Below are 72,089 nucleotides of genomic sequence, written 5' to 3' on the forward strand. Positions count from 1 at the left end.
AAAGGATTTCATATTGGCGCATGAACATCAGAACTACTTTAACCAATAACGATAACTCTATTCCTGTTTGATTCGAATGTTTCTTAATATCACCGAACCACTCGTACATTGTATTGCTGTTTTGTTTTTACTTATTCATTTGAAAGAATTAAACCCTTTTGATACAACTAAAAGGAGAAAACATATTTGTTAAAGAAATATTGTAGTGTAATTATTACCAAGCTGTTCATACATACAGATTCAGAGCAACATATCAAGAAATCTTATATTTCCAATTTAATAATCTCAAACGGCAATTTTTTTACTGAATATGCGAAAATAATTTGTTTCAGCTACATTAAATCCCAAAACAGATATTCAAAAATGACTTAAAATATTTCTCAAATTATACATTCGTGTAACCTTGCTGCCATACCCTTGGTGGAATTATAAATGATTCGCTTAAAAAATATGAATGACCAAAAAAAATGTCAGACTAAAATATTCCCAGAGATGTGACATATAAGCCCAATGTTAAAGATTAAAGTTGCTTAGTTACATACAGATATAATATTATTGCTTTGAAACTCGTAACGATTTATAATTGCATATCCTAAAAATGTGTATCCGCACGTACAATCTGTAAAACAAGCCCGCAAGAACGTCAGAAGTTCACTCAATAGGACCCATGAGAGACGTTATGTCAACAAACGCACGTGCGTGTATTTGAATCTCTCACCGTCCATGGCACTATTCTTACTAAAATCTACACGAGGCACAGCTCTGTTAGCTACGTTCTTTGTGCTTTCAATATGACGATACATATTTTTCATGCTTTTCAAAAGCAAACACACAATGGCATAACCGACTTAAATACTGGGGATTATTGTAATTAAAGCACGGCAGTCATTACGCTCGTTATGGAGGTTACAGAAAGGGGTGTGTGGTGATGAATGGTTTATAGTTAGTGGCTGAAATGACGACATGATTCCTATGCGTTTAAAAGTTGATACAAATTGAATGTCTTCTATTTTTGCATTAAAAATGCTATAATTTTCACATGACGTAGCTATTAAAAGGAAATACAATCACACATGCACTCTCAACTACACATAAGTAAAGTGTATAACTCAAACATTAATAACAGAGTTTCATTATCTTTCAGCATGCTTGATGCCAAGTATATTTACAATTACAACCATCTATTTAGAACTATATTTAAACAGATTCATAGATCTGATGTCAGCGTCAGTAGAATTGCAAATTAAATTTTCACCTCATACATATATATGCCTATGAAATACAGAACATAATGCATCAGTCGTATTGTATGTATCAATGTGAACGAACCATCATATGCATGATGCGGGTGTGTGGACTGTCGAAATCAACTTGAAGGGGCAATGTTTTGTTTCCAGACTGGAGAAGATTGCGATAAATGGGAGATAACTGTGTAAGTTGATTTTCAAATTATCTCCCCCTCGTCCATTAGTTTGTAGTCTTCCCGAAGCTGGAGAATAAGTTTAAGATGAATCTGTTTACTGTATGTGAACAGTATTTTGGTTGTTTTTACTTTTCAAGTCTCCCTGACGTGCACGAAATTGCCATTCAACGTGTCATAGTTGTATTGGTGATTTGTAACTCATTCATAATTTAATGATTCGTTAAAAATACATCATGTTTGCTTCACCCATATTTACGGCTTTGTGTGCTTACATTTATCAGAACATATTCCTGGGGCAAGGGAGTTAATTGAGAACACCCAGAAGTGGATTTAATACTCAATTAACTCCCCTGCCTCGAAGATACGTTGCTATTGTACAACCTTTCCACCTAAAAAAACTAACATCGATTATCAGCCAATAATAATATACCAGTGACAGGACCTTCCAATACAGATCAGATAACAACATGCATGGTACCGCAAAAATGAATCTACAAAATCTAATAAAACATTTATACAATTAATCAGATTATGGATTACTATGGATTAAAGATAATAAACATTCCTATTTATCAATGTTTTTAAGGCATACCCTAATCATCAGGCCCTGGTGTAATACAAGTTTGTCAGTGTTAGTTAATGTCAGTCTGGTTGTGAAAATACTGAAAGGTCAAATGAGCGAGTGAGTTAATATTTATTGTCACATCGGCAATATCTCAGCCATATCGTGACGAGAACAATTAATAATTATATCATAGATCAAAATTAGAAATTAAAACCTTGTTGACGAAGAACAGTAAAACTCCTAGTGTATCACAGATATCCATTTAAAACTAGCAATTAAATCTAAAACATTTAAACTAGAAATAACAAGACCATATAAAACAGGCTATAGATTGCCAACAACTGAAGGTAGATCACCATAATAGGGACCATGCGGACTTTTACTTCCTGCAAGGTCCCTTAAAGTTCAAATGAATATAAATGACCGTCATACAAAACATGTAAATAAATCATATATATTTGTATAAACTATGCCCAATTACTGTCGCTAATTCACAAGACATTTCAGTAACATACATATAGTATTTCCAGAAATTATTGAGATAGTTGTTTCGGCATTTATCAAATACATGTATGTAAACTATGGAAGTTTTACTTGAATGAATATGTTGAAATACGTGTACAGTATACGTGTCATTTCATTACTGTGTGACACCTCCGTGGCCTGCAATACACGGCTGAATGCGCCTAGGTACATTATCGATCAAAGTTTGAAGGAAATTGTGTGACAGCGTATCCCAATATTCGAGCACTTCTTTCTTCATATCCTCAATCTTACGAAGTCCTTTTTGGTTTATTCTGTCCTTCATTAGTCCCCACACATTCTCAGTATAGAGTTAAGAGCTGGGCTGTACATAGCTGGGCCAGTCTAAAACTTGAACAGATTCGTCAGACCACTGTTTTGTGTAGCCCGCAGTGTGTTTGGGGTCGTTATCATGCTGGCAAATGCAATTATTTTTATTCAGTGTGCTGGTAATTGATATCCCACCCCACATGTGAAATTTTTTAGGTTTTGTAGATAGGTTTCACGGTATCTTTTGTCCAAAATTTCACATAGTTCGGAAAAGACTTGACAGAGCTTTCATCAGAAAACATTATCCCAATCTTGATGTTCGTGAGCCCTACACCAGTTTAAACGTCTTTCTTTTTGTGCACCTTTCATAAATGGTGAGGGAATTCCGCGCTTTTTCATCTAGTTAAGTCTTAGTAAGTCTTGTCTAAGGGTTTCATTACATACATGAGGACCTCCTCTATTAATCATCTCATTTCTGATATTATCCACGCTTTTCAGTTTTCCCCTACTCACAATCTGACCAAGTCTCCTGACTGAATATTCTTCAAAGTTCAGTATACTGTAGACAGAGGAATGCCATTTCTACCAGCTAAATCTTTTGCATGAGTCACATCCCTTTCAAAATCATCAAGAATCAGCTTTCTTTTCTTTTCTTCTGTCAAATCTGCCATGTCAACCATGACGCCGTCTGCTACTCCAGGTGTAGTAAGTTTCACCCTTAAGCCTACAAGAGTTGCCTCCCATACTGAGTACATTACTTCATTATGTAACACCTATTTTAAAATTCTATCATCAGTATTATGAAACAAAGATTTTCTCAATAATTCCTGGGAAAAGTCTAAGTATCGCCTGCATAGAAGTAAGTATTTGTTTTAGTAGATTAACAACAAGTATCATCTAGTAGATTCTGACATATGTTTAGACTGGTACTAATACGCTTTCATATCAGAGTAAGGCCAGCAGTGAAGACACGGCGAGCTTGAGTGTAGCATCCCCTTACATATTCCAGACTCCATACAAAATCAACGCCTTTATCTAAAGAGCGTTTGCTTTAATACGCCAACACGAACTCAATGTTACATGCCACTACACAATCGACTTCGTTTAGACCCCAAACACCCCGTCTGTGTGTCTATGTCTGTCTGTCTGTCTGTCTGTCTCTCTCTCAACCACAGCCTCACCCCACCCACACCACACACACATGCCATTTAAGATCCCTCCTCCCTTCCCCCAAGACAAAAAACCCAAAAAATCTCCATGCAAAATCAACGCCTATATGTAAAGAGTGTTTGTTTTATTGAACGAACACGAACGCTACACAAAAAACAACAACAACTAACAATAAAAACTAAACCCCTGAACAACAACCAAGCACCAAAGCGGCTCTCCCCGTTCCTCCACCCCAACCCCCCTTACATGTTTTACTAAGAGCCCTTTGCTATTTTGGAATTTAAAACAATGAATTGGCTTCCTGTTTCAATGGCAACATAACATGTTTGACCGTTCATAAAGTGGTGCGTGTCTCGAAAGAGTACCAGGTATTCTTTCCTGAAACTATACACAAACAAAGTCCAGGTTGTCAGATGCTGCCATATTTTGTACTTATATCATAGCATCTTAACCTATTATTTATAGACCCGTTAAATTCATTTTTTAGTTTTAGTCTTTAGCCACTCGTAAGAGGTGACTGCCAGGATTGGATGGTCAGTTGTGCTGACTTGGATAATGCATGTCATCGTATCACAGTTGCATAGATCGATTATCATGATCTCAATCACTGGATTGTCGATCAGACTCGATCATTTACAGACCGCCATCATATAGATGGAAAAGTGCGCGGCGTTAACAACAAGACAACAAACTATTATTCATAGAGTATGCTCTTTGTGATTTTACATTTTATTGTTCAAATATGTTGTCTGATTTTGTACATGCTATGTGCTGTGTAATACTGCTCTATAGTATGTTGACGGGTGACTCACTTTTAATGATTTTTATCTGTATGTGGTTATTTTATATGAAGTGAGACTTTATTAATTAGTCTGTCTGTCTGTCTGTTTGTATGTAAGCTCTGTATATTCTCAGACTGACTGACTGAGTTTGGTTTTACGCGGCTTTTAGCAATATTCCAGCAACATCACGGCGGGGACACCCGAAACGGATATATATTCTCAGTGGTATATAGTACAATATATTCATAGAAACAACGGTCTTGAGAATTATGAAGGCATTCAGTATGTATGAGCACATCAAATAATTTCTTAGCGGTCTAAGCTTACAATTCATGAACTTTGCAATTTGCATTTTGTGTCTGCATGTATTAATGCTACATTTTGTTGAAAGACACCCGATGTAACTTGATACGAACACAATGTGGTTATCAGCCATACTTGCGTCAATGTGCTTGAGCTTCGGCCACTTGATGTATAACATGAAGCACATGGCAATCATCACACCACGAGGAGAATCGTAAACCAAGTTTGGGCGTGACCATAACATGATTTAGCCACAAAGCTCCCGATGTCGGGAGAGTGGATTTGGGCATGCCGATAGGTTGCAATCGTGTATATTTGTACATTGAAATGTCATCATCTAGTAGATTCTGACATATGTTTAGACTGGTACTAATACGCTTTCATATCAGAGTAAGGCCAGCAGTGAAGACACGGCGAGCTTGAGTGTAGCATCCCCTGACATATTCCAGACTCCATACAAAATCAACGCCTTTATCTAAAGAGCGTTTGCTTTAATACGCCAACACGAACTCAATGTTACATGCCACTACACAATCGACTTCGTTTAGACCCCAAACACCCCGTCTGTGTGTCTATGTCTGTCTGTCTGTCTGTCTGTCTCTCTCTCAACCACAGCCTCACCCCACCCACACCACACACACATGCCATTTAAGATCCCTCCTCCCTTCCCCCAAGACAAAAAAACCCAAAAATCTCCATGCAAAATCAACGCCTATATGTAAAGAGTGTTTGTTTTATTGAACGAACACGAACGCTACACAAAAAACAACAACAACTAACAATAAAAACTAAACCCCTGAACAACAACCAAGCACCAAAGCGGCTCTCCCCGTTCCTCCACCCCCACCCCCCTTACATGTTTTACTAAGAGCCCTTTGCTATTTTGGAATTTAAAACAATGAATTGGCTTCCTGTTTCAATGGCAACATAACATGTTTGACCGTTCATAAAGTGGTGCGTGTCTCGAAAGAGTACCAGGTATTCTTTCCTGAAACTATACACAAACAAAGTCCAGGTTGTCAGATGCTGCCATATTTTGTACTTATATCATAGCATCTTAACCTATTATTTATAGACCCGTTAAATTCATTTTAGTTTTAGTCTTTAGCCACTCGTAAGAGGTGACTGCCAGGATTGGATGGTCAGTTGTGCTGACTTGGATAATGCATGTCATCGTATCACAGTTGCATAGATCGATTATCATGATCTCAATCACTGGATTGTCGATCAGACTCGATCATTTACAGACCGCCATCATATAGATGGAAAAGTGCGCGGCGTTAACAACAAGACAACAAACTATTATTCATAGAGTATGCTCTTTGTGATTTTACATTTTATTGTTCAAATATGTTGTCTGATTTTGTACATGCTATGTGCTGTGTAATACTGCTCTATAGTATGTTGACGGGTGACTCACTTTTAATGATTTTATTCTGTATGTGGTTATTTTATATGAAGTGAGACTTTATTAATTAGTCTGTCTGTCTGTCTGTTTGTATGTAAGCTCTGTATATTCTCAGACTGACTGACTGAGTTTGGTTTTACGCCGCTTTTAGCAATATTCCAGCAACATCACGGCGGGGGACACCCGAAACGGATATATATTCTCAGTGGGTATATAGTACAATATATTCATAGCAACAACGGTCTTGAGAATTATGAAGGCATTCAGTATGTATGAGCACATCAAATAATTTCTTAGCGGTCTAAGCTTACAATTCATGAACTTTGCAATTTGCATTTTGTGTCTGCATGTATTAATGCTACATTTTGTTGAAAGACACCCGATGTAACTTGATACGAACACAATGTGGTTATCAGCCATACTTGCGTCAATGTGCTTGAGCTTCGGCCACTTGATGTATAACATGAAGCACATGGCAATCATCACACCACGAGGAGAATCGTAAACCAAGTTTGGGCGTGACCATAACATGATTTAGCCACAAAGCTCCCGATGTCGGGAGAGTGGATTTGGGCATGCCGATAGGTTGCAATCGTGTATATTTGTACATTGAAATGTCATTTTCGTTTTAACCATTTATAGCACACATATGTTCCATGTAATCCATTAATTTCCTTCTGGAAACGCACGGGTATTGCATAGAACGATCAGTCTTGGTCAGCGGAATGCTAGTATCCATATAACGTTTTGCATGCTTCATGTTTTACATGTGAGGTGAGGTGAGGTGAAAGTGGATTTTACGTCGTGCTTGAGAATATTTCGCTCATATGACGACGAGCCTGCGTGTGTATGTGTATGTGCGGCCGCTTGTACTAGCCCAGACTGAAGCTGGTTTTATAGTGCTAGCCCACTGAGATACCATGTCGCAGTGAAGCATGGATACCCCACTCAGACACATTATACTGACTCCGAGCCGACCAGTCCTTGTTGTATCCATTAATGCCGAGCACCAGGCAGGGACCAACAAGTACCATATTTTAACGTCTTTTGGTATGACGCGGTCAGGGATCGAACCCGCGACCTTCCGCTCTCCGGGCGGACGCTCTAACCACTACACCACGGAGGCGGTTTGTTTTACATGTCATCATTTTGATTCAATATATTTGGAATATCAAATGTATGAAATAACATTAAACGATTAGGATTACTCCATAACACTAGAACAACTATAGCATTTATGTTCTAACCTAATGATTCCTTGAAACGTTTTCAGGTATATTAGAGACCGATTCTAGGAGCTACCACAGAGAAGAGTGGAACGCCATCTGAAAGGTTCTTCGTATTTATCACCATATATGTTCATTTGTATTAAACAGGAAAACTGCAGAGTCCTCCCTTTAGAGTGCTGGAATAGCAGTAATACGCAAAAAGAGAAGAATATGCAAAAATATAGTATATGTTTATTATTTCTCCAAGATATTTAATTTTACATGCTTTATAATTGATTTGATTTCAGATTTTCACCGTTTATCTCCTATGCAGAATAATTCACATTGTCAGAAACAAGGCCATAAATGCGAACGTTTTGTGATTGCCAAGATATATTATTAGTCTATTGAATAGATCATGATGCAATGGATTATGTCGCTAAATGAAAATGAATACAAACAATTCCAATTTTATATGTAACAGTTTATGTTTTGTATGCTTGTACATATTGCTTATAGTAATCCATTTGAACAACTTTTATGTTTGAAGAAGATTCTGTTTTTTTGCAATTGTGATTTTCGCAAAAAACCCTGCAAAACAACAAAACCAAAAACTTTCCATTTTCTCAAAACAACTTTGCCAAAGGTTGATTGCAAGATATGGTTATATAATGAGCATGTGTTTATGAATCACTATGAAACATTGATGAAATCAAGTTCTTGACTTTAACAATGTATTTAAAGATTTATGTAAATTAAAAGGAATAAATTTATTAGAATAATGTTTTGTCGTCAGGATGCGTCGAAACGTCTTTTTCATCAACCTTTACTTGAAGTAGTCGCTGTTGTTTTTCAATTATGATTTTGAAAAATTAGTCAGCAATTTCAGGGTTTATCCATTTAGTGTCCATTTATTTTTACCCTGACGTTATTGAACATAACCATGCGGGTGGTAGGTTTCTTGAAAACAAGATATCCTGACAAATACAACTGACTGTATGTATAAGCACAGTGTGCCAGCACTTCCAAACAAATCTGCTGAAACCAGGCAGACATACAGCGTTTATTTGCATGAAGGCCATCCCTAGTTTTACAGAAAAAGGTTTACAAGTTAGATGATTAAGAAAGTTATTTCATAACGGATAACAAACACTTAATGTTACTGTTAAGATATAATTCAGGAACCTGGCATTATTTAACAGGACATGTTGACATATTCTTTGTAAAATATAGTAATCATCATTTGCAGTTCTGGGAATTAAATATTTCCATTCACGATCGTAGATCACACAGCGTGTAAATAACATGTATTTCGTCTTCAGTTTCATTACAATGCTTACTCAAAACAGTTTGATCATTACAGCTTCATAAGCCTCTGCGGACCAACTGGACACTGAGGGCGTTATGACCAATTCTTAATTTAGTAGTCGTTTATACTCACAAATATTACTATTTAAAAGATACTGTTCAGATATTAAATTGAATTTATGAGACAAAGTGAATTCATGTGATGTGATGTGATCTCGCGAAGTGCACAGTCAAAGACCCTTTGACTGAACATATAAACGAATAGATTAGTATCACCTACATCTTGTGCAAACCAGACTTTATGTGCAAACCATAAAGAAATATTATACATAAGTTGCCCATATTTGGCGTTTTCTGTCGGCCGTCAACAGTAACGTTATAACATTGAAATGGAAATGGTTTCATGTACATTTGAAGCCATTACTTCATACATGAAATATGATATGCCATGACACTCTACTACATTCTCCAAAGGCCGCCACAGGCTGTCCTATACCCTGTATATAACAAATATTTCCAAAAGTTTCGGTGAACAATGTCAAACTTACTTTTTAATTCATTACTTCTTATTAAAGCAGGAACTTGCCATATTGAGCAATGGCTGATGGAATAGCCATTGTTGGCATTGGGTGCCGGTTTCCTGGCGCCACCTGCCTGGAGGAATTTTGGGATATCCTTGCAAAGGGAGAGAACCATGTGGTTGACATCCCCCCTGAGAGATGGAACATGGATGCCTTCTATGACTCTGATATCAATGCTGTAGGGAAGAGCTATTCCATAAGAGCAGGGCTATTAAAGAAGTGAGTACAGAAGTATTATACGCCAGTCATCCCCAAAACGCTTGCATAAAATACTTAGAGAAACGTTTATTAATTCAATACAAAGTAATGTCCAGGTGAAGTTTTGTATAAGTTTGTACTAACATAAACATTGTGCCCTGTACGAATATACAAAAAATATAGAACTGATATATAATCCTTCAGCTTCGATCACTTCGACAACAAACTTTTTAAAATCAACGAAACCGAGGCTGCCCAGATGGACCCCCAGCAGCGCCAGGTGTTGGAGTGCACGTACATGGCTCTGGAGGACGCCGGCATCACCAGACAACAAATAGCAGGACAGAAAGTGGGAGTCTACATAGGTTTGTTCGTACCAAAGAGTTTGGAATTTAGATTTTGGTCGTGTGTTGTTTAGTACTCATAGCAGTATTCAATATATACTCTTCACAAAAAGTTAAGCAACTCAAATTTTTAGTCTCATTACATTTTCAATTATTTACAGTCGAACACCACTCAACAACAATGTCAAGTATTAAGATTATAATGACGTTGTCATTCATTAAGTTTTATAAGTAATTCGAAACAGCCATCTTTGTGGTAGTGGTATGCTTAAATGTTCTTTGTATTGCATGAGTATACATCTAAAGAAGACACACACGGGCCAGAAATAAGATGCATTAAACGTATTTAAGTGTACATAGGTCGCTTAAGCTTGAACATAGATAAAGGAAATTCGGCACAGGGGGCGTTCAGGTCAGTACCTAGCAGCTGTCACTGTTCGACACCGCTTTGGAAGGGATTAAACAATTCGTCGGATTTTGCTTTGGGAATTCTTCTGAGTATCCAAGGACGATGGTGACGTTTACGGACGCGTCGATCAAGTTCGTCCTATACATGCTCGGTCTGGTTCAGATCCGGCGATGTGGAAGGGCCAGGGAAGATTAGTGACGTTTGCATTGGCCAGATACGCACCTGTTACACGAGCTGTGTGGGGTCGAGCGTTGTCGTGTTGGAACAGCTCCCTCTGGCGGTTAAAAAGTGGGAGGAGGTGAAGTCGCAATATTTGGTCGATGTTGCGATTTGCTGAATGCCATGAACCACCACAGCTATGATCTACCCGTGTAGTGCATGGCACCCCACACCATAATGCTATCTCCACCAAATCATCACCTGTCGAATGCAGTCCGCCGCAAAACGTTCGCGTCGGTTCGATAGACACGTTGTCTCATTGCAGGAAGAAACGCGATTCATCGCTGAACTCAAGCCGTCACCACTTCCCCAAATTCCATGACTGTACCATGTTGCACCATAGGACACGTTGTAGGTGTAGTCGTGTCAGGATAGGTCCAACTTTTGGTCGATATGTCTTGCAGTGGCCGTAGCAAATCGGTGACGTAGGTGAAACACCCGGATGAATCGGCCCTCAAAAGAGTGGTCACTCATGGTCTAACACTTCTGGGACGATCTTTGGTCAAATTGAACCGTGTACATCGGTGCCATAATCGTGCTGTGGTGCTATGGTGGACGTTGAAGTGTCTTCCCAACGACAGCCTGTGACTCCCCTGCTTCCAAACGTCCAATGGCGATATGTTGGTCAGTGGCATTCGATCTTGGCATTTTGTATCTGCGTTTACGTCGTAAATTTCGTAATGAATTGACAACTTTGGTTTGGCAGATGTCTCAACTCATGTTTCCAACACATTGCACGTACATTACGTGGAAAACTTTGTCTGCATGCACTTTTCAAGTAATGTTGTCATATTTAAAGACAAACGTTTACAAACCATTTTGGGATGCGTTTGCGCGCAATGCACAACAACCACGGCATGATTAACTAGATTCAAACATAGGAATTGTGTTAATGACGATTGCTGTAAACAATATATGGAAATGAACTTCTGAAAAGGCCCGTGCGTTTCTGTTTTTTAAGGGTGTATAATCATATGTAAAACCTGTATGTTCTAAACAATAAAAAAATAAATTATTATAGGTTCCATGACGGTGGATTACGGGGACTTGATCTCTACCAAATCACAAGACGTCACCAACCACACTGTGACAGGCCAGGCCAGGTCTATAATATCCAACAGGGTGTCCTATTTGTACAACCTAACAGGAACTTCCATGACCATAGACACAGCGTGTTCCTCATCCATCGTGGCATTACACCAGGCAGGACTTGCACTCAGGGCAGGTGGGTAAAGATTCACATGACGAACATTCAGAGTAGATGGGAATACCAGATAATTAAAGCTAATCAGAGGAGGTGGGTAAAGCATAACATCACGGGTACTCAATGCAGCTTGGTACAGACTATACCAAGCTGCACTGTCAGAGCAGGTTACGAACTTTTATTTTCACTATAGTGTCCCTTCAGTTCAATACACTTTACCCATTTGTGCTGCAAGCTGACAATACCCTGGAAATAGAAGTCTTTTGACTGGTCCCAAAACCAAGCTTCTGTTGTAGCCTTGACTTCATCCGGAAAGCTGTAGTCAGCTCCTGCCATGAAACAGAATATTATGTGACATTGCACGAACCAACAAAGGCAGTCGAACTATTTCAGTGATTCAAACTTAGGTGACTATATATCTCCAAATGAGATAGGTTATGTGATATCCAGTCTCCTAAGGATCACATATGTGAGGGAAAGAATCAGTCAACATGTAAAGAGCTGTTTTCATTTATCCTCCTTTACATTTCAGGGTCTCGATATTAGAAACGCTGACCAGTGTTCATCACTAGTCTCACACCCTATGTTGCCTGAGAGGTGCATATGTATATATGTGTTTCTTTTTGAACCTTTGTTTATGTTTATAACTTTCAGGGGACTGTTCTGTTGCAATTTGCGGAGGTGTGAACCTGTTAATTCACCCAGCATATTTTATCAAGTTAAGCAAAGCTCAGATGTTGTCTCCCACTGGACAGTGCCACGCCTTCTCAGCAAATGCAGATGGTTACACCAGAGGAGAGGGATGTGGGGTTATCATCGTCAAACTCCTAAGTCAGGTATGACACTTGTATAGGCATTCCCGATTAATAACCTACATGAGGCCGTAACGGATCTGTTTGACATAACCATGAAACCACCATGTCAATCTTCAATCCTCAAAGTAAAGCAAAAACATTTATCCCGTTAATTATATATTTCAGGCTTTGCATGATGGTGACAATATTTGGGGAACTATTGTCACGGGGTTGAATCAAGATGGCCGCCAGGTTACACCCATCACAGCACCATCAGGGAAACAACAGCAGGAACTGCTGAATGACATCTACACACGGTATGGGATCGACCCGACTGAAGTAGACTATATTGAAGCTCATGGTACGTAGTTTTTCGTCTTTTCCCGAGGTATGGGGCCCTAGTGAATACCAAGGTTATATTTGGCCTTCAGTTATTTACGAGTTCGAATGGCAGGATCACTGATTTGTTTCATCCATTTCCCAGATACGTAGATGATGCCAATCACTTGATTGTCTAATAAGGTTATCTTTAAAGTCACATCAGCATTATTGCAGATATATAGTGACTTATCTAATAAGGACTCGATTATTTACAGACCACTGTGACATTACTAGAATATTGCTGACGGTGGCAATGGAGCCTTATCGGTTTCTCAGCAATATGTAAGTTTCAGTTTTCCGTAAATTTAACAAAACGTTAAGGAAACTGAGTGGAATCTTAAGCTTCCATATTTTTTCATTTTGGTTTCCGTTTTCCTGAAATTAATTTATTTTATGTGACACTATGTTTTATTTGAATTCTGGTCTACACAAACACTGAGATCACTTAACCGAAACCTATGTAATACATAGGCAGTTTAACGTAGGTTAATATAGGTTTCTGGATTCATGGATATATATATATATATATATATATATATATATATATATATATATATGGAGTCAAATTAATTTCTTCTATGATCGTTTCATTGGAGTTCTCAACAATGGAAATCATCAGTAATCGTTTCCAGTTGCTTTATGGAATAGAAACTAACAATGATAGTATATTTCCATTTCTGAAAACTAACCTTGTTGGTTGCTGGCAGTTTCCAGTCGGTCACTGAAACTAACCTTGATTCAGCAACAGAAAACTGTCTGAAACCAACAATCAATGTTTCTGTGAGCGGAAACCTACATGATTCTGGCATTACGCAGTTTCATGTAGGTTTCCGGAAATCTGGAATCCTTGTTATTTTTGCTGTGTAAACTATTAGAAAAAAATATACTATTGTATCTCACAAAAATCTTTCATGCTTCGCAGCAGTGACCCAAAATATACCTTGTGTTCCAAAACAAAGAAGGGTTATTTCTTAAATAGTACTTTCCTCCTTCATTGTGGAATTCCTAATGAACCCATCAGAAAGGCTCCAATGGTTTGATCATTTTTATTTCTTATTCAGTATTGAGATATCAGCACGTATAAACAAACATAACTGACATATTTGTTCTTGCATTAGCTTAAAGTGGCCTATGTATATGTTTTTATGACATATCTCTGATGTCGAAAGTTGTCAACTCAAAACATTGTCACTTCAGGTACTGGAACCAAAAGAGGTGATCCAGTAGAAGCTTCCGCTCTGGGAACCTTCTTTGAGAAGTATCCACGCCAGCGCCACATCGGGTCAGTGAAGACCAACATCGGCCATCTAGAAGCAGCTGCAGGTGTTGCCGGACTCATCAAGGTCCTGTTGATGATGAAACACGACACCATTGTCCCATCCCTTCACTTTGACAAGCCCAATGAAGCAATAGACTTTGACAGATTTCAGTTTGTAGTACCAACGGAAAATACTGACTGGAAACGTCATAAAAAGATTGCATGTATCAACTCATTTGGATTTGGGGGTAGCAACAGCCATGCTGTGTTAACATCGTTCACAATGGAGACACCGGTTATGAATGACATTGCGCTACCAGTTTGTTTTTCAGGCTCCAGTGAGAAAACGTTAAACAAGTCAATAGCAAAATTCACTGAAAGTGGTAACAGTTCTTCTTTCAGTGCTGTTGCTTACACTTCATGTATGGCAAGAGAACATTTTCCGTTCAGAAAAGCTTTCTTTCCAAACAACCATTCTATTCTGATATCTCAAATACAAGAAGAGTTACAAAAGAGAAACCAGCCATCTTATTCGGAAAAAGCAAACATTGTATTTGTTTTCTGTGGCATGGGAACAGCCTGGGAAGGAATGTGCAATGATCTCATCTCCAACAATGATCAGTTTAAGGAAAACATTTTGGAAATTGACAAATCCCTCTCCAGGTTTGTACAATGGTCCCTGATGAAGCGGCTCCTTGAATGTGATGATGTGAACGATCCTCTGTTCGGTCCAATAGCCATTTTTGCTTGTCAGGTGTCTCTCGCTCACCTGTGGGAAACCTGGGGGGTGAAGCCTGCAGCTGTTGTAGGTCAGTCAGTTGGGGAGGTGGCTGCAGCACATGTTGCAGGAATCCTGTCCTTGGATGAAGCTGTGAGGGTCATCTACCACAGGACTCGGATCCTGGCTGAAGCCACAGGCGGAAAGATGATGCTTGTCCGGAATGTTGAGACAGAACAAGTAAAGACAGCCTGTAGGAAAATTCAGAGTAAGATAGATGTAGCTCTTTATTACAGCCCGATTTCCTGCACCGTCAGTGGGGATGAGAGGTCCGTTCAGTTAGTCAAAGAGGATTTGAAGCATTCTTCAGATAGTAATGCACAGTATCATGAGCTCCCTGTTACAAGTGCGTTCCACAGTCACTTTATGGACTCAGCAAGAGTTCAGCTTGATGAAATCTTATCCGATATCAAGACATCTGAGATGACAAGCAGATTTGTCTCGACAGTCGATCCTGATATGGATGAAAGTACAGTCATGTCAAAGATCTATTGGGGCCTAAATGTAAGAAGTCCTGTTAGATTTTGTGATGCAATCAAAAGCGCCGCACAAACATCCAAAATGAACATTTTTGTTGAAATAGGCCCACGGACTGTACTTAAATCACATCTACGGGACATCTTCAGAGATTCTACCCCCTCTGTCACATCCATTCCTTCTCTTCACCCCAAAGCGAGTTACGGTGACATTCTGCAGTCACTCATCTTGATGTATGACTATGGAGTTAACGTCAAATGGGACGCTTTCTTTCCTGATAAGATGCAAATAACAAGCTATCCATCTTATGTCTTCAATACTAAGCCCCTGTTAGTGGTGTCTGAAAGTAAACAACAAATGCTCAAGGGTCAGAAGGAAACTGAAGGAGATCACTTGTTTATCAAAGGCAACACATTGTCAGCAAGCTTAGTCATTGACCCTCAGAGATTCAAGAGTGTTTTTGAACACAGAGTAAAAGGAGCAATCATTTTACCAGGTGCCGTCCATGCTGAGGCAGCACTTGCTTTAGCCAGAATGATTGACATGTACCACCTATGTACAATCAGTGTTTCTGTGGCCTTCAGGAGCCCAGTCAATCTGAAATCTGGAACAGTGACAAACCTGGATATAAAACAATCTCACAGTGAAGTTGACTCCAGCATTTTGAGTACATTTGTTTTGAAGAATGGAAGGACAGTCCACGCAGAAGCGATAATAAGGCAAACACCTGCGGATGAAACTCCAGAGAGAGTTGACCTTGGGCCAATCAAAGAAAGATGTAAACACTACTTAACTGGAGAGGAAGTGTATCAACATTTGGCAGCCAATGGTTTCAACTACGGTGAAATGATGTCCGTTATTTCAGGTAGCCAAACAGCTGGAAATGAAAGCCTCACTGTACTTGAAGTTGGATCTAAGCTCAGAGAGAAGCAGATCACACAATTCTTCACCCTGCAATACTAGATGGCATGCTACAGACGCCTGCAACTGTCACGCAAGTGATCAAAGATATGCTTCCATACTCTGTAGAACATTTGATAGTCAAGAGGAAGACAGACAGAAAGATGTTTGTGCATTTGAAAGTGTTACATGAAAGTGAATGGTATGTGTGCCATAGCCTGTCACTGCTGACAACCGAAGGGTATGTCATTGCACACGTTGGAAAATTTACATTGAAAGCCATGGGTATAGAGTCCTTTGATGTCAGGAGTGTTGCATACACAATTGAAGCAGAAGAAATACATCCTGAGCATGACACTGACAGCATAACAAACCTTGTTATGTTTAGTGATGAGATGTCTATGTCAAAGACCCCACACTATCCATGGACAGTTCACCATATGTCCATTTTACATGGCGATAGCTATGTTGCAGACCTTCGAGAGTCATCTGGAATAGTAGTACTGTTTCAATCCAAGCCTCACTTTGTTGACAATGGAATGGAAATGGAGAAAGAATTGGAGGAGAAGATCATGCCTTTAAGATCTCTTATACTTAAAATGTCACAGCATGCCATCAAGACACCCTTGCTCATTGTCACAATGGCAACACCATTAGACTACCAAAGCCCAGATAGAAAATCTCATGCACTTGCTTGCATTCACGAAAGTATTCGGGCATACATCAGATGTGTTAGAAGGGAATTCACAAGGCTAAATGTAAAATCACTGGATCTCAATGTTGGTAACATGGACCAATACGATGCAACTATCATAATGTCTGAAATCTCGCAAGTCTTGAATGTCAAAGGTCATGCTGAATTCGAAAGCCTTCATAGACGAATGTATGGACAGACGTTTCAAAAGGAACCCGACTCAACACCGCCATTTAGAGTGGACAGAAAGATGGCCAGTCTGGACACTGTCCTCTATTCAACTTCCTCTGAAGAAATATCACAGCTTTTCTTTACAATGTCAAGAAACATGCAAGAAAGGGGCAAAGATGACATTTTGCTTTCTGCACAGTGTGTAGCAGTTCACACTAAATTCCTGTCTGAACAAGTTCTGTATCCTCTTGTCAATGGAGGCTACATGGGAACCAGCAAGGGAAATCCTGTAGTTACATTTGAATCAACTGGCTTTGCAAACGGAAATAGCAGAAGAAAGATGTACATTGCCTGCTATCCACAACAGGTGAGATATGAACACTATGTCCCGATGAAATTTGCACTGAATGTCAAACACTTAGGAGGTCATTTTGAGACAGGATTTATGCTGAAGCTGTACTGTCTATGGCGAGTGTGTGGTGAGTGCAGCATGAAAGATGTGGTTATACTCTACTCACACCAGACAAGGAAAAATGCAGAAGTGATGGAAATCATATTGCTGTCAAAACAAACCAGGACAGTTTCTTTACTGACTCCAGAAGAAATACCAAGCCACAAAGGACATCATGTTCTCATATCAACTACTCAAATTACAACAGAACTAGCACAACAGATTGTCCTTGCATGGGACTGTCTTGAACAGCTGATATCCTTAGAGAAGCTGATATCACTCAAAGTGATAAATTTGCTAAAGTCTGTAAAGCCAAGACTGAAAATAGCAATTGTCAGGACCCAAGAGTTCCTTGCCTTCTGTCAAATGGATGAACATATTCCAAAGCTATACACATGGATAAAGAAAAATAAACAGAATATCACAAAGATATGCGTTTCGTTTAGGGACTGCAACTACATTGCCTTGAATCACCACCACAGTGCTCCTATTAACATCGCAGAAATCCTAGAAACATGGGAGTTCAACATGCAAGAGAACAACAACGTCACGACAACACAGTTAAAGGTACCTGAGATTCTCTTGTTTGACAGAAGGGGAATGTACATTGTTGTGGGTGGAATGACAGGACTAGGATGTGAATGTGTCTTGTATCTGGCATCCAAAGGTGCTGGGTGCATTACTATTATCAGCAGACGTAATCCAGATCCAAACAAACAAGATGAAATGAAGCATGTGTCCGAGATGTATGGATGCATTGTTACATCTCAGTCAGCTGATGTTCAAGATATCAAGGAAATAGGATCAGCTTTGAAGAAGCTAGGAACCCGTTTCCCTGCCTATATTTTGAAAGGAGTTTTCTTTGGAGCTGCTGTTCTAAAGGATGGAATTCTTTTAGAAATGACGAGAGACAAATTCAAGGCAGCTTCTTCTCCCAAAGTTACTGGATCCTGGAATCTGCATATCCTGACAGAGCATCTCCCACTGGACTATTTTGTGCTGTTTTCATCAGTAGTATCTGTCTTTGGAAATGCTGGACAGACAAACTATGGTGCTGGGAATGGATTCATGGATGCCCTAGCCCATGTCAGGAGGCAAAATGGCAACTGTGGTCAGACTGTTAACTGGGGTCCTCTGAATATGGGCATGCTGCAAGAAAGACATATAAAACAAATGGAATCGTTTGGATACGTTCTGATACACAAGAGAAGTATACCTGACTGTCTCACACACATCCTCATGTTGAATAAGCCACAGATCATTATGTGCGGTCTCCAGTTGGTAAAATTTGGACAAAGCCTTCAAAGAGAGACCAATGTGGAACTGGAGTCTCGATTTAGATCGGTCTTGTCTCCATTTAAGGCAGCAATGTCTTCAGCTTCACCAAGTAATGTGGAAACATTTAACTTTGAGGAAATGAAGAAAATGTCAAAGGAAAATGTTCTACCCAAACTTGTGAAGTACGTGAAGGCTGTGGTTATTGATGTAGCTATGCTTGACGAATCCTCTCTAGATGTGGAGCAAGGAACCAGAGATCAGGGAGTTGACTCAATGAATTTCATGCAAATTACTGGGGAAATCATGGATGACACAAACGTACAGCTATCATCAACAAAATTGAATGTTGAAAACGCATCGGTGTCTCAAATCTCAAAGTACATTTATGATGACTGGATGATCAAAGGGAATGGTGATCAGAAACATGAGCAGTCTCTTCCAGTCAAAGATTCATTAGAATCTGACGCAGTTCTTACCTCAGGTGAACAGTTTGTTTTTGACAACTACATGAGAGATCCAAACCATATATCACTTTTTTTGATTGTGGAAGTGGAATTGCCTGATGTTTTAGAGCCAACGTCTGTCAAGAAAATTCTCCAGGAAAACGTCAGACGACACCCAATCTGCATTACAACTTTTCATGATGTGAATGGAGAAGCAAGAAAATCAATGCTGAGTGCCGGGGCTGATATTGACTACAGGATAGGTGATCTGACAAACCATCCTGACGTAACACGTCTCACAGAAGAACGGTTTTATCTTGATCGCCAAGGACCAATACGATTTGTCTTTGTGAAAGGAAATCCCCCACATCTCATCATTGTCTTTCACAGAATTGGCTTTGACCACCGGGGAATTACAGTCTTCGTAAATGACTTCATGAATATAGGTCAAGCTTTCTCACAGGGACAGTCTCTGAGTGATGTACAAAGTGCTCCAGATATGCCCATTGGTCCAGAAATAAGGACAATCCTTCAACCAAGATATGAACAGATAAAGGAATTTTGGATAAAAACACTTGAAACAGTTCCATACATTTCCTTTGCAGATAGGGCCGTGTCCTCCACACCACAAATGGACAGTATAAGTGTACAGAAAATTATATCAGCTGACCTGTTCCAGAAGTTGAAATCTTTCACTGACAAAGAAGGGTTGTCACGGTTCAAGTGCCTCGTAGGACTCGTTCAACTTCTTTGGTCAACCAGAGCAAATGGCCAGAAATTTGCCATGTCAACATACGTTGATCAAAGAATCTTTAGCCCAAAGTTAACAACATCTGTTGGAAGAGGAGTTAATTTTACACCTCTGTCCTGTGAAGTAAGAGATGATGGCAAATTGACAGTTGTTACATTTCTCAGAGAGAACAGTGCCATGCTTGAAAAGTGCATAGAGAATGGAATATTTCCTTTTGGGGATTTGATGCATTTCCTTCCAGAGGATGACTACAACAAGGTAATGACGTCTTTTGTCACATTTGGGAGTGATGAGATGAGGAACATGGGTGAAGGAAACGATATGCGTGGCGACTTTGGTGCCACTGTTCGGGTGAAAGCACTGTTTGGCCCTAACACAGAACTTTATTTTGACATCCTCAACAGGAACATGTCCAAGACAATAGCTATTGTCTTGTATGCCCGGAAAGATTGTTTTACAGAGAAACACATCCATATGATCCTCAACGCATTTTGGGGCTTACTTGAGGACACTGTGGCAAATCCACAGATTACAGTCCGGACACTACACTCTAAACCATACATCACACAACTTCAAGACAAGAAAACTCGTTTCTGACTTAGTACTTCAATCAATATGTGACGTTGTAGCATATACCATAGGCGATGACTACATTGTTAGTTCATTGTTTTCTCTCACATCAATAATGCTGGCATTTACTTTGTAAAAGAATAGCGATGCTGCTTCAAATGCATGGGTATATTTTACTACGATGTTGAAAGAGAGTGAATAGAAAGTGTCAAACAGTCACAGATGGGTAAGACCCGCCAAAGAAAACTGATATATACACGCTGAAAGTGTATTTACTTCATGTTCGTTAATGTCATGGAATTAATATCAAGTGAGGTAAGAAACTCACATATGTACTTTTTCCTATGTATTTTTGCTAATAGGTGTTCAGCTGGATCTGTACTATGACATGAATAGTATTGTACACATCTGTATTATAGCTATGTTATGTATCACGATTGTAGCCTTGAACAAACAAACATACATGCATGCTCACGCACGCAGGCACATACATGCATGCATGCATGCATGCATATACATACATGCATACATACATACATACATACATACATACATACATACATACATACATACATACATACATACATACATACATACATACATACATACATACTAGTCTATGTCTACGTCTAGTATCTTGAATATTATACAGGACACTCTTATTTGCACATTGTCTTCTCGTGTACATGATATATTTTGAACACAAAATGTTTGTATGTCTTACATCAGATGGAGATTTTTGTAAACACAAGAATGTTCTTATTTTATGACTATTTTCATATACTTCTACTTACATGTGGAAGGTGGTGTCTCAAATCTAAACATATACATAACCTTCTCGTCAATGTTTATGATATCCTGACAGAGCAGAGATATGGAGTGTAATGTGTCATTTTGAAATTGGTGGTATCACAAGTGGTATCACAAGCAGACGAAAGTCACTTTGGAAGTATATTGACTTTGTGTGCATTCACTAACGTAGAAACTCAGGTATGCTATGTCAACCAAGTCTAAGATAATAACTGAATTGAACTGTGGATACTGCTCACACTTGCAGTGGAGCTATACTTTATATCTTGGTTTAGTTAGTCAAACATATACATTATGGTTTCAAACATGTAACGGGTGAATGGCAAACTTGCACTTTCAGTGTCCTGAATGTTACATTGAACACTGTTATTTGTTCATTGACTTGTTGTGTTGATCTATGTATAATATATTTCTTTATTGAATTACTGTTTTCTTGTTGACACAAACCATCAACCCCTGTATACGTACCCCCATATTTGTATACAGTGTATTCTAGTACATTTGATGACGTAGATTACTTTTACAACCAGAATGTTCATATTTTATGATATTATTGATATTTTGTAACATATGTTATATTTGGGATTACACTTTCTTAGTAAAGTACAGATTCTAGTACTTAATCGCCAGCACACAAAGTTAGCCGATAATTTTCATGTTTGTAAGATGGGATTTATGGTGTTAGCACTCTATGTACAGTTCATGAAACTAAATGCTTCAGTCACTTTACCAACGTTGGTATATCGGCTGTAAATGATTTTATCACGTATTATTAATTATATAAATAACGTGGCAACTGTTCAAATACATTCAACATTTGAGATAGGTTCTAGACGTCCTAAACGGCAGTCCATACATGTGCCTTATTCTTTATGGTGTTTAATAAAACAACCCATGTAACTTATGCATTACTCACTATTCATGAGAGGATATTTTTCCATGCAGCCATATGGACGTCGACCTTTATCTAAGCAGTCCAAAACATATCTCGAGATTACACAATTGTCAATTATCAGTTACGTCCATATCATTATTCTTCTATCAGTCTATTTTTTGGAGGTTAGAATTTGGATGAAAGGGATTGTTATATTTTAGATTCTCTCGGTGGATTCCGTGGATAATACATTTACCCTTCAGTCGCTATGTCCTAAAAGGGAAGAAAGTCTTAACAGAATAGACAGAAATTGTTATTTATTTTACCCAATAAAGGAATAGGTGGGAAGATATATATTTAACGATTTAAGTGACATATATTCAAAGCTACAGGTTTGTGTGAAATCTGATTATAGAAGGTCAGATGTATTTAGCACATGTTGAGCCCATTTCTATTTATTCTCGTTATAAATGAGTTAGTTGGGGTTTAAGCAGAGGGCTGCTAGAGGTAAATATGTTCTTCAAACAATTGTTACTGTCAGTTACAGATGATCTTCTTTTGATAGATCTTCTCTGTGATTGGTTTCTAAATGAAAAAGGGATGTTTCTGTCTATAGTTTGAAATGGGGATTAGAGAATGATAATAATGGCTGAGACTGAAAAGAAAACTGTGACTTATTATGAATATATAGGCATTATCTTTTCTTCGTGGTTAATGGGGCTCAAAGTGTATGAAACTATGACTGTACAAGCTAAAGAGACTAGCTGTAAACTCTATAGTGTATTAAGAACTTTGCTAGCTGCTATTGACCTCTGTCAAAATATTGTTTCCTAAAAACTGCAACTGCATACCATCAAAACTCGAAAATTCTATACTACTTGTTCATGTTTAGATGTCTGCAGAAATTGTGTCCATCTCAGCACACTTTACATAAATTCAATAAAGTGGGGAGGATGACTTCAAAAATAAATAGCCTGCGCGGATTTGATATGGCACTTGACTTTTTTTACTATTTTAGACTCCACCCAAATACCCGACTCAAAATGTAAAGAAACAACCTACAAAACAAGTTATTGTACTGTTTTAAAGCAGTCCTAAATATCTAAAAAACCTCCTTCATGCTAAAATACAATTATTACGGACGATTGTCACTTTCATTAATAGATTCTTTCTATCTCATTTTATTTTATGTTTATGTAGCGCTATGATCATGCATTCGAATTTAACACATAGTTATGAATGATAAATATACTAAATCAATCTGTTCTCATTCAAGAGTGGATATGACATTTTACCAACATTCATCTTCTAATTAGTGAGACGATAATGGACGTAATTAACATTAATTGAATCCCTACGCTCATCCCCAGTTTGTTTGCCCTTATATATCTGGTGTCTAATACCTTTACCCGACTGCATATTCTTTGGATTCAAGATGACCTTATGAAATATCAGGTAAACATGTATGTCCACGTTCATCCATTTAACCCTCGTTTGTTAAAATATGGATATTGTCATAAACGTACGAGCCTACATCACACAAATGCATTAATTTTCTAATTTGTTAAAAATGGCACTAGGAGGTACATTCTGGTAAATGTCTCAAAATAGTTTAGGCATAACGTGTATGATGTTTGGTAAAATAAATATGATGATTGTATTGTGCCTCTTTCTTATATATTTATGTGTTGATAGATAATGCACATTAATGATATTTGTATATATGGACTCTTTCCATACGTTTAAAATCAGTGAAGTAGCGAATCTCTGTGATGACGCAATGCATATCGCGAGCCTCTTCTGTCACTTTTCTATTGTTTTCTATTTCTATTTCTATTTAGTTCTATTGTTACAAAATATACTAGTATGTCATTACTATTGTTACGCCTTATGGAAACTGTTCAAAGGATCATGAAGGGCAGTTATTCTCTGGCGTTGATGTCATGTTATGATTCCATAAAATATTTTTTTTTAAATGAAAAAAAGATGTCATGTATGTTTATAAGAGCTGGGTGTAATGAGATAACGTAGACATGAGGTTAAACATGTCATGTTTGAGAACCACCGACCTTCCGCTGAATGTAAAGACGCTCTATCCACTACATCACAGTTAAGAAAGTGTTACCTGGTTTAATATGTATGTATACCGACACCACAATTCCTTGACGATGTTCTCAATCTCCAGTTTCGTTCCACTTTACATTCGTGGCTATGTGATGTTTGGTCAATACTTTAAATAGAGTATGTGTCTAACATCACAGAAGTATTACAATACATGGATGAACAAGTAACATATGTTATATTTGAGATAACACTTTCTTAGTACAGTACAGATTCTAATACTTTTGTTGGGTTGAGTCCCATCCGGGATTCGAACCCACAGCCTCAGAGTCAGGCACCTAATCGCCAAACCAACCTAACAAAAGTACTAGAATCTGTACTTTACTAAGAAAGTCTTATCCCAAATAAACATTGTTAAATTTGACCACTTTCTAAATAGCATTGTGTATTCATGGATGAACAACTTCATTGTTACAGTGAAAGTAAATGATGATATCCATATATCGTAATCCTTCCTTGCTGCTCGAACCTCTAAATGCCTTTCATAGACGTTTGTGTGTGACATTTACATCACTGAGCAGATCAAAGTCACTGAAATCAGATATGAATATTAACACAAAACACTAAAATTAGAATACAAATGCTCTCTGGGAGACAAATATTTGCTTTATAGAACTAAAGGGCTAAATATTTGTTGAAAATACAAATAGGGGCTCGTCCGTAATGATGAACTCAACCTTTTGTATCCGGTTGGTGCTTAGATGTCTAACGTGACCTCTTGTGCGGTATGGAGCGTGTAATTGATAAATTTCATTCATTTGTTCACATTTTCAAACTCCCACCCATGCTCCCCAGGGCAGTTAACTCACTTTCATCATTACATTAAATGAAGTTTTGAACACTACATTCAGATTTTTTTTCTTTAATTCACTGCTAACTGCTTTTCTTCATCTCTTACTTTCACAAAGGTACATACGATGTTCATTAGCAACCACTACTGGACCTCTATTCTTCAATATCCACATAGACAGTTTATTTCAGTACTTCAGGCTCAAGGCCCCTGGTACGAATGCAGGATAACAAATTAACATTTGCCACGTGATTCAGATATTAAAATTCGATTACTTTTTTACTCTAAGACAAAATATTATGGTAGTCAACTTCTTCTTTATTGTATACACAACGTTTCTGGGCTTTTCCTTGTCCCTTCGTCAGGTGAATGTTTACACATTTCTAAATACAAACACATTTTAAAAAAATATACAGGAACAGCATGTATCAGATCTCGAGTATCAGAGTTTAAAAGATTTAGCAGTATCTGGCGGTGTTTGAATCTATCCTGCTACATAGGGAGATATTTATACCTTAAATTAGAATATCTTTCACACATTAATAAGACATGATATTCGCCCACTCCTTCTAATAAAAGGAGAGTTTGTACAAATACCGTCCATGATATCACTATTTTTGGACCTGCGACATACATTTACATTACAATTATGCAGAGAAATTCTGAATTTACAATAAGCTCTTACTAAATTCTTAAGGATTAAACGCGTTACATATCTTTCCGTTTGAAACAATGGCTTCACCTTACTATAATTACTGAGATAGAGCGATGTACAAATATCACAGTGCCATTGTTGACAAAATATATCCTTCAAAATTTGTTTAAATGAAAATAGAAATAATTGTGAATCCCCCACATCTTGAGATACCCATCCATATGAAAAACCAGTTACAAATACTAAATTCCTAACACCTGAAACCCAAATATTCTTGCCTTTATAACCAAGTGTCTTCAGAATTATATAACACTGATGTAGATATCGATCTGGAGACATTCTTAGTAACTTAATCCAATATTTAATTACCCTTAATTGTCTGTCTACAAAAATGTCACCAAGGATTGCCTTATTAGAAGCAAACTTACCAACACCTTAAAAATGTTTAAAATATGAAGTATGGACCTTTTCAATCACAAGATAATACTTAGCACCCCATATTTCAGAGTCATTTAGGATAACAGGCACAATATTTTCTTCAAAAATGGAACTCGCTGTGAGGAAGGATACAAATCTGTTTATTCTTGAATAAATTATAAAGGGGCATAATGCATGTGTTTGCCTGGGTAGCGAATTACTTACATGCTGCAGACCACGTCAGTATATAAGAAACATAACACCTAAATATTTGTAATAAGTAACTACATTTAAGGAAGATGAACCAAGAAACCATTTTAATTTTTTGCAAAAACCCCATTATTTCTAAAAAACATCACTTTGGTTTTGCTAAGATTTACTGCTACTCCCCATTGGGTACAATAGGATTGTATCCTATCTACACGCATAAGAGTTAACATTTAATTAATTAACCTATACATGTATACATGTACTGGCAATTTGGGACTTACCTCATACCTTTTACATGTGTTCTTGAAATTGTTATATGTCGCATGCCTTAATCTAAATATAGAACGCTAGTGCAAAGGAATACCCGTTTTTTAAAATTTCATGTTAAACATATTCCGTTTGGTTTTAGGGAACATTGTGAAATTTGTTTGATTAGTTTAGTAAAAGGAAAAAGACATTTAGATATAATTGCAAGATAGATATTGCACCCTTTATACGTTTTGCCTTCATTTAAAGTCAGCATCAAATCCTGGCGATGTAATGATAATACTCAATTGGTTTTATTAATTTGAATTTCACGAGACTCGAAATCATTCTTAATGTACTTCGAGTTTGTGAGTGATTTAGGAGTTAAGCTTCCGCTTGTCAGCAAACATCATGACATGTCAGCTTGGTTTGGGGGGGGGGGGGAGCCTGAAGAGACGCAGATCTTGCAAATTTATCACTTTGATAAACTTAGACAAACCCTGAAACATTGATTTGGCGAACAGGATTTCTGGCACAAATAAGAAACGATTCTCTACAGAACGAATTGTGGCGTACATTAGACGGCCACTCATGGCCAGCAAGCTTGTACTTGCCATTACAAAGATGTACGACTAACAAGCTTAGGAGCCATCGAATATGAATATTACATTTAAATAATTGTCTTAGGCAGATCACATTACGATTTTACAAAGCGGCTGACATGTTCAAAGAACTTTAAACGTTGGGCGAGCGCTACTCAGAACGGCATTGTACGAGGAAGAAAATATAAACGTTGAGCTAGCCCAAGTCATCAGTTCATCATATAAGGAAGAAACCATGTAAGAGTGGTCGGCGAAGGTAGAAGCAGAACGGAAAATGTCTATAATACGAAGAACGTTTACGTATGTTACTGAACTTGTGATAGTCACAATATGACTGATAAGCTGCCGATGTGAAATTAATTTTACACACCATATCCATTATACCGAGGCCAGGACGTCTGTGCGTACGAAACGTATGCCAAATCCGCCCTCATACGTCACGGTTCTTTGCACAGGGTTGCAACGTTTAGACTGACCAGGATCCTTTGATACTGGGTTCGAATCTCAGGTTGATCCTGATAATGATTCCCGGTTTGTCAGCACCGTGCCAGTGCCAGAAGGCTTCACAACAAATGGTCTCCTTGGGGTTCCCTTCAACAAGAAGCTGAAACACTCTTATACAAATAGGGTTCATAATACAAACGTTTAAGCAAGGCATGATGACACAGAACTCGTCTTTTTGACACAATTAACGTGTATTCTATTCGTCTCGTGTACATCAAATCAATTACAACCCTGACTGAAGTTACCCTTAGACCCTATTTCAGAATCACGTTATTCCTTTCAATGAATGTTAAGTTGTCACCACAGAATCTAGATCAGTTGGCTCGTACCGGTCCCACCGCTCCATTGTGACACCCTTGTCCTTCTTTATTGTGTTACATTATTCTGATTCCTCTCCACATTTATATTGTTCTTATTCAAATTATTTGAAGCACTTATATTTAAATGTTTATTTCAATTCTCTCTACCGTGTGCCGACTCCAATATTTCTGACGACAATGGAATGTACAACACATCTGCAGATGGCCTTGTGTATTGCATGTGGAATTTGATTTCTTTCATGACAAAAAACAGTCACCATAGACAGTGCCACTTCAATATACAACTTGTCTGAAAATTGCCTAAGTGTTTGAGATTCAATAGCAATTTTGAATTCACTGGGACATAGTATTGATTGTCTCCATTCTCAAGTGGTGCAGAACAGGAACGGTGTGTGAACTGCTGCAGAATGGATGGTCAACAATATGTCATTTGTGTCACTGTTTTGCAGTATTTAAAGATATTTCTGAAGAGAAATCGTTAATATTTCAATCCAGTCCAAGTAGATAGCATAAAAAACAACAACACATATAAATAATAAAAAGAAATCACTACAAAAAGCAGTGTTCATTGTACGACAACTTTGACATGTATATCATGCGTTTCCATTAACTATGGGATCCAGGATTCGAAACCCCTGTCATATATATCTTTGTCGCAGTGACAAATGGGCCACACTCCTAGGTTTATAATAGATATCCCATCATCTGGACATGTCGTTTACAAGTACACAATTGAATGATGATGTGACAGGTAACCAGAGAAAGTGACTCATATTTCTCACATTGAGATCCATACATAGAGATTCAGAGTGATTAAAACCTCTCCACAAGACTATAAGAGTAGGAATGACTTCCAATTTTTTTTATTAGTCCACTTCTCCTTTATCCTGTATTTCACAAATTCTGAGCTATCATCGTTTCCTCTTATGGAAATTTCAAAGGCCGTTAGACGTATTGTATATGCCGAAACGTTCTTTTATAAGAATACCTTTGTGAAACCTTCATTTCAGACAGTTCAGATATGGGCAGTGATAAAAATGATGTGCTATTCAATTCTCAATTTTAACTTGTACCATTAGTTTCCATATCATTTTAAAGGTGAACACATTCCTCATGGATAAAAGAGAATGAATGGCAAGTACGTTTGCTATACGAGAAACTTGTTTACAAACGTGAATAATTAAATATTTTGACAGAACTGTTCTTGGATCTTCGCTGAGATTGCAAAGGGGTCTTCCTGAACCAATAAAACCTTTCTATATTCTAAGTAGTTGTCCAGAACTTAGATGAACCATTGCTTAAATATAATGCAATACCGTCTTGCTCTACAGCATATCTGATGCCCCAACCGAGTTTAAGCCTTCATTACAGGCACAGGGGTTCGAGTGGCGAAAACCCATTGTATTATATACAATTCTGTGGGGAATGAACAATGAATGAATGAATGAATGAATGAATGAATGAATGAATGAATGAATGAATGAATGAATGAATGAATGAATGAATGAATGAATGAATGAATGAATGAATGAATGAATGAATGACCATCATACATCTGTGTGCTCAGTAACCGGTATTTCACCTCCAGAAAAGAGAGACAGCATTTCATCTTCTGGGAGTAATTCTATTTGTACAGATACATTGACGTGAAAAAGATCTAAAAGTTTGGAAAAGAACTGATTCCTGTTGTACACATAGTGTTCACAATGTAGAATTATATGGCAGTCATAGTCATAACAGTGTCTTTCACAGAGTTCACATATTGCCAAAAGTGGCGTAAAACCTTATTCACTCACTCACTCTGGCTCATGATGTATAATAACAACCATGAGTCTTTATCCAACGCTTTACATAGCGTCTGAAACGATGTACACTGTTAATAGTTTACATGAACCGTCTTAAACAACGCATCAACTTGATGAAAAGGACAAAGAACAGTTTCTTGTCCGATAAAGCACAAATTTCATAAGCATGCGTTTATGACTAACTATCAAAAGCTGAGCATTTTCATTCCTGCCACTCGTCACAAGGACATGCAAAGGCAAGTCAATTGTTCACCTGAAAAGTCAATCTTGGGGATATAAAACAAACTATCGCTGTACGCTGTGCAATATTCCGTCATCGCCAGCCTTTGTTTACAAACAACGTGATGCAGCTGAAATACTGCTGAAACAAATATCTGCTCATAATATAGTCACAATTGTACAATTGAGATTTCTTATGAATGTGGAAAGGGTTTTGTCACTTCTATTTGATGTCTTATTTTCACAACTGTTAATATATATTATCGAACTTGACTTTAAAGAGCGTCTTATCCTGTCAAATTATTCGAAAATGTTGTTTGATCATGGTTACAACGTTCAATACCTCAGCAGCCTTATTAACTTGAGTGAGCTGTTTATTAAAATGTTTTGACACTTTTTTTAATTTGAATGAATTAGGTCAGCCAACAATGTAAACCTCAAATGACCCATCGATGATAGATAGATATATAAATACGACCCTCAACAGATGTATCTATTATAATAACCAACACGTCGACATGCATTAACCCTACACAATCAAAAATGATTGTTTACCATATACATTCTCATTTCTCATTCTTTTACGTGAGAAAACACCTCAAAGATGTTTCATAACAGGAAAATTAGCATTTAGTTTTAAAATATATATGGAAACTTGTAATACTTACATTTTTAACATATATGGTCGAAGGTCTTATCGAAGTGGTACTTCTCGAAGTCCGATTCGGCTCCAATTGTAAATATGCCAAGATCCTTAATCTCCTTCAACTTTAGGAGAGGTTCTGTTGGAAATCCAGCCCTTTTAATTCTTAGGGTCCTCTTGTCTGTCGTAGATGAAGGAGGTGTCGTCCTCCTAGATCGTCAGTAAGACACGGAAAGTTGGAACAAAGTCCCTCTTGTTGAACAGTGTTTGTTCCTCCAGAAGCTGGTTGATTACCCACTTTAAACGTCTCGACACTTGATAATTTAGGAGTAGCCCCCTAACAGAAATCTGAAATTCACTCTTATCGTTGTTAAAAAGTCCCCCGCCGTGATATTGCTGGAATATTGCTAAAAGCGGCGTAAAACTAAACTCAGTCAGTCAGTCAGTTAAAAAGTAACAGCAAAGCCATTATCATGAACTTGAGGAAACTGTTTTGTCTTTTTTGAAGAAATTTCTACCGAGGGGTTCATTTTATACAAAATGTTTATTCGTGGGTTGATCGAAGTGGGGCGTAAGTTCTAAACATTCTGATTAATCCAAAAGAACACACAAAAAATGCGCTGAGGGGTTGATTTGTTAGATATTACGTCAATTTTAATTTTCTCAAAATGTTGGAGGGGTGTGTAATAGTTCTTACTGAATCATATATGTTTCTATTCCTGTGCACGCCTTAAGTAGTAAAAACATATTTTTTGCAGTAACTCATGCACTTTCCTCTGGGTGTACGTGTGTGTGTGTGTGTGTGTGTGTGTGTGTGTGTGTGTGTGTGTAGGTGTCGAGAGGTGTTGAGTCAGAAGAAAATAAATAAATTTAGGAACATGCAGTGAGTGCAATCGAGCAACAATACCATTCTTCCTACGCCTCTGATCACACACACACGTATCAAGTGACCCTATTTACTTGAGACAAACAGATGTGAAATATGAACCATTGTTGTGTAGGTGTAGATCTAAGCCATATGGAACTTCTCTATCCCTGATCTATATGGGTCTACCAAGATTAAAACAGTTTCACCATCATCCACTTTAAAAGATGCCTATACGGATTTTCATGACAACTTATTTAGGGTTTGATACTGTCGCAATTAGGGGATAAAATTTAGTACAGAAGTAAACACTCTTCAACACGTTGACTGACACCACGAGTATACGAGTTCGTAATATCAATGTCTATTCAAATTTACCACTACGCGTTATCTCGATCGTAGCTGCATCAGCGGTATTTGAAAAAAAGGCCAGGTTTCACAAGCTTGGTAAAACAGGTACAAGAAGCAATCGTCTCCTGGCAGTAACAAAGAATGTCAGGAGATGTTTGTTTCTTGTGCCTATTTTGCCAGCATGTGAAACTTGTTTTCAAATACCGCTGATGCAGCTACGAGATAACTCGTAGTGGCAAACTCGACTAGAATTGCCACTACGAGTATACTCGTGAGACACAGTCAATGTGTTTAGACTATCGTCCAGGTCTAAGTTCATTACCCTCGCTATAACACACTCAATGTAATTTTTCAGAGAAATCTCGCGTGTGTGCGTTATAACGAGTCAAGTAGGGAATCATGTCACTGCGGGGGAATTCAGTGTTTTGGACTTTATGAAAATATTATGAAAGATTTTCATAGTAGGTCCTATGAAGAGCCCTGATTGTTTTTTTAAATTAGTAGTCTACAATTACATGAATATGTGTGATATTCATAAATCCCGACTAGTAGAAGACAAAATTATTCCCATAGCTTTTAGTTTGCATTTTTGACTGCTCTCTGAGTGTAAGTAATGTGGTAAATTATGTCACACACCATGTTCTCTCAGAGGGTGTAAAATAGCGACGACCTTCCACTATGACTAGTTCTTACAGCAGAAACACGTAGACAAGAAATGACTAGGGGGGCGGGCATGTGTTTCTTTTCCTGTGCACGCCTTAGTAAAAACATATCTTGCAATAACTCATGCACTTTCCTGTGTGCACGTGTATATATATATATATATGTGTGTGTGTGTGTGTAGGCAGGGGCGGATACAGCTTTTTGAGATAGGGGGGTGCACACTATTGAGAAAAGGGAGGGTGCACGCTTCATTTTCACCCGAGTTTCAATGGTCATTTAATAAAATTTCAGGACAAAAGTGGGGTGCGCACCCCTGCACCCCCCACCCCCCTCTGGATCCGCCTATGTGTGTAGGTGTCTAGATGTGTAGGAAAGCTGAGTCAGATGTAATATGCAATCGTGCAACAATAGCATTTGTACATTTCCGATATCCCATGTATGTACCAAGTGACACTATTTTTGGCCTACCTTTAGAATACAGCACCACAAACTTTAAAAATACGTCATAATACCCTTTTACGTAATGTAATGTGATTTTGTTCGAAAGCAATGTTATTTTTTTAACAACAGATGAAATTCACACCATCTGGATGTCATAGTTGTGTAGGCGATCTCATGTATACCGTTGCTTCATTACCCTCACTATAACACACCCTGTGAAATTTCCAGAGCATGAACTGGCAAACCTCGCCTCCGTGCGTTATGAAGAGTGAGGCAATAGGGCCCGTAAGTCTCGCGAGGCGCTACTTCCGCTACTAGATTTCCGGTGACATGCGAATACGCAAGAACCAGAGGCGTGTTCAGAACCGCGGGCGCTTGGTTACAATAAACCATTCGTGACCAACTCATGTTGTTCCGGGACAAACCGAATAGCTTCTTTATTATTTTCTTAAGGGTGAAATACTGTAAATATTGGTGAAAATAAAAATGGTTTTGTGATTTTCACTGAGTAGAATATCACTTTTGCCTGGAACTACGAAACGCGAACTACGAAATCGATGTCTCGATCATTTATAAACAATGATCAAAATAAAATAAATAGAATATTTTGCTAATGTCAATGGTTACGCAACTCGTGAACATATCAACTTTTTCAGACCACTCGATGACATATACATGTTATTTGACAACATTAACAAAATTTCCTCCATGTCTTCTTTTGGGGGGTTACGGGAAGGGGCGAGTGGTGACGAATGACATTAAACATGATCGCCATCTTGGTTCGCTTGGCGAGGCAGCTGTCAGAATGGTTCGCGTGCGCGCGCGGGCGCTCGAGCGGGCACAGGCGTTCAGGATCGAGCGCTCGCTAGCGTTCGCGGGCACTCGCGGTTCTGAACACGCCTCAGTTGTGGTGCCAAATTGCGCGACCGCCTAATATGACCTTACTAGACCGGACCAAGTGTACTACCGTGCTTGGCTGTCACAGCTGGTGACAGTCGTAATAATTGGATCATTTGGGGACGATAAGATCGAAAAATTATTATTCCTTCAAGGATTATCGGTTCCTTACTGACAACCGACAACCATGAGTCAATTCGAAAACATATGAGTACCTTTCTTTAGCTATAATATAATTTTGACAACCAGTGCAGTTCTATCGCTAAACGTGTTTCTTTTCAGTATCGCGGACAGTGTTTGTCACAAAACATATTTCGGGAATCAATGACATGGTTAACGTAAAATGCATGGAGTAATCTGTATTTATATTGAATTAATAAAACTATTAATTAATATACTGCTATTCATAAAACAGCCATGTGTTACCAACTTTATCAAGTTGATGTTCTATTCATATTTGGCCACATTGACTCTGTCATTTCCCTTTTCAATTAAAGTATGTAATTCCAAATTAGAATATTTTTGTTTGTTTAATTTGTTATTTATTTTCTAAATACATTTGTTATGCTGCAGCAATATTTCGTAACTATTCCAAATTAAAAACTATTTTTTACATATTCGATATATTTATATTTGTTAGGAACTATTTGAGATCAAATTAAAAACTATTTTTTTACATATCAATATTGATATGTAAAAATAGTTTTAAATTAAAAAACACTTCGCTCTACCACCATGTATAGTGTAATAAAACACACTTTTGCCCTGTGTTTTATTACACTATACATGGTGGTAGGGCGAAGTGTATTTCTTTTCTAAGATGCCAAATTTAATACTTTCTAAAGATAATTACGATTAATTTAAGGCAGAAAACAAACGACGGTGTCGGTGACCTAAATTAAGAATCCTCGCACAGGGCTAACTGGCGCGCTGTTCTATTGATGTGTCTGTTGATGACGGTTTACGTTCGGATTAAATATCTTCTCTGAATTATTTTAATTACATCTGTCATTAACGTAAACCATATGGGGCAATATGAACGTAGCATTTCTACTACCAGCGTAAGTTTAGATCAGTACATCCAGAGGAAGTTGAGTAGTCAAGCGACATTCCACAATTGCATTGTGGGAATGTAAACATTACGAACGTTACCGTGTCGCTGAAAACTTGTGAGTCGAAATGACACATTTTAACCGTCGTAAAACATAAACGTAATGTTTCCACCAGTGATGTTAGCTGCGTGAAGCAACAGCAAACCAAGAAACTGGATGCAACGGTGTAGTTTACTGTAGGAGGCCGTACGAGGCGATGACAACTGACATGCATCGTGACGTCGCTTACATTGTGACGTAATGTAAAATGGTTCGATTACGAGGGGGGCACACTAGAATGGCGCAGTGACGTGATAACGTCATTCAATTGTTACGTCATCAAAAAACTAAACCTTTATTGTCAGGCTAGCTATTCTCGAAACTTCGTAAGTCCTACGAACTTCTTAAGCCCATTCTCAACACATTGGCTACGATCAAAGTTAAGAATTCTTAGGGCTACGAACGTTTCGAGAATAATAATGTATTTTTTTTTCGATTGTTCTAACCGCTAGGCATCTTAGAATTTGGAATAGTCACAAAATATTCAATAGAGACAATTGGCTTTATGCAATGTAAAAAATGCATGTGTATAAATACTTGAGGTACTTATATAAATACTTTGTAAACTAGTTGGTAGACTTAATAATTTTACTCTCTTCCAAGTCCAAGGGATGATTGTATGCAAGTTCAGGTGACAGAATGACTCAAAGATACAAGAAATAATTGTTTTGTTTTGTTTTGCAAATGTGAAAGAAAATGCATTATCAATTTACTTTGGATAGATGACAGGGATCTGCATGTGTCAAATTGTTTCTTTGCCATGCTGTAAATATACTGATAATGATATATTGAATACAGGGATTGGGATGGAGACCTTCGACAATTTCAGGATTATTAGCCATTTTCTGAATTTAGAATGGGCCACTGCCCTTGTATCAATAGTAAACTTCAAAATTTTAATGGGGCATTTTTATTCTAATGTGCAAAATGGCCCCTGTCTTTCCAAATGCCTGGAATAAATAGCAGTTCTTGTAACATTATAATTTTTTTAATAAATATATGAACTTTCCCATTTATGGTGACGTTTTTATTCACACAAGAAGTCATAGTATCACAAATCAATCAACAGTTTGACAAATTAACCTTGATGGCATGGTTACAATTATTTCGGTTACTACTGTCAGATATTCAAAACAAAAATGTGAAAACCCTCAGCCTTATGAATATTCATCATGAAACAATTATTTATCAAATTATGTAAACATCATTTTAGAGGTGATATATAAAAACTGGTTGTTGGACAATATTTTATTACACTTTGTACTAGATGTCTTGGAGTGAGTGAACTATGTACTATGATCTAAAGTACATGAGTGTTACTTAGTTCTTGGTTATGCAGGGGTGAGGTTCTGCTATGCTGTAAGCAAAATATGAAGCAGCACACAGCACCTTCAAGTCACAATTGGCCAAAATGCAAGACCAAATACACTCAAAATATGGAGTAATCACTCAGACATTTTTCTGTATTGTAAAATATACTGATCAATACATGGGAAACTAAATGTGCATATATACTATGTCATGACGTAGATTCTGCAGACACTGGCTGATAGCAGCATGAGTATGATTACTTGTCATGTAATATAGTGTTTTTCACCCATTTTAAGTAACTTATATATTCCAAATATTCTGCCAATGAGGCCAAGGTTGGTAACTGGCATTCAATATTTTCCACTATACAGTTAGACCAATATGTTTTAAATAATGGAAAAGAATAATGTGTACTGGTTATTGTGCTGTGAACCAGTGTTGTAATCTTACAGCAAACAAAAACAAAGAATTTCATATTTCAACAAAATGCCATGTCATGTAGAATCACATGCCTATGCCATTGATTAAGTTTAACTTTTCATTGGTAAGCATGTTTTTTCATGGAAACTGGAGTAGTAGGGTAACCTAGTGGTTAAACTGTTGACACTTGTCACACTGAAGGCCCGGGTTTGATTCCCCACATGTGTGCAAAGTGTGAAGCCCATTGCTGCTCTCCCCAGCAGGATGTTGCTGGAATATTGCTAAAAGCGGTGTAAAACCCAACTCTCTCACTTGGAAACCTTTGCTATATACACTGAAAATCTAATCTCCTACATCCATCGTTGTATATTTACTGTCAAATCAATATAATGGCTAAAAGCAGAAATCTTCCAAACCATTCAGTTGTGCTTGCTTTATCCACACTTAAAAAACAATAAACAAGTTTTAGAACTATTCTGCAATTTTATTCCAAAGAAATAATTACTCATAACATATCAAACATTCTTTGCATTTCCCAGATGCTAAACCTGAAAAAATACTGTAACAGTATCATCTGGAATACAAATGTTCTTTCATGGTCACTCATCTAAATTCTCACTGAATTATCTGAGAGTCCCAAGATGTCACAAGACTTTCCACAACACCTTGCTGGTTACAAGCATTTCCTGTTCCAGCAAGTGTCCAAAGGATGATGTGTAGGGCTTTAATATGTTTCATAACTGTATATACAACACTTCAATGACTTGCTGTTTCTTCATTTGCAATGTACTAGTATATTGCTTGACCACCAGATGTTAAAAGAAATCTGAAGATCTGTTTCAGTTTGTGTTGCTCTTGATGTCAATGGTAATTGTGGTGATAAAGAAATCTATTCCTCCTTCTTTCTCCTCTTAAAGATGTGCATCTGTTCCAACTGAAAAAAATACACAACACGTGAGACCAAGTATGATATACTTAATAAAATGTAAACAGTTCCTTACAATGATGACATCAAGATATTATTGATAAATTAAGCATGTGGATGTTATGTTTAACTGAACATGCTGCACCATAACCAAATGCTAAATGGGGTTGTAATAATATATTAATCAAGCTCATATTACAGAATACATTTGTGAGACACACCTATTCAGTGTTTCAGAGCTATTGGTATCAATCAAAGTGTGGATATAATCATCATTGTTTACACGCTATTAAATTATTATTTAATTCATTACATTTATTTTTTTAGAATTACACCTGGATTTTCATTGCACATTAAGTTATCTTCTGGATAATTCCAACTGCAAGATACTTTATTGACACAGTTTTTTGGGTACACATGCATTATACCTGATACCTGCCTGCCATATTTTATTAGGTCCCCTCTCCGGGGGACAATAAAATCCCACTGTAAGATATCAAATGCAATCAAACGATTCACCAATCTGCACACATGTCAACTCCACCCTTACTGTGCGTGCCATGCTTAAACAATACCAGCCTTTAAATGAAAACAAAGAAATCCATGTAACAAACTTACCTCGACTAATGTCAGCCTGAAGACGACGCTGTGACAACTCTGCATCTGTTTGGCAAATATTCACGTGCTATTCATGCAGCATTGCCATAGTGCTTTAGCAGTCCATGGTCTGTTACATGGCATAGGTTTCTGATTCACACAGCCAGTGTCGAGTATGATTATCCACGGCATACCCCATGTAACAGTGTTATCGCCATTGCCGAAAAACGTTGTTTGTCACCGGAAGTAGCGATATCCAGCCAGGGGAGATAACCGAAACAACTCCACTCGTAAGCACAAAAACATGGTCAGAAAAAGGTGTCAAAACAGGGGGGTGCTTTTACGCGCATTTGTAACGTTGCCTCTGATTGTACAAAGAATACAAATGCACCAATGGAAAGACGGATAACAAAGCTAGAGACACCTTTTTTCATAGTTTGACAAATGTGACGTCAAATGTTGACTTTGTGAAGGTGAAAACTTCCGACGTGTAAAAAACATATTTATGCAAAGCGCACATGTCTATAAAAAATCTCATAGGTAGACGAATTATCAAGCTTCAATCTGCACTATTAATTGTATTTTTTGAACAACGTGTTCATGTCGAAATAAAAATGAAAAGGACCCCACCGTCTATACCGGAAGTAACTTTCCCTAGCGATCAAGTGACAGACAGAGCCTGCCAGCTGAGATCGTGTTTGTCTGCAAGCGTTGAAATATCGTCTTTCTACGAAATAGGTGAGTGACAACATTTTTCATGCTTGCAGTATGATGTATCCTGAACTAATGAACGAATATACACCATTTATTACCGCCGATCAATCCAATTTTAATATATACTTGGCCTAAATAAAGTGCACACTGGGTTGACATATTTTTGTGTGAAATTGACATGGTTATCAAAAATGAAATACTACTGACAGTGAATGACAGTAAACGTGATTGTGTGTTACTGTTAGTATATACAACTTAGCAACATTTGGCAGTTGACCATGGCAACATCTTTTGTATTATCTCTGTTTTCAGTTACATTCCAGTTGCAAAATTCCTTCACATTTTAAGTTATATAAAAATTACCATTGTTGATGAAATAACAATAATATATAATCAATTATTTACTGTTTAAGCTTGGGGCCATTAAATTGTCACGATCTAATTTGTGCCATATTGTTAAGAAAATATATTAATTTTTATTTTCCTTAATTTTCAGGACCAGGCCTGACCAACTGAAGAGAAGAAGCCAGACTACTTATGTTTTGCAAAGTGACAGAGATTGGTCGCTATTGTTTCTTCAGATTTTATTATTATCATGCAACTTGACCTGTATGCTGTTTTTGTGATTTATTTTAAGCAGTTATACCTGCCATATATTGACAGTTTGTGATAGAGTTGAAAGCGCAGGACTGGATAGCGCTCATTCAAAGAAAATGTTTCTTCCTCATATGTTGTGCATTGATCTGCATTGATCTTTGCCAAAATGGATTCATAAGTCCCAGGATCATGAAATAACTTGCAACTGAAACTGTATTTGTTGGAAACTATTTGCTTAAGTATTTATGATCATATTCAAAAGACACCTAGACCACGGCCTCTAATATAAATATCAGATATGGTATATAATGTTATTAAGGCTTAGCTAAGATTTGTTCATGCTCCCTGGGCCAGGTTTAGTTTCAACCCTGTGATATATATTTTTTGTATTATGTAGGAGTTTCTAGAACCTTATTTATTCATTTGTTGTGGTACATACGCTGTCTGTAGAAAGGAGCAAGATGTCCCTATTTTACTTGAATTTTACTTATTTTGACTCCAGAGACTTTGGTTAACATGAAACTTGCCTTGTATGCATGTATTGTCATTTTCTAGTCATTAATACATGTCATACATGGCCAAATTGTAATGGTAATTAAACAGCAGAAATGGGCACCACTGTCAGCGACAGATTTTGCTGTTGAATGTGTTAGATATATCACTTTTATTGCAAAAATAGATAGACATGATGCCAATAAACAACTACAATGCATACAAGTATTTTTCAGAACTGTAGAATTATTTTTGAAAATACCCTAGCCAATATATGGCTGGAAAGAAATGCGGTAACTTTTTATGGAGCAGGTGTGTTTGAATGCTAATAACATTTTTATTTTATTTTTCTGCGTTAAAAACAAAGTATTTTGATAGCGTAACCTTTGCTCTAGCCCCACATAACTTTCATGTTAATTGTACGGATAAAACTCTAGATATTCTTCAAAATACATTTACATACATTTGTATCTCATGACCTTCAAATTTCAAGGTCGAGCATATTTTTATAAACATTGTAAAATATGCTTTTTTAACTTTATTGTCACTTTTGGGGGATATAAAGACGTGTTATCACATAACAATGACTATGTATGCTTATTTTGATGATGTTTTACTCATGTTTAGACATTATTCATGAAAACTTTGTGAAAAGTTTAAAAACGATTTATACGGGGCTACTCTTACGGGATCAGATTTTCATATTGTATGTGGTAAATATATGTCTATTATCACCAAAATGGATAGACAAGATACCAATACAGAGATAGAATACTTAAACATATTTTTCTTAAGTGCAGAAATATTTTTAAAATGTTCCTAACCCAAAAAAATGGCTGAAAAAAGAAATTCATTTTAATAAAAAAATTTGGTATGAAAATCAAAGTGTTTTGTTGTTATTGAAACTTAACTCTAGCAACACACCAAATTTGGTTGAAAAATTCCTATTAATAAAAAATGAGTGATTATGCCTACCGGAAGTTCTAAACTATGTAATCTCTCGCGAAGTGCCGTGACCTACTTACGGGCCCTATTTTCACCATTGAGGGAGAATTCAGTGTTTTGGACTTTATGAAATATAGACTTAGTCTGTCTTAGTCCAAAAAAAATTACTGAAGAGCTCTGACTGTGTTTTAAAATTAGTAATCTACAATTAGTTGAATATTTGTAATATTCATAGTTCCGGACAAGTAGAAAACAAAACTACAACCCTAGCGGCTAGTTCGAATTATTGACTGCTCCTTTGTGTCATTTGATTCAATATATATGGCAGGTGTGGGTTTCTATCCGTCAGTCTGCCGACATGCCAACCGGCGAAGGCGACTTCCAAAGCATCTAACTCAACAACAACAACATCTATCCGTCGTCATCACTTGACTGCAGGACATAATTCAAGTCGAAGAGTGTAGATGACTACCAAAGAGGTATGTGTCTTTTTATGATTGATTAATGATGAGAGGAACTAACAAAATGAGTATTTTAAGCGTTGGAATTCAAAAACCTTCGTGTGCAGTGTGCACACACATATCATGGGACCCTCTATTATCACGGTAGTTAGAAATGTTGTCGCCATCGGGATTATGAACATCTACTGACATTTAGCATTTTATATATATTTTCAGTTGACTGATGTTTAATGTGACACATGGTCGCAACTCGTTTAATACCATTGCGGCAATATTCCGATTGTCTCATTTGACCTGGAAATGGAAGCAACTCTCTATTATCGCGGTATTGCTATTTTCTTACTATGACACTCGGTACAAGCAGATGACACTGTGAAACGTTTACTAAGACAAGTAACGAATCTAAATAGTTTGATCATTTAAATTAATAATATTTAGGAATTTCATTCACATTAGTAATATCATCATGTTTTTAACCCAAACATCTGAAACTTCTATTCATTTGGATACAAGGTAACAATAACGTTACAAAATATTGTTTTTCCGGCTTAAAACGCACCATACAAGTTGCTGCCGTGTGCAGAGTGAAGTTGCATAAATACGTCACTTCCTGTTGTTGCTGGACTAGCGTTATAAATGAAAAGGAAGATATTTGTTTTGGGAAGTAGTGGCCAATATGTGTGGATGGCTATACAGGGGTGAGAAGAAGCAGCGAGAGCATATTACTCAATCACCTCTCCGCTGTGACCAAGCAGACGAGGTGAGCATAGCGAGCGAATGAATTCCACCTACTGTAAAGCAGGCTGGAATTATGATTATGGGGTTTCCACTGTGAAAGCGGACAACCAGCAGCATAGCGATTGAGAACTTCTCACCTCAAACAGGCCATACACACCATGATGTTTTAATTCATGAACAGTGAATAAAAGGTACAATGTATACATATTAAATTTCCTAGACTGCAATGTACACTCAATCAGATAACGGGAACAAGTGAGCACGGGAGGGTGGGCGGGTTAATAGCTGTGCTTGCGACAGGCGAAGTTCGGTGGTGACGCCGAGAAGTGAGGAAACTCACCGTTATCTGTCGCTGCGTGGTGTGATGGCGTAGCAACTGATGACGCCATCTGTGACGTAATGTTTATGCGGCTGCGTGCCAAGGTCATGTTTATAAACAAAGGCACGTGGTATGGCGACGCCAACAATAACACCATTTAGCGGTTAGCGCTAAATGCGATTATTACTGGACTAGCGTTATAAATGAAAAGGAAGATATTTGTTTTGGGAAGTAGTGGCCAATATGTGTGGATGGCTATACAGGGGTGAGAAGTAGCGAGCGCATATTATTACTCAATCACCTCTCCGCTGTGACCAAGCAGACGAGGTGAGCATAGCGAAGCGAATGAATTCCACCTACTGTAAAGCAGGCTGGAATTATGATTATGGGGTTTCCACTGTGAAAGCGGACAACCAGCAGCATAGCGATTGAGAACTTCTCACCTCAAACAGGCCACCGCGAAAAATCGCCGCCATCCACACAGTACGATATAGGTATTAGAAAACCGTGGATAGATCGAACAGCAGAAACAATCCAAAATTAGCTAAAAATTATGAAAAGCGTGTGCTCACTTATTGCCGTTATTTTAGCATTATCTGAGTTAGTTGGCAGTTAAAGCATTGATAATATTGTGCACGAAAGAGTCCATTGCACTGAGTGACAGGTGCACCCGTCAAGCCAAGTAATGTTCGAGCTACATTTAACTGGATCAATCTGATCGTGGCGGACGCTGATCCCATGTAGCTCTTCAATTCTGTAAGCCAGTCTTCGATTGAGCTTTTTGCGAAAAGTTCAAACTTTTAATGTTCCCAGCCGCCCGGCCCGCGCAACCGCGTGGCAACATGAACGACCACACCAACCTGGTGTCCGGCAGACGTAGCTTGGCATACAGCAAATCGTATAGGATGTCGTCGTACATGCACCTGGCGGACATTTGGCACAAGTCGTTTGAACCTAAATGGATCACGAGCCATTTGGGAGTGGTGTTACCCGCAGAAGCCAAGAGATTGTTAAGGGAAGATCGGAAGTGGCGCCATCGCCTCCACCTCGGACATGCCATTGTGTAGTGCCAAGACGTTGCAAATGTTGCTCCAAGCTCCCCCTCGCTCTGGCCATGTAGCTGTCGCCAATTACCCAGGCCACATCTGTAACATAGATCGGACAGCAGAAAAATTGCTACAACAACGTAATTAATAGAAGCCAAGCTAGTAAATATTAACTAGATTAAGTTAATTATTTGTGAGTATTTTATTAGAACCTAATATAGCCTTGGTATGCGCGAGATGACCATCTACCATAATGCTGAATTATACTTTCATCCAAACCATTAATCGCCGCAGTTGTAGCAGCGCCTATTCTGAAAGAATGTGAGGTATACTGGGTCACGTCATAACCGACATGTGAAAGCGACTTATTGAGAATCGCCTGAAATTGATAGCGCGTTAGTGACGAGCCATCAAAATGGACAAAAAGCTGTGAGGTAGTGCATGGTCTGGACCTGAGATACCCAGCGAGAGCGCTAACAGGGCATAGTTCTGAGACAATAGGAGAAATTGAAAGCACTGTTCCTCTACCGAACTGGTCAGTTTTCGAAAACCTTATGCGCAATGTTAATCCCCGGTCGGAAAGTGAAACATCATTAATTTGCAGTGAAGTTTTTGAATCATCGGCCTGTGAACTGCAAACCAACTCGCTGATCCTAAGGAAACCAAAAAAGGCTACGGTAAATGCTGATTTAAACATCTGAGCTTCGTAAGAAGAGCTGCAGATAACAGGCAAAGCATTGACGATTAGCTGAAGAATAGGGAAAATGATGGGCTTTCGTATGTCCCGTTTAATTTTAATTTTATGCATTCCGATGATGGCTTTTCTAACCAGGAAATGTTCACAGTGATTGATAAAGTTATTTAGTTTATGCCAGGTGGATAAGGCTGAAATGTAGGCCCTTACAGTACGAGGTGATTTACCTTGAATTGACATGTAGCCTATGAATTGCAGAAGCTGGTCTAAGCAAATGGGCCCGTCTAGTTGTAGGCTAAACGCGCGCCTAAAATATTGGAGACATTGTAGTGCCGTGATATATGTGCGTCTTGTGTTGCGAGAGATAAAGAGGACGAGATTAGTCTACGAGATTCTGTCATACAATCTCCCAAATGTCTTTTGGTAAGCTGCTCTGTGTCTGGAGCCACGTGTTGAAATCTCTGCCACTGAAAGCGCAAAAGAGCGTCAGCTATAGCGTTATCATGCGTGCTAATGTACTTGGAGTGGAATATTATGTTGTGCTGCAAGGAGAGTAAGACTAAGCACCTAACTAACGCCATGACATTCTTGTTTTTGGATGATTGTTTGTTGATGATATGTACGACAGCTTGGTTGTCACATGTGAACATAACTTTTTTGTTGCTCAGACGATTTCCCCTCATTTTTAACACCACCACAATAGGAAATAATTCAAGGAGTATCATATCCTTGGTATAGCCTTTTTGTATCCATGTTTGAGGCCAGGAAGCACATGTCCAGCTGCCCTGGAAATACGCCCCGAAGCCGTGTGTGCTAGATGCATCTGTGAAGAGCTGTAAGTGTTGACCAGTAAGCCAAATAGAATCATGAAACACAGATACACCATTGTAGTGCTGCAGGAACTGTAACCATACTTGCAGGTCTTGTTTCATACCGTTAGTGAGTCTTATTTGATGATTGGGATGGACTTTTCTGCAAAGAGCATCGGTCAAGCGTCTACAAAAGGCCCTCCCGCACCTAACTGCGCGACACACAAAATACAGCTTACATAATAGGGATTGTAACTGGTGAACTTTTAGTTTACGCTTTTGTGACTGCAGTAAGGTTACAATTTCCTGACACAACTGATTGATTTTTTCTGGTGGTATTCTAATCTCCATAGAAACGGTGTCTATGGTTAGGCCCAGGAAAGTGATGGTCGTGGTTGGTTGAACTGTTTTTTCTTGTGCTATGGGAATGCCGAATTGTTGAAAAAGCTGAATGCTTGAATCTAACAGGTATTTACATTTACCTGATTGGGCTCGACCTCCCATTAGGAAATCATCTAGATAGTGCATGATGGATGTATTTGGTTATGCACCACTGCAAGAAACGGCTAAATGTTTCAAACAAGGCGCATGATATAGAACAGCCGAAAGGGAGACATTTGTCAAAATAATAATTTCCCTGAAAGTACATACCTAACAGGTGGAAATCCTCCGGACGCACTGGGAGCAAACGAAAAGCTGACTGAACATCGAATTTTGCTAATTGAGCGCCCTTGCCTAAACGCTGAACTAAACTTACCGCCTCATCGAACCGTGTGTACAGAACAGAGCAAAATTCCGCGGAAATTCCATCGGTGACGGACGATCCCCGGGGATGGGAGAGATGGTGTATAAGACGGTAGCTATCCGTGATTGTGGAGACATTTGATGCGTCAGATTTCTTTTTGACTAAACCAACGGGAGATACCTTGAGGTTTTGAATCGGGCGTGAGGGGAAAAGCCCGGCAATGCGACCAAGAGAGATTTCTTTCTGTAGCTTTATACTTACAATATCAGGAAGTTGCCTCGCTGATCTAAGGTTGGGAGCGTCGTTAGGAATGAACGAACCAGAGAACTGTAAATTAAAACCTGAGGTAAAACCTACCTGTAATAGATCAGCGTCTTTGGGGCATACGGCATAGTACGCAGCGATCCATGGAATTAGTGTGTTATATTTTATGGGTACCGGAGCTAACAACATTGGCTGTTGGAGGCAAGCTGGCCCTGTTTCGGAGCTGCACTTGTGCATTGTTTGTTGTTTTGGTACGAAAAGAATTGCATTGCCGGGCACCGTGGTTTGAACTTTTGCATTTGGAACATTTGTGGGGATACTTGCTCGATATTCTTGAACACTGGGAAAGATTAAAATCCCAGCAGACTTGTTTATCAGTCACTGCGGTGACTGACTAGCAGTGCTAGTCTTTGTATCTTTATCTTTAGGAGTATAGTACTGCCTACCCTGAACCATGTAACGGAGCCACAGATCGCCATCGATGGCTCCCCAGGAACGCGTGGGATCTCTAGCCATTTTATGGCGGAAATAGTAATCATAGGTGTACCACGAGTCATTACCGTACTTGTATGCAGCGCCCCGAACTGCGTCGACGTATCCTAACAGCTCTTGAACCGTACCTGGGTGTTTTTGCAGGTAAATACTCATAAAAATGTGGAAGGCCGTAGTCCAGGAGGCAATAGTGAGGGGTTTAGAAGATTGCTTACCTGCCGGTTTAAACATGACCTGACCTGACTGGTTATAAACCATTTGTAAAGGGACATCGTCCTCCTGGGCAAAGTTTTGAGAAGGAAGTAGTGTCTGGAAGTCTACTTAACTCGCCGTTCCATATTTTTGCCTTACAGAATTTTTAACGTGAGCTCCGACGTGGTCTGTTTGGTAAGAAAGTGGGGCAAACCCGCATTAACTGCTGTGGCATCGGACACCTGGCTGTTTGGGGAAGGCTTAGCTGTGAAGTTCCCCACCGAAGCTAGATTAGAAAGCCATTGTAGCGTGGCTCGAATGCTTGATGCAGAAGGAACTGTGCATGCAGCTATATCTGGATTAAACACAGTGCGCGCTGGCTGCCTACCGCTTGCTGAAACACAGAGTGCGCTGCGTCTGCAGCCGGGCTGTACTGCCGTGGTTTGGAGTAACGGTAGCGTTAGGGACGGTGCTGCTAACAGTAAGTTTGGATCTATATGAATGGGATTGTTAATTCCCTGATGTAAACCAGAACCCAAGCTAAACCTACCTTGCGCTTGAGCGCTCCGAGGGGATCTAAGGTCGGTCCTTGAATGTCCACCAGCAGGCTTTCTGTGCCGACTCCACTACTGTCCCGTGTTGTCCTGCGTGCTTCTTTCCAGCTGCAGGTTGCGGGACTATCCTGTGCTGTAACGCTGCTCTTCTTTTTGGGGGTCCCATTTCAGTTTGGCGGTGACGTTAGGTTGTTTAGCGGTGAATAGCTGTGCGCGACGACAGGCGAGTTCGGTGGTGACGTGAGAAGTGAGGAAACTCACCGTTATCTGTTCGCGTGGTGTGATGACGTAGCAACTGATGACGTCATCTGTGACGTAATATTTTTAGCACGAAAAATACGCAAATGACCTTATAGTTGTCGCAGGAATGCTTTTGATGAAGTAAGTTTTGATTCATGCTAGATGTAATGGGAGTAGGGGTCATGCTAGTTTCAAAATGTTCTAGAACTTACTGAAAAGATGAATGCTTTAATATTTCTCCGATTACACAAAACATTACAATGAAATAAATGACTTTTTCAAGAGGATGAATATAGTTTACGTAATTTGCATATGTAAACAGCCGATGCGGGCATGGTGTTTCTGCTTTCCCGATGTTTTCGCGTGCCGCGTTTATGTCTGATATCTTCCAAAAATGTATGTACAAGTTGAGAAATGTACCTTGATGGTCCAAAGATAAGTGTGTTAACCAATGCTAGCATCATGAGAGGTTTAGTGTATTGATACACATTATATTGTACATTCTCTTTCAGCATGTTTCAGCACTGTGATCATCACCTTGACTCGCAACCTCTTGCAGACAATACTGTTTTCTTCAAGATTTACTGATCATGGTATCAGGTTTGATGCATGCTAAAACAAAAATGACAGTACACTCACAACGATGATATGTTAACAAATATTGTTTATTACTATTATCTATATGTATTAACATAGGATTACATTATGGTTGTTTATCACTAACTAAACACTTTTACAAAGATTCCAAGTTTCTAGGGTTTCCAGGTATGCCAAGCCCAGGTTTGCGTTTTATGTACAGTCTTTTCGCACTCTGGTGTTCTGAGGTTTTACTGTAATTCCTCAAGAGATGTTTGGGCACACGTAAACTTACAAGTAATTTACGAAACTCCTTATAGCCAGTTGGTCTCAGAACCAAGAATAGAATATCGAATCAACTTTGTGAGGTTTGAATCTTTCAACACGTTTCCATTTGGCAACACAATTTCTAAATTATCCGTCACTGTCATGTTGCCTGTGTCGACTTTATGTTTGACAAATAGAAACAGAGACATTACTTTTCCTATAGTTCTCTTAGATTTAATGTTCTTCAGAAGATGATCAAGTACTGTAAACAAAAAGTCACTGCTGTTGTTGACAGGTTTCCGGTTCCCATCACATACATCGTTCCTTGAGGCAATGTTGCCTGTCGATTCATTCGCTGTCTGAGGAGGAAGAGGAGGCACTGTCGTCTGATGTTCCGGATTCCTCTCCTGACTCGCTGTCGCTGTCTCCATCATCGATGACTTGTTGTCTTCCTGTTTGGACATCAGGCTGTTGTACGTGTCCCTCGACAGGAGCATCATGCCTTGGCCATGACGAGTCAGCGACAGGTAAGCCAGTAAAATTCTTATGCACACACACAAAACTGTATGATGTGAGACCAGTAGCTGACGTTTCTCACGACTTCTCACCGTCTTGCTCGCTAGAGTCCTTATGAGCTTTTTGTATCGTCGCAGTTGAATTTTATCAGGATCGGAGATGGGTATGATACCGCGTAGGATGATATATATCATTGTGATAATAGCTTTGAATTGTTCACCAGAAAGATGTGTCAGCAAAGCTTTCCTTTGCTTGGTGTTTTTCCACGAGCTCGCTCATGATGTAGGATTTGAAACAATCGTGGTTCAGATGTCACGGGTGAATTTTTACTCCGTTCAATCACAAAATAGATTGTACCTCCCCAACGATTCGGAATGTTGATACATCGAGTTTTGACAACACCTTAAAGCTCGTCGATAGCTTGTGACTTTGCTGGTATACCACTTTTCACACTGAAGCAAACTACTCTCCGACGATGTTGTTGGTGTGTAAGCCACTGCGATATTCCTTCTTATCCATACTCGAATCACAAACTGATTCTTTATTCAAGATGTGTTCTGCTATATAGCTATTTTGGTAAATACACTGTGCACACATCTCCAGGAAATATCCCTGTTCGTAAACGACCGTAGCGCTCGTCGGCATAGGGAGATGCATCGATGAGTAGATAGTTGTATTTCTTCCCCTCTATGGCATCTTTCAACGATTCCTGAAATACTTGGATTGTCCGGGGAACATTTGAGAAGCCAAGATTTTGTATTCGTGAGCTGACCTTGGATTAGAGAGAAGAATGAAATAATGAGTGTTTAAGGACATGGTTCTGTTGCATTCGCCTTTGGGATAAGCCGACTGTTGAATATTGATCACCGTGATGCCTAAATGATGAGAGAGAGTAGTATACAGGTGCAACATGAGTTGATTCTTACATATCTGCATCATTAAATCATCAAAACCAGCAACACATGTTTTTCCGACTGAACAGACCAGGATCTCAGTTCATCTTCTGTGGGAAGTGTGTCGTGAAACTGAATGTTGGGGTTGTAATGTTGCATGTCACTGTACACATCTTGCCAAACTGCATAGCAATACACGATCAAGTTAGGCGGTGGTTGAAACATGTCCTTGGTGTGTTTCAACATCTGTTTTACCAAATGGGTTTTGCCAGATGAACTTCCTCCTATGATAGAGGGGGCGGTGGGGTAGTCTAGTGGTTAAAGCGTTGTCTCGTCACGCCGAAGACCCGGGTTCGAATCCCCACATGGGTACAATATGTGAAGCCCATTTCTGGTGTCCCCCGCCATGATATTGCTGGAATATTGCTAAAAGCGGCGTAAAACCAAACTCAGTCAGTCAGTCCTCCTATGATAGATATACTTGTAGGTGTTGGAAACCGTACCGTACCAATGTCCTGAGACAACTGAACTCATCGTGGTCCGTGCACATGGACTTATACCATGTGTTTTCATTCACAACATAAAGCTATTTTTCTAGTCTAATTTTGTTATTATTATTATTATTGATGTTTTCCACGAGTACAACATATATTCAATACTATAATGGACAGAATTCAGTACTGTGTCATGAACAGCATTTGGAACACTAAACAACATTCACTAATATTACATATATGTCTGATTAGTACATGATAAACACGAATCTGCACAATATCTGAAATAGTGACAAATAAATGTGGATACGTATTCATCATTGATGAAATGATCATTCCTATGAAACTGCCGTACAATATCATTCAGGCGTAAATCGGCTTTGAATTTACATAAAAGATAGTGCAATGTAAACAGACCACACATATTCGATTTTGAAGATTGTAATTGTCTTGTATTGCGAGTGTAGCAACTACTATTTTCATACTTCATATAGTGATCAAATACCCTATCTACGGGCTGCTCCGCCAAACTTGTCAAAAAATTCGGTTTGGCTCCCTTTGAAAAACATCGCAATCCAGTGGCGACCCTCGTGTAAACGGTTCTCGGTGTTGACAATTAGTCCAACGCCTTTAGCACGCATGCTCGGCGTGAGCACAGGTAAAGAGTCTTTAGCAAAAACACCTAGGACACGAGATCGTAAACTCGGGTTGGACAGAAGGAAATATGTTTTCGTTTTTAGCTTGGGTTAGAGCGCCCGAATACACCCGTCGCTATGCGTATATGCACGTGGGTTTTAAAATCTCGTGCATTTCGTGGGGATAGCTGACGACAGCGTTAATCAGTTTAACATCGGCAGTTAGTCAGACATATTGCTAAGGGACACGGTCGTCCATATCGAGCTCCAGCCAGGAGTTACAAATTACTTAGTAGATTGCTTCCATTATCGGGAAGCCTAGAAGCTTAGTTAACATTCACACTTTCGGTGAATGTACAGCGGGGATTTTCATTGGGTTTACTGTTTTGTTTCGGTTTTGGTGTATTAAATGTTCAGACATAATTATTTTGACTTTTCGCTTATTTTATAAATGGGGAATACTTAACTGCCTCATTCCCATATGGTAGCAGAGCGTGGTTTCAAGCGTAAATTAATTAATCAATGGTAAGTCAATTAATCAGTTATGTCTGACATACAGGAAAAAGGCTCTGTAAAAATGGTCAGTTCAAACCCCAAGAACCAAACGGGTCTCAGTCACAACTTGAGGGCATTTTGAAACTGAAACAACAAAACCAATGCAAAGTCAGCCTTCACCAAAGCTAAAAATAAGTTGTACAGTCTACTAGAATCACTTAATCAACCATCTCGCATACAGACATAAGAGATGGTGTAGATAAAGTAAATGAAAGTCAGGTGAAAGCAATCAATGTTATGACAAAACTGGCCTTAGCGTATGCAAAGAATCAGCAGGGTGAAAATGTTACTAAAACTGAAAAAGAAATTAGTCATCTGGAAGATGAAACTAATGCTGTAGTTGAACAGGCTCAAGCTCACTTAGATAGTAATGCAGATGCAACGTCTACGTCAAGTAAGGGACTTTCTAGATTGTTTAAATCTCAGCAACAATCTGCAGAAGGTGAACCAAGTGTTCATAACAAACCAACTAATAAACATTGTGTTCAAAGCACACCACAGAAAAGCACACCTTGTTATGAAGCAGAGTCGCACAGTCATGCAATAGGAACTGATTTATGGAAACAACTTAAACGTGTTTCAATCCCAGTATTTTCTGGTGATGTAAAATCTTACTTAAAGTTGGAAAGCTTCGTCGCTTCTGACATGCATAGACCAAGCACCAGCGACTGCTGAATATAAGTTATTGCAGCTGAGGCAATATCTGGCTGGTGACGCTGAAAGCAATTCAAGGTTTGGGACATAGTGCTTTGGCCTATGATACTGCTGCTAGAAACGCCTAGATAGGAAGTATGGTGGTAGGAGGCGCAAGTAGCGCTACAGTTAGAAGAAGTGACTAATTTGAAGCCTATTCGGCCCAGGCTCTGCTAGAGATGTTCAAAGATTTGCCGATGTCTTGGACATTGCAGTCGTTAGTCTGAGAGAAGCAGATAGAGTAGAAGAGCTAGGTAATGGGTTATTGTATGCCACACTACAAAAGAAAATGACTGAATCTATGGTAGCTCAGTACCAAAGGTGGCTTCATGATAGAGATAGACAAGAGTCAGTCGAGACGTTAAGAGAATGGGTACTTTCAGGAAGCTGAATACCAAACAATAGCTGCAGAGACAATACATGGTGTTTCTGATAAGAGTAAAGAAAAGAATCGTGCTCGTTTGTCAGTGAGATACCGACAAAGTAGAAGGTCACATCGGGATGTTGTATGCAAAGTTTGTGGTGAACAGCATGTGTTATGGAAATGTAATGTGTTCAAAAACATGAGCGCTTTCCGAGATGGAACACTGCTAAGAAATTGAAATTATGTTTCCGCTGTCTTGGTGGCAATCATCGGTGCACAATGTAGATACACATATAGGTGTGGGATCAATGGGTGTTCAAAACCCATAATAGGCTTTTACATGATGACACATTCAAAATAGACATTGCACAAACGCATCTGGACTTGGAAAATGGTTCAGTTGTGAATAGGGAAAATACTCAGGTAAGTTCTGAAGCAAAAGGTCATGATCAGGGTATTTTGAAAGAGCACATGCGACTATGCCATGGGAAAATGACCAACCTCGATAGCCCTTAGGACAGTCCCAGTAGTGCTGAAGAACGGAAATAGAAGGATTCGTGGTTAACGCATTGTTGGATGATGCAAGTACTAGGTCATATATCAATGCTGATGTGGCTTCAGAATTAGGGATGCAGGGGTCAATAGAGCAGATATCTGTGAGTGTCTTGAATGGTAAGAAAGAATCATTTGAGACAAGGCCTGTTACATTTGAAATTGAAAGTGAAGATGGTAGAGTGAATGTGGAAATGTCTGCACCACTACTTACTAGGGTTACAGGTGACCTTCAGGTAATTGACTGGCAGAAGTACAGACACAAATGGAATCACTTAGAAAACATAAGCTTTCCTAAAGTTGGGAGACGCCCAATAATTGATCTCCTGATAGGTATTGACAATTTGCATCTGCATCAGTCATATGAAGATGTTTGTGGGGGACACAGGTGATCCTATTGCAAGGAGAACGCCTTGGATGGACATGCATAGGCAATCTAAACAGTCAGGCTACTCTCCCAAACACACTGTGCATATACATATCATGCGCACAGCAACGACAGTGAATTATGCTCACTGGTGAAATCATTTGGGAAATTGAAGAGTTTCAGACTCCTCTCAAAACCCTTAAACCAGATGATGAGCAAGCTCTTCACAAAGCACACGATACCTTAGTTTATGAGAATAACCAATATCAGATTGGTATCCCATGGAAGGATGGTCCAGCATTGCCAAATGACTATGATATGGCACTGTGAGGTTGCTTAGCACTGAAAAGAAATTATCCAAAGACAAGAACACAGCACTAGCTTATGACAAAAATCATCTCAAGAATATGTTGAGAAAGGATACATCCGTAAAGTAGATCATGAGGAATCAAGAGAAAATGTGTGGTATCTTCCTCATTTCCCCATCTTGCTTCAGATAAAGCCACAACAAAAGTCCGTGATAGTTTTGATGCTTCGGCAAAGTACAAAGACACATCATTGAATGACGCAATAAGTCCAGGTCCGGTAAGCTTCATAGTGACCTCTTTGATGTGCTGATACGGTTCAGAAGAAACCGGTAGCTCTCATTTGTGATATCGCAGAGATGTTCTTGCAGATCAAAATATCACCAGAAGATAGACCATACCACAGATTTCTCTGGAGATCTATGAATACAGATTCACCTCCTGAGGTGTATGAGTTCAGTCGTGTTGTATTTGGAAACACCTCTTCCCTTTCCTGGCTCAGTTTGTAACCCAGGAACATGCTAAGACACATACTGTAGACCTTCCTCTGGCTGCAGAAACTGTCATGAAATCCACCTATATGGATGACAGCATGGACTCAGTAGAGAATGCCAATGAAGGCATAGAACTGTACAACCAGTTAACTCAGTTATGGTCTAGTGCTTCAATGCATGCTCGAAAATGGTTGTCCAATTCACTTTAAAGTCCTAGATAACATTCCTGAAGAAGATAGAGCTTCTGAAATAGATCTTTCTAAGGGTCATTTGCCTTCGTAAAAGCCCTCGGGCTAATGTGGATTGCCTAAAAGAGATTTTCACATTCAAAGCGGAACATATATTCAACAAGAATCCACCAAAAGAGGTTTTCTTAGGCAAATTGCAAGACTGTTTGATCCGCTTAGGATTCATAGGACCATTCATCATCACTGCAAAGATACTATTACAAGAAATGTGGTTAACGGGACATGACTGGGATGATGAACTGCCCCAACACCTGCAACAGAAAATAGCAAAATGGTTAGTACAATTGCAAGAAATAAAAGCTGTTCAGGTGCCAAGATGTTTATGCCTTGACGCTGAGAGGTTTGTTCAGTATCTATTCACACCTTTGTTGATGCATCACAGGATGCATACGGAACTGTTGTATACCCGCTTATACTTACCTGGACGGGAAGAAGTCTAGCAGGATAGTTGCTGCAAATGTCGGTAGCTCCGTTGAAAGCTTGTAGCATACCACGCTTGAACTGATGGCAGCTGTACTTGGTCTCAGACTTACCTGTGAAGTAGTCAAGATCCTTCAGATTAAGATTGAAACAGTTACTTTCTGGTCAGACAGCATGAATGTCTTGTGCTGGATTAAAACAACAGTCGTACTTTCAAACCTTTTGTTGCCAACAGAGTTGGTGAAATACACAGTATCACAAACCCAACTCAGTGGCTTACACATACCTTCTGCAGAAAATCCTGCAGATCTTCTGACAAGAGGTGTGCTGGTTTCTAGTTTGATAAACAACCAGTTGTGGTGGTCTGGACCTACTTTTCTGCTAAGAGCCGGAATGTGAATGGCCATCAAACAAAACATTGTCGCTTGACATCTTAAAGGATGACAAAGAAAGAAAAACTAGCAAGAAGCAGGTTGCTCTAGTTGCAATACAGAAACCTGATCTTGAGATGAGCAGACTTGCACCTTCAAAATTCTCCAGCTGGAGAAAAAACTCACACGATCAATGCCTTGGTATACAGATTCTTACATAACTGTTCCAATTTCAGGTGAATACAGAATGAAAGGTGAACTTACAGCAGAAGAAATAGCAGACTCTGAACACAGAGTCATTGCCCGCACAGGAGGATTCATTTTCAGTAGAATATGCTGCTTTGCTATCAGGAAAGATGTTGCCTTCCAGTTCTAAAATCCTTACACTTCAGCCACAACTAGATGAAAATGGAGTCATGAGAATGAGTGGCTTCAGGTGATGCTGAATGTTTGCCTCTTGGAGCAAGATTTCCATAATTCTGCCTCGCAAAAAGTTGGGTGACAAAGCTCATAATAAAACAGTATCAATGAGGATGGTAAACATGTACTGGGAACAAACCAGACGCTGGCTGCTGTGTCGGCACGCATCGGATTATCTCTCAGGACGAGAAGCTATAATGAATGGGAGAAGGAATGTGCTAAATGTCATAGGGACAAAGCAAGACCTGCTTGTCCACTGATGGCACCATTACCGAAAATGAGACTCCAAAGTCACTCGTGCATTCAGCCAGACTGGAGGATTATGCTGGGCCATTTATCACAGTGCAAGGCAGAGGAAAGGCACGCCAAAAACGCTATATTATGTTTATTCACATGTTTAACTTCTCGAGCTGTTCACCTGGAGATGGCATATAGCTTTGGACACAAGTGCATTCCTAAATGCTTTCTACAGAATGGTAAATCGAAGAGGCCTACCACAAGAGGTCATATCGGGACAACGGAACCAACTTTGTTGGTGCCAAGCGAAAGAACTCAAGGAACTTTTTCGCAATCTGGATCAAGACGCTGTTCAACGCTCCTCGGCTAATCGAGGAGTGAATGGCACTTCAACCCTCCATACCGCCACACTTTGGAGGGGTATTCGAGACAATGATAAAATCAAGCAAACGTGCCATCTTCGCTATCCTGGGGAATGGTGATGTCACAGACGAGGAATTGGAAACTGCATTTACTGGAGCTGAAGCCCTGATCAACTCAAGCGCCTCTCACCTATCAGTCGACTCATCCCCAAGATGTGATTCCACTGACACCGAATCACTTCCTGCACGGCCAGATCGGAGGGATATTTGTTCCAGAACTGCGGGACACTACAGATTACCATCCACGAAAACGCTGGAGACGACGCATTCAAGAATTGATGAGACACTTTGGAAGCGCTGGATGAAGGAATGGCTCCCAAGTCTGAAACCCAAGACGGAAATGGAGAACTCCAAGCAGAGACCTGTGTGCCAACGATGTTGTTCTTGTGATTTCTCCGACACTCCACGGCAGGCCCCTTTGGCAGGATTGTGAAGACATATCCAGGACTTAGATGGACATGTTCGCAGTGGTGGATGTAATGGATCGGACAATCAGTAATTACCAGGCCCAAGAACAAGATCTGTCCACTAGAGTGGTCAACTGAGAATTGTGTTACAGATTTGTGACGTTGGATACATCGGATACAGCTTAATTTTCTATACATCGGATACAGCAACTTTCTTCGATACATCGGATACAGCAACTTTCGATACATCGGATACAGCAACTTGGATTCTGTGACTTCGACTTCTGTGGATTCTGTAACGCCGGATTATGTGATACAGGATTCTGTGAAGACATTGGATTCTGTGGATTGTGTGACATTGGATTCTGTGGAGACATTAGATTCCCTGGATTCTATGACTTTGGATTATGTGACATCAAGATTGACACTGAACTGTAAACTGTGAGTCTTGAACTTTGACTGTGAACTGTTATATGAACTGTTTGTGAACTTGTTATGAACATTGTGGGATATTCGAGGATTAATGGATTATATTGATTTCAGCTTGTAAGTATGGAAAGTATTTAATTTCAGTTTATTGCAGATGCTAGAGGTGTTAGCATTGTATTAGTATTGATTGAATTGTTTGTATTGTGTTGACAGGAGTCTGTCAAGGAGAGGGGTATGGACAGAAGGAAATATGTTTTCGCTTTTAGCTTGGGTTAGAGCTCCGAATACACCTCGTCAGCTATATGTGATATGCACGGGGTTTTAAAATCCTCATTTCGGTGGGATAGCTGACGACAGCTGCTAATCAGTTTAACATCGGCAGTTAGTCAGACATATTGCTAAGGGACACGGTCAGTCCATATCGAAAGCTCAACCAGGAGTTACAAATTACTTAGTAGATTGCTTCCATTATCGGGAAGCCTAGAAGTTAGTTAACATTCACACTTTCGTGAATGTAGTCGCCGAGGGGATTTTCATTGGGTTTACTGTTTTGTTTCTCGGTGTATTAAATGTTCGCAATTATCGACTTTTCGTGAAGCTTTGGGGAATATTATCATCTGGTGATTACTTGACAAACTGTGACGCTTTGGGTGATTACTTGACAAACACGTTTTGGGCTTGGTCGATTTCGATGAAATTGACATTGCAGGAATTGTTACACAGACCTCTGACTTGACCGGTTAGATGATCGTGATCGATGTGTCTCTTTCCATCTTGTACTTCCTCTCCACAGAGATAGCAGTGGGTTTCCAAATCTAAACCTAACCTTTCTTCATGTGACAATTTCATGGGAACAGGTTGGTGTAATATGTCCATGATCTGATCGTAATCATCCAAAAGGTGTGTCATGAAATGTTCAGCAGTCTGTTCCCCACTGTAGGTTCTCAGTGGAAAAGAATAGAGATCTGGTTCCCTACACACTATCTGATAACTGTAGCCACAGGGTATGTGCTCTTGGACATGTGAACTTCGACCTGTTGTCTCATCATGTTGTAAAGGAGCCAAAACACACTTTATTCATTTTGCTGTATTGTCCCAAGCCAAATGTTCGAAATGCTTTTTCTGGTTTGGGTATTTTAATTCGTTGCGCCTGGTGATGACAGTAGGGAACATGTTTTACCAAAGCATGTTCAGAAGCAAATGTCTATAAACATTTTCGACAAATGAATTTACTGTTAGTGTCTACAGCTTTCCTGATCAAACCTGTCAAACTAGTGATCAGAACATAATGAGACAGTGGTGGTTCATCGTCCTCCTCTACTTCTTGAGTTAACAGAAGAAGATCGATGTGACGATCTTTTAGTACTTCCGACGTCTCCGAACTGATTCGTAAAGGAAAGATGACATGTTGTTGATTCTCATCTTCATCAAAACCATAGACATTGATACTTACATTGTTGTTTTTTTCGAATTTTGAAATGTGATTTAGTTTCATGGGAAATGAACATCCTTTCAGGTTTAACTCCTCTATTTTATCTGAGTAGTATTTCACTTGTTCTCTGACAAGATTAGATTCAACAGGAAACAGATGAGCCAAAACACAATACACAGAACACATGTCATTGTCCATGTTCTTGATGTTTAACAGGCAACGCCTTTTCTCTAACGAAGGTGGGAGGGGGAGATAAGAGCTTCCCCGAAAAGGTTGAAATTGGACCACGGACAATTTGACACTCAAAATACTTTCAAAATTTAAATTTTGAACTATCCCCTTCGTAATTATCCATCAGTTTCATTATTGTATTGATCGCTTCAGTGTACAATGTATCCAAATCATCAGCTTGTGTCGCTGGAGACATTTTCGTTCTAAAATAGGGCTCAGAATAAGAAAGTTGACCATCTAAGTTAGTTTTGCTAAATTTGAATTGAGTACAAAGTCCCCATTTGATGCTTTGTTTTGTTTCAAGCTCGGTTTTCAAATGAGCTATGATTTCAGGTTGAAGTTTCACGAAGTAATAGAAGGGGTCATTCCCTTCTTGACCCTGAGGAATGAAATCAAATTCCCTAACACTCCCATTCAGTGCTTCTCTAGAGCATGACTGTTGATTATCTACATTAGTTTTCCTATGTTTGGCTGGGCCTCCACCTCTTTGTTGATTTGGACTAGGAGAAGGAAAGTGAGTCTGTCTTTTGTGTATAGTGATACTTTTCACTGTAGGAAATGATTTTGAACAAGTAAGACATCTAAATAATTGAGAAGAAGTTGTGTCTTTGTGTTGACTTCTTTCATGTCTTTGTAATGCATCCACTCGTGAAAATGAAGTGGAACAAATGTTACAGTCAAAGAATTCTGAAAATGAACCACAATTTCTCTGATGTCTGACAAGGGAATTTTTAAAACTGAAGTTTTTTTGACAAAACTCACATTTATAAACAGGTTTTGTAAATGGAGTAGACAACATACGTAAATCCGGTCATGGCTTGTATTTCCTACTCTATTTACGATTATTTCTGTGGCTTGTCAGGAAGTCTACTATATATCGGTATCCAGTTACCAGCATACGTTTTATGTCACCAGGAAGAAGAAAGCGAAAATAAGATCCTGGTTGTACAAGTAGGCGGCCTCTACGCAGTGGTAGCAGTAGCCCTTAGTATACCTGCTTCACGCTGTATGCATCACCCTCAGGCTGGGGACAGACACATCATCTGATGTACGAGAATCCGAACATATCCATCTATATCACGTGTGATTATCAGTTGTGAGGACTCATCTGTGATGTAATCGGATGACACTGGCTGGAATTGTCAGTCGGACGTGAGGTACTGTGTGTTTTCTGCACTAGCCATTGCATTTCCACCATTAGTACGTTATCTTGCGTTAAAGGTGTGCACTGATTTGTTCTATTATGAATAGCTGTGGCACGGAAATATATCCCTGTGTCCTGTACAGTTGTAACATGATGCGATCCACATATAACAAATGTTGGTGTTATCAACTTATGCTTTTAACATGTTTAATATGGAATATAATTTGCGGGGATATGGTTTAGAAAAGTGAAAGAGCGATTGTTTGACGGTACTGAAATAGGGTCCATTTTCGCAGATTAAACGTTGCTAATTATAGACTAATTATGGCTGGTTTGGTTTGGGGTACTGATAGGTCTTTCTGACCAGTAGGTAATATCGTTCATACTTTTTGTAATGGAAATTACATAACAGTTTAAATAACTGACCTTAGGTACACTTCTTATATATGCTATACAAGGAGACACTGCTAATTACAATAAAACACAGACAGATGTGTTCACACAAACATGAACCGGTAGGTCCCTAATTTTAGTGCTCACTTGTTTGAGTTATCCGACTGATCATAACTGAACAAATTTCATTATCTATACTTTCATAAAATATGATTACAATGTATTAATGATTCCCGGTGTAAATTACTGTTGTAAATGTATGGACATGCACATACTTGGTATGACCTCTTTTTGATTCGGAATACAGATATTATCCCATACGGACGTTTTCTCAAATTTCAGTTACCCGACGCAATATACTGTAGACCTATTTTGTTTCCATCTCTTGGGTAGACTATAGAAAATTGTAGTGATTGCAATTAGCTCATAACTAAGCAGTTTCAATAATTATTGAAAGCTTACTACCTGACAGCATTTATGTTGCTCATGTGTTTTCTTTTTTGCTTTTGCTTTTTGTTGTCTAATTTGTTATACATTATATAATTATGTTAATCATTTTGTTATCTCATTATCATGGAATATAATGTGTACTTATTAATCTATCAAAGTACCGAAACGTATTATCTGTATGCTTTACTGTTATTGGGTGAAACTGTTAAAAAGTACCTTCGTACAGAATTTCCAGGAAATAGAAACTAAAACTTACCAGATAAATGGAAAACTAAATTGGATAAAGACCGCAAACAATCATTATTTATATTCCTCTTTCAAATTATCAGTGTGCAGATCAAGTACTAACATAAAAACTGAAGGATATATGGTGACAAAACTGGGTTCAATCTTGAATGTATAATAAATGTACCAATGTATATTCTTTAACAGTATCAAGGAATGATGGGGTATGCGCTCGTGGTTAAAGCGTTAAGCCTGTAAGGTCAAAAACGGTGTTTGATTCCCGACATAGGCACATTAAGACTGAAAATATATTATTTTGATAAAAGGCAAAGATCTTAATTTCAATTGAAAAAAAGAGACGAAGTAATTTGGAAGATTCACAGACTAACAACATCTATATTGGGGCTACAGGTGCAGGATGCATCTTCAATTATAAAATCACATTCCACAAACATCAGATAAAGGTTTAAATGACAAGCATATTTATTGGTATCTTGCCAAGCTCTGTCCTCTCTCAATGCAGTATAACCAGAGTGCTGTGGTCACTACCTCAGGTGGCCAAATTCAGCCATCCCATTACTTTACAGTATTTTCTTACAGACATATATATGGAAAATTAACTTTTACGGGTATGGAAAGAGTGGGGAAACACGTGCAAAGTATTAGTCAGCTGAGATTATCCTTCAAAAACATCATATGTACAACAATCACTTATCATTATGTGCAAACAAAGCATTATTTCCAGACAGCTTAACATCACCTTTGGCCGGAGTTCCAAATAATTTGACACCGAAAGCCTGTCAGTTAACGCAAAGGAAATAACGCTTGTGTTTTAAAATGATGCCTAAATCATAGTCACAATGAAGTGTAGGTTGCCATGCATTTTCTAGTCTGTCTCACAGTCCCTGAACCACATTATTTTCCTTACTGCTTAGTCTGTCTCACAGTCACTGAACCACATTATTTTCCCTACTGGCAAGCCCTCTCTGCAATGCTAAAGCCTTAAATGAAGCAAGTCTGGATCTCCTCAGGTCCAGGGTCTGTTAACATCTGCAAGAAACCTAACTCACTTTGGGGGTCGGGTTACAAAGTAAACAACTACCATGGCTGGCCGGACTGAATCTCGGGTCTCCCTGGGGCGCCTTTTCATTTTAAATGGGTTTGTTTGTTACTATCAAAATTATATATATTCAGAGACTAAGCGTTAGTCTATGTATTTTCCAATATGATGGAAATACTAATATTTACCAAATAAAATTCTAAAGGAGCCTTTCTTCAAGCAGTGACTTAACGCCATACATAGCTAGACTTGCTTAGATGATAGACTTCATATAAGGCATTATAGAAATTTCACAAACATGGTACAGGACCCTTAGCCTCATTAGCTTATTGCCTCACCACTTGCGAATTAAGCGTTGGCAGATGTAAATGTTACTGGAGATGTTGGTCCCGCCAGCTGTTGGTGTTTGGTATGGCACTCTATAACCCGAAACCCTGCAGTGAGTTTTCCTAGAGACGGAAGGGGAAAAAAATATCGTTCTGTGACTGTGATACAGACTGGGACAAGATATGGAAAACCAAACATTTGGACAACAAACCATTGTTTGGGTCTTTTAATTGTAAATATGATTGAAATAGCTTAACCTAGATTGTGATATCCTCCGAATGTACATTTGGTGGAAAATATACATTTATCCCGAGACAAGGACGAATGTTTATATATAATTTAAGAAATGTAACAGCACTAGTATCCATTTTGTCTTTTGTCTTCTACCCGTCAGAACTAGATTAACAACTAGTCTCTGATATGAACATATTTTACACAAAAAAAGTTCACAGTAAAAAAAAAATATAATATAATGAAAAGGTGCCCTGAGACTTCTTCTGAAGCTGTGGAAATCTAGACTTGCCACATTTTGTAGACTTGCGTGGGCTTGGATATATTTGCTTCAGGGTCTGTATGACAGACGACGTCCCAACATACGCTCGGTCACATGTGTCTCCAGGTCACGGAGAATCAGTGGTTAGAGGCCCGTATTGCAATTCTCGTGCGTTTGCCAGGCGCATAGCAAGCCAATTTTTTCGTGTAAGCCCTATGGGCTGCAAAGCCTTATATTTAGGTGGTATTGGGGGCTTGCCCAACTTTCATTTTTTTATGAAACCTGAAGAGTTATCGTTTGACGTTTGATGATTTCAATAGCTTCAAAATATTGTGGAAAGACTTTCGCCTGTATCCCCCCTTAAATTTCATTCTAGTCAAATCATATCACCTGAATATATATTCCTCATCTGATAAGGATGAGTTTTAACGTGTTTTGTTAATTGTATCTGAACATGCTGAAAGACATATTCTACTTCTAAAAAAAACACTCAAAGAAAGTTTTCCTCATCGTTGAAATTTAGGGGGGATACGGACGGAAGTCTTACCACCATGGAAATTGAAATGTGATTTCCTCATATACAAATATGTTTGGACATAGTTTACACATGTCTGCTGCATTGATACAATACCATACATCGAGTATTTGGTGTGGGTTAATAAATGATATACAAATGAAAAATAAACAACTGCATTTCAGTGATGATTCACATATAACCATGACTGTAACAAAATATGCTCATACATATCGATGGAAAAACAATCATCACTGAAAGTTATGACATGAAGAATAACCTGTTTACTGTACATGGTAATGCTTTGATCAAAGAATACTGCAGTCAAAATGATTCATAGAGGGATTTCCACTTTTTAAATGAAACGTGTTTGTAGGTATTTTTGGCAAGAATTAGAAGAAAAATTATTTTTTAGCAAAGATCAGGTGTAATCTGTTTTTTATAATGGAAGCTACGCCCCTGTTTGCATGTGTTGTTGACGTGGCATGGACGCCTTGTAACATCACTGTTAGATTATCATTCACAAACACATGCCCATGATATGGTCGGAATCGTGCTAAGGATCAGCAGATATTTATCATGAAAACAGTTTTTTTTATGTAGGTGGCTTGAAACTCGCTTTTACAAAGGCCTATAGGTTCGATCACAATACATTTCGTTTTACAGCTTCTCTTTTCTTAACATGCTCACGTCAAAACTGATTTAAATTCTAATCGCAGATTAAAGAATAGCACAATAAATAGTATTAATAAATAAATTATCATTACCATGACAACCCTGTGATATTTTACCTTATGTAAGACAGTAATGCAGATGATACTGTCGGCCGTGAATTTTGATAAGTTGCTTCATCGCTATCAATAAACACTGGGTATAGTATCTGTACAATTATATGTGTGATCAAAGGCCATATGATAGATTATATGGTCTCTGGTGTGATGGAGAACTTGCGTCGCTAGTTTTCTCGATAATCTGAACACATGTATGTAGCGTGAAACCGGCAGATATCTTTAGAAGAAAGTGTTTGCCCTACCTGTAACAACGATGTCCCGTGTCTATAAAAGGGATATAATGTGGGGATGAATGACATGTACTTTTATCTTGGCCCGTTTATGATGATACATACTGCGATCTTTCACAATAATCCCTCTGGCTATCAGATTGAGGGTACGTTTTAAACATAACCGTTATTTCTATTATTGTATTTATAACGTTCTTGACGTTCTCCATATCGTCCGTCAGATACATCGCACACTACCCTTTTCTCTTTTTATCTTCTCAAACGACTGTTACAAGCTCGAAGAATCCTGGTCAAAGTAGAAAAGTCTTAAGACTATTCCCTACAATTCTGTAACTTACACATTGTGCCCTAAATGGGTAGAGCTTCCGTTCGGGGGAATATAAGAAGGACAATGATACAGTTATTTCCAATGTTGAAGAAAGCACTCCACTTACTTAGGAAAACACTGAGATATTGTATTCATGTCGGAATGATATTTTCAGCCCCTGTCAGATCTGAATTTGAACATGCGAGGTCTGCGTCTGTGTCAGACTAAAGGCCTACAAGATGTTTAGCAACACTGGGGCGTAATAGCCATAGACATTCTCCAAACAAGGGAATATATATCTTGTGAGAATGACTTCTCCGACAGGGAAATTTACAGCAATGCGACATCACAATTACTTATGTGATATTTACTTGCAATCTGAGCTATGGATCGTCAATTTAAACAGGACAATATAGACGAATTTCACAAAAGACATGGAAATCCAACATACCTATGATATACTCAGAGAACGCACCCGCCTGTGCTATCCGGTCATAATTGCTACACGATAAAAACAATTTTTCATTTCCTGTCTCCCAGAATATATAATTTGATATGGCATTGTTTGTTATCGTATACTTTTGCGTTAGTGAAACAAATGGGGGCAACTTTAAAGTTTATGTATGGCGTCATACAGCAAAGGCTGAGCGAATGGAGAAATAACATTGTTCAGGCACTGTGAGACTATTAAGGAAGGTCACATGCAGTGCAATAATATTCCAATTATGTACTGTCAAAACAACGTTACAGTAGTGATCTTGCGAGCTGAACAGACTTAAGAAATTACGAGTTGGTACGTGTGGTGTATTTGGCTGTGATCCAAGAGAGACAAAGTGCTATTCTATTGGGACAGCTAGGGACACTTCATGAGGACAAAGGGGCAACGCGATCGCCCTTTGTTCACCAGTGAACCTTTTAATACCTCGAAACATGCACCTCACAAGATTTGCCAACACCACAGACAAGGCGTAACTGATACTGGTAGCAAGAGCGAGTGCAACTTAATAAGGCGTGTTAGCTTGCGTAATACTGCTTTCTTTGTCAGGCTCTTTTGGTGATAAGAATATTGAGGTCATGTGAACGTTGATTTCAAACGTACTAAAATGTGTGAAAATGAAATTACATGTAATTCACATGATTGAAACATTTGATCATCTTGCTTGAGCACAGGTAACATGAAGGTGTATGAACCGTTCATATACATACCCATGGAATCCGGTATGATACATAAATATCTAAGGTGTGTAAATATTTGCAAATTTGAAAATTTACATGTGTTTCCCCACCTAAGTAAATTCACATGTTTCCAACCCGAGTAAACTTAAAACGAAATCGGACATTTCAGCACCCATTGAAATTCAAAGGAATGCATTGGAAATACTGTATGATCATGTATTTACCGGGGTATCTGTTTTGCAAGTCATGTTTGGAAATCCTTGACAATCCAGTCAGGGCATACATGAACGAGGTGCTTGTGCATACGAAAATGTATGATGAGCATATGTTTCAAAGGTATAGATTCATATGAAATATATGCCCGAACTTAGGAAATATCTGAAAACATACGTAAATCCGGTCATGGCATGTATTTCCTACTGTATTTACGTTTATTTCAATGGTTTACTATCCGGCTTTTGGTCCTGTGTATATACCCCAATATTATTGTGTAAACCCCAACATTCAGAAGTTTGTAAATTTGCTTAATACCCAAAATGCAAATGTTATTTTATGCCTAGCCATATTTGTAAACAAAATCCATAACGTTTTATGATGCTTATAAATACCAGTGTACTTCTCATGCCAGCGCTCCAAAGAAAATTATGTAAAAATTTCACTGTACATTTGGCCTCATGGCCACTCTACGAAATAAATCTCTCTCTCTCTCTCTGTGTGTGTGTGTGTGTGTGTGTCTTCACAGAAACAATATGAATTGTATTTTTTAGCAGGAACTTGTCATATTGAGCAATGGCTGATGGAATAGCCATTGTTGGCATTGGGTGCCGGTTTCCTGGCGCCTCCTGCCTGGGGGAATTCTGGGATATCCTTGCAAAGGGAGAGAATCATGTGGTTGACATCCCCCCTGAGAGGTGGAACAAGGATGCCTTCTATGACTCTGATGTCAATGCTGTAGGGAAAAGCTATTCTACGAAAGCAGGGCTATTAAAGAAGTGAGTACAGAAGTATTATATGTCAGTGAACCACAAAACGCTTGCATGAAAGTACTTAGAGAGACGTTTATTAATTCAATACAAAGTAATGTCCAGGTTAAGTTTGGTATAAGTTTATTAATTCAATACAAACTAATGCCCAGGTTAAGTTTTGTATAAGTTTGTACTTAACATAAACATTGTGCCCGTACGAATATACAAATAATATAGAACTGATATATAATCTGGAACAAGTTTTTATGGATAACAACTTCTTTATTTGGTGAGTGCGACGTTTCGATACAGATTCTTGTACCGTTGTTAAGCAAGAGTGATACATGAAGTGGAGGAACTGCATATATATACTGTATATAACAATGAAACAACATACATTGTAATTGACAAAGGAAACAATATAATTGCCATAATTGGTTAAGCAGTCCACCCAATAAAGAAGTTGTTATCCATAAAAACTTGTTCCATATTGTGCGTCTCAACTTCTAAAATGCCACTCAAACAAGTCATGATATATAATCCTTCAGCTTTGATCACCGACAACAAACTTTTTAAAATCAACGAAACCGAGGCTGCCCAAATGGACCCCAGCAGCCAGGTCTTGGAGTGCTGCATTACATGGCTGGAGGGCCTTGCCGCATCACAAGGCAACAAATAGCAGGACAGAAAGTGAAGTCTACATAGGTTTGTTAAGTAGCAAAGAATTGAATTTAGATTTTTGGCGTGTGTTGTTTAGTACTCATAGCACTATTCAATATATATGTACCGTTGACTGTTGAATTAGGGGACGATAAGCCTGTGAGTGAAGGCATGAATTTGATTGGATAAACCAGTAACCACCACTCAACAACAATGTCAAGTGTTAAGATTATAATGACGTTGTCATTCATTTAGTTTTTTTAAGTCATTCGAAACAGTCATCTTTGCGGTAGCGACATGCTTAAATCTTCTTTGTATTGCATAAATATACATCTAAAGAAGACACGCACAGGCCAAAAATAAGGAAATGTATTAAACGTATTTAAGTGTACATAAGTCGATTAAGCTTGAACATAGATAAAGGAAATTCAACACAAGGGCATTCAGGTCAGTACCTGGTGACACCACCCCTTGCAGCCGTCACTGCTCGACACCGCCTTGGAAGGGATTACACAAGTCGTCGGATTTTTGCTTGGGGAATTCTTCTGAGTATCGGAGGACGATGGTGACGTTTACCGACGCGTCGATCAAGTTCGTCCTATAGATGCTCGGTTGGGTTTAGATCCGGCGATTTGGAAGGCCAGGCGAGTTCATTGACATTTGCATTGGTGAGATGGCACCTGTTACACGAGCTGTGTGGGGTCGAGCGTTGTGTTAAAACAGCTCCCTCTTGCGGTTCACAAGTGGGAGGAGGTGAAGTTGCAGAATTTCCTTCGGTGTAGCGATTTGCTGTAAGATTGCCTTGAACCACCAACTCTGATCTACCTGTGTAGGGCATGGCTCCCCACACTAAGACGCCCCTCCACCAAATCTGGTCACCTGTCGAACGCAGTTCGGCGAAAAATGTTCGCGTCAGTTCGATAGACATGTTGTCATGAGTAACGAGATTCAAACATAGAAATTGTCTTAATAAGAAAACATATATGGAAATGAACTACTGAAAACGCATGTGCGTTTCTTTTTTAAGGGTGTATACCTGTTTATTCTAAACAGTAAAAAAATATTAAAGGTTCCATGACGACGGATTATGGGGACTTGATCTCTAACAAATCACAAGACGTCACCAACCACACTGTGACAGGCCAGGCCAGTTCTATAATATCCAACAGGGTGTCCTACGTGTACAACCTAACAGGACCTTCCATGACCATAGACACAGCGTGTTCCTCATCCATCGTGGCATTACACCAGGCAGGACTTGCACTCAGGGCAGGTTAGTATTCAGTAACTGCCTATTATTCACAGAATATTACGTGGTGATCGTAGAAATGCATGAAATACATTCTTCATTACATAACAGTAGAAGATGTACTGAGGACATCAATGAGGAGAGACAATTGGAAGATCTTAATATTTTCAGTGGTTGAAACATGACAGAGACCATGGGAAACAAAAGTTCACCTGAGCTATTGACGTGCTATTCCTAATTGGCATCTCACTGTATAAACTGTATTCATACATTCCAAACCTTTGTTTGTATATGTATATAACTTTCAGGTGACTGTTCGGTTGCAATTTGTGGAGGTGTTAACCTGTTAATTCACCCAGGATATTTTATCAAGTTAAGCAAAGCTCAGATGTTGTCTCCCACTGGACAGTGCCACGCCTTCTCAGCAAATGCAGATGGTTACACCAGAGGAGAGGGATGTGGAATTATCATCGTCAAACTCCTAAGTCAGGTATGACACTTTTCTAAGCATTCCCGATTAATAACCTACATGTGGCCATAACGGATCTGTTTGACATAACCATGAAACCACCATATCAATCTTCAGTCCTCAAAGTAAAGCAGAAACATTAATCCCGTTAATTATATATTTCAGGCTTTGCATGATGGTGACAAAATTTGGGGAACTATTGTCACGGGGTTGAATCAAGATGGCCGCCAGGTTACACCCATCACAGCACCATCGGGGAAACAACAGCAGGAACTGCTGAATGACATCTACACACGGCATGGGATCGACCCGACTGAAGTAGACTATATTGAAGCTCATGGTACGTATATGTAAGAGGTTTCAAAGAAAGGCGGTTTCTATGGATTCCTAATGTCGAATTCCTAATGAACCATCAGAAAGGCTTAAATGGTTTGATCACGTATACACAAACATAACTGACATATTTGTTCTTTCATTAGCATTTCTGAAGTGGCCTATGTACATTTGTTTGACATATCTCTGATATCGAAAGTTGTCAACTCCAGCCATTGTCTCTTCAGGTACTGGAACCAAAAGAGGTGACCCAGTAGAAGCTTCCGCTCTGGGAACCTTTTTCGAGAAGTATCCACGCCAGCGCCACATCGGGTCAGTGAAAACCAACATCGGCCATCTAGAAGCAGCTGCAGGTGTTGCTGGACTCATCAAGGTCCTGTTGATGATGAAACACAGCACCATCGTGTCATCCCTACACTTTGACAAGCCCAATGAAGCAATAGACTTTGACAGATTTCAGTTTGTAGTACCAACGGAAAATACTGACTGGAAACGTCATAAAAAGATTGCATGTATCAACTCATTTGGATTTGGAGGTAGCAACAGCCATGCTGTGTTAACATCATTTACAATGGAGACACCGGTTATGAATGATATTGCCCTACCAGTTTGTTTTTCAGGCTCCAGTGAGAAAACGTTAAACAAGTCAATAGCAAAATTCACTGAAAGTGGTAACAGTTCTTCTTTCAGTGCTGTTGCTTACACTTCATGTATGGCAAGAGAACATTTTCCGTTCAGAAAAACTTTCTTTGCAAACAATCATTCTATTCTGAAAACTCAAATACAAGAAGAGTTACAAAAGAGAAACCAGCCATCGTCTTCAGACAAAGGAAACATTGTATTTGTTTTTTGTGGCATGGGAACAGCCTGGGAAGGAATGTGCAATGATCTCATCTCCAACAATGATCAGTTTAAGGAAAACATTTTGGAAATTGACAAATCCCTCTCCAGGTTTGTTCAGTGGTCCCTGATGAAGCGGCTCCTTGAATGTGATGATGTGAACGATCCTCTGTTCGGTCCAATAGCCATTTTTGCTTGTCAGGTGTCTCTCGCTCACCTGTGGGCAACCTGGGGGGTGAAGCCTGCAGCTGTTGTAGGTCAGTCAGTTGGGGAGGTGGCTGCAGCACATGTTGCAGGAATCCTGTCCTTGGATGAAGCTGTGAGGGTCATCTACCACAGGACTCGGATCCTGGCTGAAGCCACGGGCGGAAAGATGATGCTTGTCCGGAATGTTGAGACAGAACAAGTAAAGACAGCCTGTAGGAAAATTCAGAGTAAGATAGATGTAGCTCTTTATTACAGCCCGATCTCCTGCACTGTCAGTGGGGATGAGAGGTCGGTTCAGTTAGTCAAAGAGGATTTGAAGCATTCTTCAGATAGTAATGCACTGTTTCATGAGCTCCCTGTTACAAGTGCGTTCCACAGTCACTTTATGGACTCAGCAAGAGTTCAGCTTGATGAAATCTTATCCGATATCAAGACATCTCAGATGACAAGCAGATTTGTCTCTACAGTTGATCCTGATATGGATGAAAGTACAGTTTTGTCAAAGATCTATTGGGGCCTAAATGTAAGAAGTCCTGTTAGATTTTGTGATGCAATCAAAAGCACCACACAAACATCCAAAATGAACATTTTTGTTGAAATAGGCCCACGGACTGTACTAAAGTCACATCTACGGGACATTTTCAGAGATTCTACCCCCTCTGTCACATCCATTCCTTCTCTTCACCTCAAAGCGAGTTATGGTGACATTCTCCAGTCACTCATCTTGTTGTATAACTATGGAGTTAACGTCAAATGGGACACTTTCTTTCCTGATAAGATGCAAAAAACAAGCTATCCATCTTATATCTTCAATTCTAAGCCCCTGTTACTGGTGTCTGAAAGTAAACAACAGATGTTAAAGGGTCGGAAGGAAACTGAAGGAGATCACTTGTTTATCAGAGGCAACACAGAGTCAGCAAGTTTAGTCA

General features: G+C 38.9%; 2 protein-coding genes and 2 long non-coding RNA genes across 4 annotated transcripts in view; 3 read left to right on the top strand and 1 right to left on the bottom strand.

Annotated features, from left to right (window-relative positions):
- Positions 1-9,513: 9,513 nt before the first annotated feature.
- Positions 9,514-19,740, top strand: LOC124265477 (phenolphthiocerol synthesis polyketide synthase type I Pks15/1-like). Its single transcript, XM_046700275.1, has 8 exons — positions 9,514-9,759; positions 9,943-10,103; positions 11,732-11,935; positions 12,569-12,750; positions 12,895-13,069; positions 14,287-16,467; positions 16,632-19,584; positions 19,668-19,740. The coding sequence occupies exons 1-8, from the start codon at positions 9,557-9,559 to the stop codon at positions 19,738-19,740; spliced, it is 6,132 nt and encodes a 2,043-aa protein (XP_046556231.1). The 5' UTR covers positions 9,514-9,556.
- Positions 19,741-19,779: 39 nt separating this feature from the next.
- Positions 19,780-39,492, bottom strand: LOC124265441. Its single transcript, XR_006895454.1, has 3 exons — positions 39,482-39,492; positions 35,786-35,787; positions 19,780-19,959 (listed from the first exon to the last, which is right to left on the bottom strand). It is a non-coding gene; the product is annotated as an uncharacterized LOC124265441 (long non-coding RNA).
- A 2,363-nt stretch (positions 39,493-41,855) lies between these two features.
- LOC124265440 lies at positions 41,856-49,336 on the top strand. Its single transcript, XR_006895453.1, has 3 exons — positions 41,856-41,924; positions 48,512-48,592; positions 49,138-49,336. It is a non-coding gene; the product is annotated as an uncharacterized LOC124265440 (long non-coding RNA).
- A 17,845-nt stretch (positions 49,337-67,181) lies between these two features.
- The window catches only part of LOC124265478 (hybrid PKS-NRPS synthetase pytA-like), a 9,761-nt gene continuing 4,853 nt past the window's right edge, over positions 67,182-72,089 (top strand). The window contains exons 1-6 of the mRNA XM_046700276.1: positions 67,182-67,388; positions 68,071-68,107; positions 69,132-69,335; positions 69,620-69,801; positions 69,946-70,120; positions 70,341-72,089. The exon at positions 70,341-72,089 is cut by the window's right edge and continues 4,853 nt beyond it. Of these exons, the coding sequence (XP_046556232.1) occupies positions 67,227-67,388; positions 68,071-68,107; positions 69,132-69,335; positions 69,620-69,801; positions 69,946-70,120; positions 70,341-72,089 (2,509 nt within the window). The 5' untranslated portion in view covers positions 67,182-67,226. The remainder of the gene's footprint in view (positions 67,389-68,070; positions 68,108-69,131; positions 69,336-69,619; positions 69,802-69,945; positions 70,121-70,340) is intronic.

Source organism: Haliotis rubra, unplaced genomic scaffold (assembly GCF_003918875.1).
Source record: "Haliotis rubra isolate DU_JTF1 unplaced genomic scaffold, ASM391887v1 Scf98, whole genome shotgun sequence".
Classification (NCBI taxonomy): domain Eukaryota; kingdom Metazoa; phylum Mollusca; class Gastropoda; order Lepetellida; family Haliotidae; genus Haliotis; species Haliotis rubra.

Coding starts and splice junctions, on each gene's coding strand:
- LOC124265477 (XM_046700275.1), top strand. CDS start 9,557: ATGGCTGATGGAATAGCCATTGTTGGCATTGGGTGCCGGTTTCCTGGC. Junction 9,760..9,942: donor AGAGCAGGGCTATTAAAGAA/GTGAGTACAGAA, acceptor ATAATCCTTCAG/CTTCGATCACTTCGACAACA. Junction 10,104..11,731: donor GAAAGTGGGAGTCTACATAG/GTTTGTTCGTAC, acceptor AAATTATTATAG/GTTCCATGACGGTGGATTAC.